We start from the raw sequence: 65,757 nt of genomic DNA on the forward strand, positions 1-65,757 counted from the left end.
TTACAGGTAAAGTTACCCGTAAATTTTACATTTGCAACACTTATCAACATTTCACAATATTACTGCTAATTGTCTCCTTTGTTGTTTTTCCGTGAATGACCGAAGTTAGAGTATTCAAAATTTCACTAATTTTTATAAAAAAGTAGTTAATTTTCAAAAATTAATAATTTTTTTTGTAAATATAATTAATTTGGTGATTCTTAATAATACTAAGATTAAATTTTAACATTTATTTTAATAATTTACTTATTTTAGATTTTAATAGTATGCATTTATTCAAATTGTTGTTTTGCTAAAGAATTATTTCAGCATGTTGCATATAAACATTATTATTTTTTTTTATAGATTCATATTTACGAACTAATTAGAAAGATTATTTGAGAAAAAAAATATGTCAAATTTGAGTTTTGCATGCTTTTTAATATTTTTTCTTAAATGACCGAAGTTACATGGTGACCAAACTTAGTCAGTTTTACGGTATAACACTAAAACTAAAAAATTTATTTTATTAAATTTCATTAAAAAATAAAAATATTAGTAAAAATTGAAAAGTAAAAATTGGCAGGTGGCAGCTTTAGGCGTCACATATTTATAATTGTTTTAATTTTTCCTAAATACGACGACGAAGAAGAAGAAGAAGAAGAAGAAGAAGAAGAAGAAGAAGAAGAAGAAGAAGAACTAAAAATTAATTGTAAGTACCTAAAAATTAAGAGAAAAAAAGGCAATATCAACAAAATAGTCTGTTGTATAATGCCTAACGACATTATTGCTTAAAACAATATTTAAAAATCAACAAATGAATATTTCATCTTCCAGCAAAGAATCAAATATTACAACAGAAGCAAGTTATATTATAGCTTGGAACATTGCAAAAAGTAAACATCCTTACACCGATGGAGAGTTTGAAAAACAAAATCTTTTTGATGTGATCTCAGTTTTCGATCCTAATAATAGCAAAATTCAAAGGTTAATTTCAAATATATCTGTTTCTCGACATACAACTAAAAGAAGAATATCTGAGATTAGTGTCAAAGTTGAACAGCATTTGTTAAATGACTTAAAAAGTTGTGAAGCATTCGGTTAAGGATTGAATGAACCAACAGATATTCAAGATAAACCTCAAATGGCAGTATTTGTTAGATACATAACATCAGATGTACTTGTGAAAGTAGAGTTGCTAGATTTAGTAGAGCTAAAAAACACAACTCGTGGAATTGATTTAATGAAACCCCTTGACACTGTTCTGGTAAAAGCCAATGCTCCTAAGAACAAGCTTGTTAGTGTTGCTACAGATGGTGCAACAGCAATGGTTGGAAAACACATTGGGCTTATGGGTTTACTAAATAGTGATCCTACGTATCCAGAGTTTATCCCAGTTTATTGTGTGATTTAATGAGAACATTTAGAAGCAAAACATTATAATTTTCCAATTATTTTTAAATCAATGCTGGAGATTGTAAATTATATTCAATCTAATGCAAAAAATCAGAGACAGTTTAAAAATTTCATTAGTGAATTGGATCTTGCTGACAAACCAAGTGACTTATCATTTTACTGTGCTGTAAAGTGGATTTCAAGTAGTGACGTTCTTTATAGATTTGTAGAACTATTAGAACCAATTAAATGTTTTTTGCTTGAAAAGCAGAAGACATTTGAAATCTTTGACGATGTGAATTTTTTCAAGATTTTTTATTTTTAACTGATTTAATGCAACATTTACAAAATCTGAGTTTGTCACTTTAGGGAAAAGAAAAAAATACATATAATCTTGCTCAGACTATTATTAGTTTTCAAAAAAAATTGCTCTATTTCAGATAGATCTTACCTTAAAAACTCTTAATCATTTTCCTCAAATGAAGAAGATGATTCATAATCCTAATCCTACAATTCAGTATGATGATCATAAGATTGAATCATACTGGGAAAAACTACAGAATTAATTTGAACTCTTTCAAAACAGGTTTAAAGATTTGTATGCTCTTAAATCATCATTAGCATTTTTAGTAAACCCTTTTTTAATTGATATTATTAGTGATGGTTGTCCAATACCAGAAAATATACTTGAAGAAACATCTCAATTTGAAATAGAATTACTAGATCTCCAAGAAATCAAACCCTTCAAATGTTGCATAAAACACTAGCATTATTAGATTTTCGGAAAATGGTTCCTGAAGTTAAGTATCCTCAACTAAAAAGGCTTAGTATAAAACTTATTTCAATTTTTTGTTCAACATATACATGTGAATCTTTATTTTCGACTATGAAATTTGTTAAATCAAAGTATCGTGCCAATCTAACTAGTGAAAATTTGTTACAGCTGCTTAGAATATCAACTACAAGCTTGAAACCAGATTTTTAAAAACTTAACAATAGTGTTAAAAATCTTATTGCCTAATAAATTTGTAGTAAATTATGCAAGTTATTATGCAAGAAGAATTTTCTAATGGTCTTTTACAAAAAATAATTGATGTTATAAAAAGAATTTTCTCTGTTATGCCTAATTTTTTGCTGAATGATGAAAAGATATTCTTCAATTGTAAAAATAAAAGTAATTTGAACTTAATTAAAGTTAATTGAAATTTTTTTTTTATTGTGTAGTCGTTTATTTATTTGATATTTTGCAGTTTTTTAGTAACTTATGCTATTAAGTGATTATAAGCAAGTTCAATTCGAATAAAAGCAAGTTTAATTCAAATACATTAAAATAATTTTTTTTCTCTAAGAAACCTTTTTATCTTTAGATTTTTATATCGTGCTTACAATTATTTTTATAAGGAAATTTATGGTTGTTGTAATTGTGTTAATTCAAAAAAAGTTTATGATCTGGAGATGCTTTCTCAATTTTTTCTACAAATGGTTTTCTTGTGTGAATAAAAAGGAATCAGATTTAATGTAGCCAAGTTTACATTTAAAGATTAGCTTTTACTTTCTTTATTGTAAAAAAACTAAATACTAAATATAAATTGTGTACATACTAAGTTTATTTATTAAAGTACAATTTCCATTTAAAAAATCAAAATATTGATGTATAAAAAATCTAAATTTACATTCACCAATTATTTTTTTAAAGATGAAGTTGTCATAGCAACATATTTATTGCGGCTCTTCGGCACACGTCATTATATATATGTGGCTCTCGCGTCTAAAATTCTGGCCAACGCTGCTTCAGATAATTTATCTAGATTCTTACATTGATATTATAAAATGTGTGATTACAAAGTACAAGTTGAAAATATAATACTCCTAAAAGTAAGTTAATAATCTTTATAAAATTTTTCCTAAAATATATAAGTTGAACAACACCCTTTTTATCGTTGTTAATAATAGATTTTATATATATATATATATATATATATATATATATATATATATATATATATATATATATATATATATATATATATATATATATATAATCTATTATTAACAACGATAAAAAGGGTGTTGTTCAACTTATATATTTTAGGAAAAATATTGATAGCGAAATACAGCTATATATATATATATATATATATATATATATATATATATATATATATATATATATATATATATATATATATATATATATATATATATATATATATATATATATATATATATATATATATATATATATATATATATATATATATAGCTGTATTTCGGTATCAATATCTCGTGGCGAATCCTTTGTTGTTGATCACAGCCTTGCATCTTTGAGGCATAGATTCAATCAGGTGATCAAGGAAACTTTGTGGAATCGCTGCCCAGGTCTTTTGGATTTGTTCAAACAGTTGATCCTTATTACGAACACCTTCACGATTATTTCTGCGGTTGACGATCTCCCACAGGTTCTCGATAGGGTTAAGATCTGGAGATTGAGGCGGCCAATCCATCACCGATAGGTGGTTGTCTTGAAACCACTGCTTGACTACTTTTGCAGTGTGTTTCGGATTGTTGTCTTGCTAAAAAACCCATTTTATTGGCATATTCCATTCAGCATGAGGTAACATAACATCTTTCAAGATATTTTTATACATGAAACGGTCCATTATTCCATCGTTTCGATGTATTGGACCTAGACCGTTAGCAGAAAAATACCCACAGACTATTACATTGCCTTCACCATGCTTCACGGTCTTATAGCACATTCCACTTTCGTAATCGCCAATAATTTTCTTTCTTAGTTCCAATCCAAGACTGTCAGGAACCATTTTTGCACTTGAAGTCATAAAAATAATAAAAATAAATAATCACGCTTCTCAAGGCTTACCGTGTTACATTTACCTTGTGATGATACAATAATGCTCTGTGGAACACAACGTCTTGGTTGGGTGTGGACTGTATTGATGTAAAGAAACACTTGTTGTATTTCACTTCTTGTATTGATGTTCTTCAATAAAACACTTTGATAAAACTCACTTCGATAAACTGTCTTGATAATACTGACTGATTGACTTCCATATACTGGCTGAATTACATGTCGATTTACATGTCTCTTATATAGTAAAATGAACCTGCGTGAAACTGTTCTGGAAGATTCCAGATGCTTCTTTTCGCTGCTTCTGGAAGCTTCTGGATGCTTCTGAATGTTTCTGGATATTTCTGGATGCTTCCAGATGCTTCTTCTGGAAACTTCTGGAAGCTTCTGCATGCTTCTGGAAACTTCTGGATACTTCCTTTAACTATTAAAAAACTTCCGTGACGTTGACACGGACCAGACTTAAGAAAATAAAACAAACTAAAAAAGTTGCACTTGTTTTGTCCGCTGCAAAATGGCACTTGTCAAAGAAATTCTGCCGGTGTGCTGTCACCTGTCAGCTGATTGCTCATGTCATGGCATGCTATGACTCCAGACTCCTGAACTGTTTGCTGTGGTAGTATAGTTCGTTTCGTTTTTAAGACATGTAAAATTAGGAACACTTTTTAGCATTGTTCGATGTTGGTTGCAAATGTTTTGTCTAATACTGTATATATATATATATATATATATATATATATATATATATATATATATATATATATATATATATATATATATATATATATATATATATATATATATATATATATATATATGTATATATTACGTATCAATTTATAACATAAAATATATATATTTGTGTTTGTAAAACTTTTTTCCCTAACACTTTTTCAGTGACTTGTTTTCCCAGATCATAAAGTTAGATAACATTGGAAATAGCATTGCAAAACTATTTTGATTAATTCGAAAACATGATTTTCATTATGCCAGTATCAAACATATGTTCATGCAAGTCTTTAAATATAACAGACCCTAAGCTTTCTAAAACTGAAATAGATATAGCTTCTAGGATATTTTTGGACTGCGGCAGTTTTCCAGGTTCTGTTGCTAGCATTCTTGTAATTTTTTTTCAGTCTCTTTACAAATAGCAATAACATCTCTTGTTGGTTTTATAGGACCACCACTGTCCTTTACTTTACGAAAGTTGGATTCTGGAGCATATTTTTTAGAACCAAGAGCATCACAACTTAGCATACAAAAAAATAGCTTTTTTGCCATTTTAACGACTAAGCCAGATATATAAAAAATAGCTGCCTTTTTATACTCGAGATGGTCTTGACTTAACGTATATGAAAAAAGATATTTCAAAGGTTTTATAAATTTAGATATTTTATAATCTTGTTGAATTTCAACAAATTTATAAAGTATCTAAATGTACGATATATATATATATATATATATATATATATATATATATATATATATATATATATATATATATATATATATATATATGTATATATACATATAATACATGCTTTATAATATAATATAATATAAATATAACTTTGGGCATAACTTTAAGATATAACTAAAACTTTACAAAATATTTCAACCTGTTTAACACTTTTTAATGCCATTGAAAATCCAATGAACCCAGTTTTTCTTTTTGTTTAAGACAAAATCTATGAAATGAGTCTTTTAAGTTTGAAATATAATGATATGCTTCATCAAGAAACTTATCCCATACATGCTTATTACTCGTTTTTAGCGCAGATTTATAACCTTTGGCAAAGGGTTTCTTGAGTTTAAAATGTCAAACTATCTATCAAATATTCTAATAAATTTGACTATTGCATCACTTCCTTGAAACTGCATTAATTTAAGATCTTTGCAACAGAACTCACTTGCATTAGCTAAACTTAAACTATTGCCTAAGCAGCAATATTCACTTTTATTTTTTGTTGCCTCCAATTGATCTGTGCAAGTCCTAATTTATTTTCAAGGCGTAATCCTTCATTTTCTTGCAGTTTTTGAAGATAAACTAAATATTTCTATGGTATTGCATTGTTTGCGCTATCAAATAAAGCATCACTATCTGCGAAGCAATTAGCTTAAGCATGTGACAAATATCGAGGAGAGTACGAACTTTTTTATCAGAGTTGAGAGGATGAGTGAAAGAAGTATTTATTTTTAAAGCATTAATTGAAATACCAAATATTCCATATATATGTTTGATAACATTAAAATGTGACATGAGGGTCCATCACATGTTAGTGATATGACTTCAACACCAACATCTGTTAATCGTTTATTAAATAAATTTATATTATTTGCTTGTTCGGCACCATTAAACCCATCTATAAAAAGATATCCACATGGAATTTTCCATGAGCTGTCTTTTGCAACCTGGGATGAATCATCTTGTATGCCATTCCCAAGATCAACCTCATTAAATGCTTTTACATTCCATGATATATTTTTTTTAAAACCCATTTCATCTAACATAAGTGAGCAAATGACTTTTGATCCTAACTTTTTAGCTTCTATAACCTTATATATAAGTGCTGCAAAAGCTAGCTTTGTAAAACCTGGTTCTTGTTTTTTGGGGAACCAACTTTCATGCAGATAGGTGTAACACTAGTTTCAAAATCACTTTTTTCAGAATTTTCAAAAGTTGATCTATTAACAGTAACTTTTCTCTCTTTAATTTTTTAATATCATGAGAAAAAGAGAGTTCACGCTGCACTTTTAAAAAACTCTATTAATTATTAAAATCTTTCTTATTTAATTACGCAACTTTTTATAGTTGTCATAATTAAAATTTATTTAAATTTAGTTGAGTATTTTAATGAGTACTTTTTTTTAAATAAAAAATTTTTAAGCTTTAGTTGTACAGACATCGACTGACAAATAGGGATTGGTGCAGTTGATTGCACCAATTAAATATTTATTTTAATATGATTCTTTTTTATATTTTTAGTATACATCAATGATATGAATAAAGAACAAGTTAGTATTGTCAGCATACATTATAGTGAATATTCTAGATAGTATCTCTAAAAGGTATTTCTGTATTTATTTTCAACCGTTGTTGCACCTTTTGTTTACTTTATAGAGATATGCACTTATCACCTAACATATAGTACTTAAATTTATATTTTAGCTTTAATTGTGTGGCTGTAATTTTAGTGTATTTTGTCTGCCCTACATTGGGGTGAAGCGGGACAGAGAAAAAAGTTGTTGTCCCACTTTTCCTTCACAGTTTTGCGTTTTTTTATTGCGGAAAGTTCTAGAACATTTTGGCAACGATTTTTTATAGTTTTCAATATAAAAATATTGATACGCTTAAGCGGTTTTTAATGTTAGCTTTAGTTCTTATACTTTTTTGTTTTTCTTTTTTTAATTAGGTGCCCCAATAAGTCCTAACGGTCTTGTCACAGAGCACCGTGGAAATGCATTTAACCAGGAAGTTCGCGCCTAAGCTCCTTACCGTGACGCGAAAATATGTCCAGAGCTCGTTTCGAACCTTGATCTCCTGCTTACAAAGCAAGCGCTTTAACCACTGCGCCACGGCCGTATGGTTATGCAGCGCATTTAAAACAAAATTTCGAAAGAGAGATCTTTATTGAAGATACATTTGATTTGATTCATCATTGTTATTTGGAGCAAACTGAGAATTTTTTTTATCAATAATTTGAAAGCATTTAGAAAGCAAAAAGCATCCATACAAGCTTTTTTAATTTTAAACTAAAAAAGAGGTAAACTAGTAATATTGTGTTGAATTGTCTCAGCAACTTGTGTAGCAATACCCCCTGTTATTGTTTTCCCAAGAAACTTATTTAGAAAACCTATGTATATATATATATATATATATATATATATATATATATATATATATATATATATATATATATATATATATACACACACACATATATATTAGGCTGGGGTGAAAACAAACAAAAGTGTGAATTTCATCACAACAAACCATACTTATTTGCCAATTCATGTATGAAACCAGCAGCATTTGTAAAAAATAAAAGTGCTTTACTGGAAGTGCCCCATTTTGACCCTTAAACATCAGACAGGTTCCTAATATGACAGAAAAAAAATTTCTTTAAAAGTCATATTGGGTCTCAAATGAAGTGAATTCACTTCAAATGAAGTGAATTCACTTCACTAAAGTTTCATGAAATTTTATAAAAATTTCAAAAATAGTATTTATTTTGTATTTAGATGATTAGTTTACATTTTAAAGCGTAAAAACTGCCATTTTTTAACATCATTAAAAAAATCAAATTTTTTCATGGTGTTTTTGAATCAATTTTTTTTAGAAATGTTTTTAGAAAACATGATTATCATTTGTGACCCAACATGAATACATTAACAACTTTTGAAGAAATTTTTTTTCTAATATTAGGGACCTGTCTGATGTTTAAGGGTCAAAATGGGGCGGTTTCCCATGTCTTATATATATATATATATATATATATATATATATATATATATATATATATATATATATATATATATATATATATATATATATATATATATATATATATATATATATATATATATATATATATATATACATACATATATATATACATACATTAATTAATATTTTAATTTAGTTATTTTTCTTTCTTTTTTTTTTTCAAGAAATACTGCTTTTTATTTATTAAAATAAAGTTTTATTCAGTTTAAAATAGAATTGTATTATATTATATTGATACCTAAAATAAAGTCGCATTATATTTTATATAATTAGTTACCTAATTAACTTTTACAATATATTGATTTTTTACTTCGTATCAAAAATGTTGTTATTCATATTATATTTTTTTACATTTATTACACACTTTTAAAAAGGAAATTTCAAAATGATGACTATTTTGTTATACTTATTTAATTATTCATATTATTTTTTCAACATCCCCACGTTCCGAGGCCCCATTTTAAATTTAACGTTATTGACTCACGTCAAATTTTGTTCAAAGATTTGACAAAGTGGTGTTTAACAAAAATTTTCTTGACATAAAGAAAATAAATTCAGCAATTTAATTAAAAAATATATATTTAAAAATCAAACTCGGTGGTAATAAATGTAATAAATAAGGGAGATAGTATCTTAATCTTAATAAAAAATAAAGGAGATAGTATCTATCTAATTACCAAATAAATGCGCTTCCAGTTAATTTATCTCGGCTCGCCTGCTTTTCTTGGATTTCAATATGTTCCTCAAAAACTTTGTTTTTACCTCTTAAAGAAGTATCTAACGCTCGACTTTTTATTCTAGAAAAATCGTCAAAGGTTAAATGCCGATTTTCGTTTGCCGGTGTCAGACGAGATGCATTATTAATTGTATAAGTTCCTACAGTTGACGAGTTAAACAAATCATGAAACTCAATTCTAGAAGATTTATTTGGCTTGTTAAAGCGACTAAATATATCCTCTCGAGGAGCGCGAGTTACAAGTGTCTTCAATTTATCCTATGACAATTAAGAGTTTTTTTAAAAAAAAACTTGTGGAAAAATGAATATAAATAGTTAATGCAGAAAAATAACTACAAAGCATACATTTAGAAATATCGTGAACAGTTTGTAATTTAAAGTTCGCCATTTGCAATTTTAAACATTGTAAAATAAGTAAAATATTTACCTGATTTTGATTCGTTGGTTTTGATCGTAAACCCGTAAAAAACGATGTTAAGCCGTTACGAATATTTGACCAATTACTGTGCTAAATTATTTAAAATTGAGTTGGTAAAAATAATAAAATAGTTTAGTTTTTACAGTTAAGTAAAAAGTTAGTTAAAAAAGATAAAATAATCGAAACCAATTTTAAAAGTAAAAAAATTACTTTTGACAATTGTTTTTTCTTTTTTACATTTTTTATTTTTTTTTTGGCTTCACTATTTTTTATTGAACAAATTTACCTTTTTATTATTGATTAAATTGCTAGAGAAAAACTCAAACTTCTCAGATTCTCTTACAGGAGTTATATCCAAATCACGTGCTGCAACCTTGTTACTTTCAATGTTTGTTAATCTATTGTTACTGCGTTTAAGTTTTAATTCGTGTAAACTATATGATGCACTCTGGTGATTGTTTGAATTTATTTTTAACGCCAAAGTTTCTCTCGCATATTTTGCTGAGTTATGGTGGTTGTTGTTTATTTTGTTGTCATTATACAATTTTTTTTTATAATACGATTGTGGAATATAATTTGTTTTTTCATTGAAATTGGATTCTGTTTGTTTTGAATTATTAGTTGCTTCAATGTCTTTTTTATAATTTATTACATCACGTTTATCATAATTTGATCTTTCTTGTAATTCTTTATGTTTATCGTTGTTGTCAGAAAAGTTAACTAAATTACTATCACTTAAATAACTTTTGTTTATAAAATGTCTATTTACTTTTGATGATTGACTAGGCAATTCACTCGATAAGTTGATTTTACTTTTATTTGATTTTGAAGCAGGACGATTTGAAAAACCTGTTTGAGAACATAGCGTATTATTTTGTTTTGTAGAATTATGGTAACCATGCTTTAATCTTTCTTCGAATTGTCTGGTGGTTGATTGCTTGGCATTATCTGTAACGTTATTTCTGTATTTATTAATCAAGGCTGGACTATCTGAAAAAAAAGTTTTATTTTTTTGCATCTTAAATTTTCCAATATTAATTTGATCAAAATCATCATTTAAGTTATGTTTAAAAAGGTTATTAGAAGTTTTGTACAATTCTCGTTTATTTCTTTTATTTTTCGTCGTTGATGAATCTGACCACGTGTCAAACTGAAACATTACTTCATCGTTGACTAACATTCTATTTTTTTCTTTTGATTTTAATGTTAGTATTTTCTTAGAAGCTGGTTGATACTCTTCAAAACGAACACGTTTGAGGGAATTATGTTCTGTAGCTTTTGACATGACCTTATAAAATAATTTTTTAAAAAAATATTATATTTAAGATTTTTATCTACTATTTTTTATGTTTATACCAGGTGTTTTTAAACAGTTCTATAAATTTTTTGCTTACTTTTTGTAAATTGTTGTGATGCTACAAGTCTAAAATTATGTTTTATAATCCATTTATTTATTTTAACCAAAAAAATAATAACTATAATATATAATTGAATGAAATATTTTTTCTTTATGTTTATAATCTTTTTAATTATTTTATACTTTAAAATCTATTTAGCTATTTCATGTTTTAAAATCCATTTATTTATTTTAACCATAAAAATAATAATAACATAATATTATAAACGACAAATGAAAAAGCTTTAATTATAAAAATATTTTATATAAACAAATTTAACAATAATAAAAAATAATCATTATTAAAAAGTAAAGAAGTAAACATCGTCAAGTCAAAACATTTACAACTAAAAAAAAAAATTATTACTACTATTATAAAATTATTATGAAATGATTACTACTATAAAATCATTATAAAATGATTACTACTATAAAATCATTATGTAAACATCACAATAAATAATATTAAGTATTAAACTTGAACAAAGTATATATAATTAAAATTAGTAATAATGTTTTAATTAGTAATAATAAGAGTAAGATTAAATAAAACGATTAAATAAAATAATAAAAAATGATGATAAAGTAGTAAATATAATAAAAATAAATAAAAATAAATATAATTATTATCCTTTAAATAAATTTTCAAACAAAAATTTTTTTAAATTAGTTTTCGTTTAAAAGAACGAAGTTATTAACAATAAGGGTATTTAGATCTGGGTTTTTTTTCAACGAATGGTATCGATAAATTATGTTTGTAACGTAAATAATACCTGAAAACCATATTTACGAACAAAAAAAATGAACAATCATTAATTATTTTAAAAAACTTACTTCAAAAAGTATGTTTGCAGTGCTTTTTTTCCCAAGCGTTTTAGCGTAATCCAATGGCTTTTTATTTGAGCTGTCAACACAATCGACATTTGCGCCACTTTTTTTAAATAAAATAAATGTTAAGCAAAGTTTGATAAAAAGGAGTAGATAATATTCAAATGATTTTTTTAAATTAAACTTCTATTATCTTTGTTACTCTCTCAAACAAAAACTCCAAAATAAAAACCTTGTTAAACGCGTCAAAAATTTTATAGTATTTTAATTTTTAAAACTAAAAATAAAAAACTCACCATGCAATTAATGTTTCAATTGCTTTGTCGTGTCCACACCAAGCTGCTATATGGAGAGGAGTAGTGAAGGTCTTATCTTTTTCATCCGGATTAAGTCCACAGTGTTTAATTAACCATTGAATAACTTTAGAATGACCTTCTGCAGCTGCTACGCAATAAAAATAAAAAAAATACATATGTATGATTGTAAAATACGTGTGTTAGTAAGTAAGTAAGTAAGTACGTAAGTAAGTAAGTAAGTAAGTAAGTATGTATGTATGTATGTATGTATGTATGTATGTATGTATGTATGTATGTATGTATGTATGTATGTATGTATGTATGTATGTATGTATGTATGTATGTATGTATGTATGTATGTATGTATGTATGTATGTATGTATGTATGTATGTATGTATGTATGTATGTATGTATGTATGTATGTATGTATGTGTGTATTGAATATTTTTTATTAATAGTAAAAATCTTACCGTAATGAAGGAAAGATCTACCTTCGTTGTCTTTACTAAAAACAGCATGAGCTGCTTTAAGCAAGTACCGAAGACACTCTAACTTGCCCTCTTGAGATGCTACATGACAAGGAGTCATTCCATTTATAGTTTTTACATTAGGAGAAGTTGAAGAATTTTTAATTAACCAAATTAAACAATCAAGTTGACCTTCTTGAGCTACAAAAATTTAAAATCGCTACAAATATAAATTTAGTGTTGTTTGTTTTTTAAAATTACCCATTTTACAAACCTGCTATGTACAATGGTGTTACATGAGTATTGTCCTATAAAAAGAAATATCTTTATGAGTATTTATTTTGATAAAAATTTAAGGATGTAAACATTACCTTTACTACTATATTATGAATAAATTTCCAAATGAAAAAATTTGATATAATGATTTTATTGGTCAACTCATAAAATTAAAAACTAGTTCTCTTAAATCTGGTGAACAAAGCAGATGTGTATGATGCATAAAAATAATTTTTAATATATATATATATATATATATATATATATATATATATATATATATATATATATATATATATATATATATATATATATATATATATATATATATATATATATATATATATATATATATATATATATCTTTTAGCCTGTTCGGTTGTTTTTTTTTTTAATTTTAAATGGTTTATTAAACAATAATTAATATTCCTAGATCCACGATTGAATCAGACAATTTTTCTCCCCCATTTATTATAAAGTACCGGTATATGATATATGCTTGAGTAAAATTGTATCGAAAACATAATGCGTATTAAGAAGAAATAAGAAATTTTTCAATGATGATTGAGCGTTTCGCGTGTTCGGTTGTTTTTTTTAATTAGGTTTTTTAAAAAGAGTTTTTTTACAAAAAGTTGTCGCTTGATTTAAAATATTATACACAGAGGCGTAAATCCTGGGAGCCAGAGAATTCTGGAAAAATTAATATCAAAAAATTATTTATTAGTACAAATGAGTTTGAAGGTTTAACTAAACTATACCCTATTATATTGTTTAATAAAATAAACTGTGACAAATTTAAATGATAATCTTGTATTATAAAAAAAAAAAGACTTTCTTTTAATTTTTTTATAAAGTATTTTAATCTGTTCAATTTTCTTAGTTTTTATTACTTATTCTGCTTTATAAAAGCTATTTTATATTTCTCTGTCAGCTTTTATTGCTCAGTCTAATTTCATACTTTTCTGTCAGCTTTTATTGCTCAGTCTTGTTTCATATTTCTCTGTGGGCTGTCATGGCTCAGTCTAGTTCAAGCAACGCAGATTACCTGCACCAAACATGGTAGTGTTTATTTAACTACAAACCTTTATAAGTGTGGTGAGTCTAAAACTTGAATACGTAAATATTTAATTATTTTGCTGTTTAGTTTGTGTATACTTATTTTTACTTGAACACTGTTCTAATTTCTCTTAAAAATTATATGCAGTTTCTTAAAAGTTATTTTCAACTAATAAAAATTTTGTAAAGTAGTGGTGGTAAAAGAGTTAACAGAATTACTAACTTATTTTTACGAAATAATTACGGAAAAAGGAAAAAAAGGAATAATACCGAAAATGCGAGTTAGGAATAGTTATTAATTATTTTTTCTGAGAATAACATTCCTGTGTCATTCACATGACAGTGGGACCCCCACTAGAAAAAATTTTTAATTTTCAAACACTTAATGGAGTTGAGAAAACACAAAATAAAAGACTATAGATGGCCGGATAAATTGTATTCATCGAGAGTAGCTGTTATACCTTTAACAACAGCATCTGTTTTTACTTTTGGTCGATCTACTGCTTGCAACTTAAGTTTGCTTTGTTTATTCCTTAACACTAACACTTGATATTCTTGATGACTAATATGTTTACCATCAAAGTGAACTGACATGCTTTCTAAATGTAGCGTTTTCTTCATTTCTTCTTTAAGTTTAACAGCTTCTTTAATAGTTGATCTGAAGGCACCAGATATAAATGCCCTGTCTGCAAGGTATCTGAATGTCAATCCCATCTTGATATAACTGTTGACAAATGGTTTTTGTTTTGCTGGTTGATAGCTTTGAAAATGCTACTAATTTGGTTGTAGTTTTGGTTTTGCTGTAGTTCTTGCTGGTTGCTGTAGTTATTGCTGGTTGTTGTAGTTCTTACTGGTACTTGTGGATCTTCTGAATATTCAGAAATCTTATGTCCTTATTCTGCAACCATTTTACATTTATTTTAAACTTTTCTTGAAGAGAATGCTTCCTTTGGAAAAATAATTATGCACAGGTGCTGTTTTTAGGATATATTTGGATATGTTTTCAATATAAAAAATCAATTTTTTAATCTTTCGATTCCCGTATGTATTTTGGCAACATGGTATCTTTTTTATATATTTTATTTTGCTTATGATTGGCAAAATTTTTTTTCCATTTGCCCTCTTTTAAGCCAATATATTACAATTACGATTTTTGTATTTTTTTTATTTATGGTTTCTTTTTTGTTTAAGAAGGCATTATTGTGACTATTTATAATTATTTTCACAATTCTTGTGCAACTGTAGATCCTTGTACAACTGTAGTACTTAGCAACTGTAGCACCTTTAATTATTATTCCATTGAAAATTTTATGTAATTTATTAGAGAACATAGAGTGACGATTGACTAATTTTAGAAATATTTCTCCGATGTTAGTGGAAACATATTTGCTTTATGTGGGGTTGAACCGCTTTTTTGCATTCTTTTTTTCTGGGTCAAATTTAATTTAAAAACTTTGAAATCTAATCTTTTTAAGGGCGTCTTTGTAAATATGTTTAAAGGATTTAAATACATTTTCATCAGAATAGTTTTGGTTTAGTCTTAATTAAAACTAGGATTTTTTTTAAAGTTTGGGGTGGATCATTTGAGTTATTATTAACATACTATAATTCATCATTCAGTTTTTTGAAAAAATTTTTGGAGAGGCAAAATGTGACATCAAGAAAGTTCACAATTTTTAAATTTATTTTGTAAAAAATTTTTGGAGAGGCAAAATGTGACATCAAGAAAGTTCACAATTTTTTAATTTATTTTGTTTAATTTTGAAAGCCAATACTTTTTAAAAAAATCTTATAATATCTTTTCTAATTTTATTGAGATGTGGACCAGATTTTTTAGACATTACTATTAAACCATCATTGCAGTAACCTAATTGATTAATATTGCGTACTTAATAAATCTAAAGTATATAGTCCAACAAACTCACAAATTTCATGAATGCGGAGTCTTAAAAGGGCTCCGGCTTTATTGAAAACTCCGGCTAAATGTTCAACGCGAACATTTTGTAAATAATAATTTGTTATCAAGTTTTTTAGAGTTTATTATCATTAACATGTAGAATTCTTAAGGATTGAATTGCTTTAATATACTTAATTCCATCGTCTTGATGAAAAAGGGTACATTGTACAAAACTTTCTAATCTTTGTGTTTGTAACTCTTACCCCAAAACAGAGAATTCTTTGTTGTTTTCTGGTGTTGTGATAAATAAAATTTTAACTTGAAAAGAGCATATAATTATGATCCAAAAAAAGATTTCAAAAAATATTGGTCCACTGTGGACCAATATTTTTTGAAAACCATGCAAAACCATGCTTTACAAATTATTGCAAATGTAGATCGCTACTCAATTTAATAAACATAAAATACTTAAAATATTTTTTCTTAAACTTTATCAAATGAAGCTTTTAATTAAGAGTAATAGCGTGGTTTTTACCGCATTTTTAATCATATTTGTTTTATCTATAAGTTTGTAAGGGTGTGCATGTATCTTTATTTTTTACATATTATTTGCATATCAATACAATACAATTAATGTATAATAAAGTTGTGTTTTGTATGTTAATTTTTAGTTTGTTCATAATACACATTATAATAAGTTGATTTATTAAACTACACAAAATGGGCGTGTTCCGTTAATCCATTAACAGCTAGTCGTTAACAGCTGGTCGGGCTAACTTGTCGTTACTTTTGTTGTCATAATAATAAGTTTACGACAGTTGATGAGTTTTAGTAGGTCTTTTTTGAATCATTTATAAATGATTACCACTAGTTTTATGAACATTGTTTTATATGGACTCTAACCTGGTTGATGGAGTTCAAAGTTGAGAGAATGGACACGGTTATGGACATCAATAAATGCAACGTTTCACCCCACCTTTACTTAATCAACAAGCACAACTCTAACGGCTAAGTCACTAGAACATAACTCAACAACATTCAAAAAAGACCTGGACGTTTAAATTACTAAAGAATTAAAGCTCGAGAATCAAGGACAAATGTCTTTGAAATCTTAAAACACGCCTATATCAGCATAGATATCAAAATATATGCAAACTTAAGTTTAGAGTTGTCACAATGTCTTTAAATGCCATATCTGAAACATCAAAAAGTTCTGTCTACGTCAACGGCTTTATATTACCATTATTATAATGTTAGCCATTCTAAAAAGATATAATAGCTGGAGGGAGAACGAAGTTAAAATACGTCATTTCTCAAGGAACATTCTTAGTTGTAACATAATTTTCTATTAAACACCACGTAATTATTATAATTTAAAGTTAACCAATCACATTCCACTTTTAGCAAAAATTGTTCAATGATATTGCTTCAAAACGTCATAAGCAATTGAAGCATTGCAAATAAAAGATGGAAGTTTAAGAAATTCGTAAACAACTTTTTTTTTCCAAGGAAAAGTCTTTTTTTTCCAAGGAATAACCTTTTTAAACCAAATGGGAAATTCAAAAAAAATAAGTGTTTAGAAGGGGCAATAATACCTAACTTGCTACCTATAAAGACCTATTTAATTTCAGAAAAAGATATTGCATGTGGAGAATTAAATTTTTTGTTATAGCCATTGAAACTTGTGTCACGGAAGGAACCTCCTCGTCCCTTTCGCGATACAAGTTTTAAACGCCTATAACTAAAAATTTAGAATTCTAATAACAACATCTTTTCTCAAAATTAAATAGATATTTATGGTTATTTTTTGTTCGAATATTTTTAGGTCCGAGCAATTTAAGAAAGATATTTTTCATAAAACATGACCACAAATATATAGCATGTAATAAAGAATATGATAATAAAAACTTACATATAAGAAAAACAATTATACACATGTAAAAACAAATTATGACATACAAACGATGAATATTTATAAAACTATTATTTACCAACCCTTAATTTTTTTGTTTAAATACAATAACAACTTGATACCTAAAAGCCTTATTTAAAATTTATAATAATGAGAACAAAAAAGTCTTTTTTTAATAACCAATGAAATATTACCAAGAATAAATAGTTTTCTGAATTTGGCATAGCATAAAACTTTGCTGACCAAAACTATGGACACTTTTCAAAAAATATGGTAAAGTCAAGTTTGTAATAAAAAAAAGTATTTCTTAAACTAAATAAATATTTATTTTTAAATAACATCGAACTTCTTTTTATCTGGATCAATCTTATTTTATTTTAAACTTTTAAAAAATATGTTTTTAATTTTATTCATATCTATGTTGTGTCCATTATAAACAAATAAGTTGTGATTGTTATAAAACTGTTTGCAAGATTAAAGGTTGCAGTTGTTTAAAACTTGCCTGCAAGGTTGTTATAGTTAAAAAAATTGTTTGCAATAATAATATAGAAGCGTAATATAAATACTCTAATACGCTAAACTGGTTAAACCTTTTTATTTTTATTTTATCTCACCTTTAGTGATACTGCTTCTTTGTTAATTTCGTGCAAATATTGTAGAATATGCAAATGACCGTTAGATGCAGCAAAATGTGCAGGAGTTGCACCGGTGCTAGATCTGAACATAAAATTTTTTATCAATTTTTATATAAATATGTTATATACATATATATATTAATATTTACTTTTTCTTATTTATATACATACATATTTACTACCCAGCTAGTACACATACGTTGATAAATCGTTAGAACAATGTTGCACGTTGTGTTGGCCCAATATCAACCGCCCACGTTGCTTCTATGTCATTTTGGTTACAAATGCAACGTTGCCAACAACAAAAACACAACTTTGGCCCAACGTTGTATTTGAAGTCGGCATTGCGTAATTATTTACGTTGATTCAACGTTGGCACAAAGTTGCATTTTACGATGGCGAAACGTTGTATTTAACAACCAAAAAACAAATTTGGCCAAACGCTGTATTTTAAGTCGGCATTGCGTAATATTTTGCGTTGATTTAACGTTATATTTTACGTTTGCACAACGTTATATTTAGCTTTTATTGGAATTAAAATTATTTGTTTTATATTTTATAATATATATATATATATATATATATATATATATATATATATATATATATATATATATATATATATATATATATATATATATATATATATATATATATATGTTATTTTCTTATACATTGCTTTTTTTATTATTACAAAATAATAAATATTTACAATTTTTTAATAACTATCTCTGCGTAAAATAACTGTAATTACAATAATATAATTCTGCTTTTATAAGGTTATATAACGATAGGTTTTATAATATTTAACACTGTTTTGTTTCATAATTTATACATGGCTCTATCCATATTTGTTAACAATATATATTTATATTATTATTATTTTAATTTTTTTTTTTGATTTTTAATGTTATTTAAATTTTTTATTAAAAGAAATAAAAAATTGCAGGACTTTTACACAAATGTTACGTTACGAACACTACAGATAATACAACCGATATGTTGAAAATATATATCATAAAATAAGGGCTGGCAGTGATTGTCAAATCATAAATTACAATAATATCGTTGTATAAAAGAAATGAAAAAGTATTTGGCAGAGAAGAGGAAATCTTTATACATGTATATATATATACTTTTATATATTTATACATACATACATACTTACACCATTTTGATGAATCAACATAGATGATGTTGTTTGTTAATACTTATTATACTGCATCTGATTAGCAGTCATTATTTATGTTTTTTTGCATATGGCTTGATATTTCGTTATGTAAAAAAGAGAAAAATATATTAGCAAAATATATTTTCATAACCAACTGAAATAATTGAATGAAAATTAATTCTTATAAATTATACAAATAAATATTTGTATATGTGCCTTTTCTCGATGCAGACACAACGTTGATCCACTGTATAAAATCTAACGTTATTCCAATGTATTTGGATCAATGTTGATTTAATTTATATAATTCAACGTTAATCTATACAAATTGGATTAATGTTGCGTTATAAACATTTGATCCATATACGTTGGATCAGTGTTGAATTTACATCGGAAAAACAACCGACTTTTGCGATGTTTTTACGTTGGACCAATATAATTTTGCTAACTATTTTTAATCACGTTGTTATTAAGGCTTTAATTAACATAAATACGATACAACTTTCATTGAACCAACGTTGTATTTGCATCGGAGAAAATAGTCGACGTTTGCGATGTATTTACAAACGCTGGCCGAGCGTAAGTGTGCTAGCTGGGTATATTTGCATCATTAGGAAAAAAGAATTTACCTGTGATTATCGCACGCTCTCTATATAAGCAAAAAATTAATTTTAAATGAGTTACTTGCTAGCAGCTGTTTTAAAATTTTCAAGAAATAGGTATGACTAGTGATTAACAAATATCTTTTTGAATTAATTTTTTTGCATATATTGTTGCTTCACAGAAGTCAAAAATTTTTTAAATGATACTAATCATATTTTATTTTGAATGTATTCTTTTTAGTGGTACTTAAGCGTAGCTATCCATGTATAAAAGCAAAACTATAATTTTCAATGTTATTACCTTTTTTGAGCTTTTGTAATACATAGAAACGAATTTAATTAGTTTATTTATTTTGATATTACCAAAAAAGATTTTATCAGATGTTACGATAATGAACACAGGTTTATTAGATGTTATTTCAATATAATGTACACAAGTTTATTTTATGTTTATTATATATTATTATTAATTACAAGGTTTTAAAATGAATTACCCAAACTCATCTTTATGCAAGATAACTCGGAAATATGAAGCTTAATGCAACCAAGTGGTTCCTAAGGGTCTTATTTTAAAATAAAAAATATCAAATTTTGGATCAGCATTATATAACAGTTTTTTTTTTATTCATTTTGTGAACAAACTTGGAACATGGCCGTTTGATAAAATGGCCAAATTTAAACAAGGCCTGTTTGATAAAAATCTGTTTATATCCAATAATAATGTTGGTACGTTATTTGTAGATATGAATATAGAATCTTTTAAAAAATAAAATAGTCTATAAACAATGATGTTATTTTCCAGACTCTGACGGGCACAACTTTTATCCGAATTCCTAACCGTATTAGACACAAGTTTGAAGAAAAGAAGAAAAAGATTTGAAAAAAAAATCACTTGATAAGTTTTAAAATTATCAAATGTGCTTACTTCAATGCTAGATCAATAAACAATAAACTACATCATCTACATAATCTTCTTGAAAACAGCAATTTTGATATCATAACCGAAACTGGGCTAAATAAAAAAACAACTAATTCATTATTGTTAAATGGAAATAATTTTATAGTATTTCGGCATGATCAGTATTTGGCATAATTACCTTCTAGATCTTATTCTAACTAATAACTCAAAAAATGTTTTTAATGTAGAAGCTATTGCCCCATTTACAAGCACTTGCGAATACTGTATGATTGTTTTCGATTGTAATTTGGAGAAATCTAAATCAATTAAAAAATCAATTAAATACAATTTTTACAAAGGTGATTACAACGCCATACAATCAGATTTACAAAATATAAACTGGTATATGCTAGCCAAGCAAAATCAAGATGTTGAAATATTCTGGCAATTAATTGTAAATATTTAAACTCATCGTTACTATTCCAGTATATTGCAATAGAAAAAATATTCGGAAATTGGCCTCTAAAAGACGTTCTTTTGTATTCTCTATAAAATATACAAAAGAACTGGTAATACATCCATTCATATCAAATATTAGGTTTGTTCTCCTTTATACGATGCATAAATAAATGTTGTATTTTCAGAGAGAAAGATTTAGTCGATAAAGATAATATTGCCCAGTTTTATTCTTTCGCAAAAGCAAAAACCAAATGCTGTAGTTCTGTTTTTTGTGTTAATGTTCTCTTAGCGCAGATGATTTTAAAAAATCTTTTAAGCAATTTTTTCAGTTCTGTTACAGATAATGGTATTATACCTGCATTAGATTTGCCAACACACTCAAACTCTTTAGATAATGCTTCCATACAGCTCTGAAGTTTCATCCCTAAAAAATCTTCTACCAAAGTTCTCCAAATCACCTGATGGATACCCAGCAATACTTCTAAAATCACCTGGTGGATACCCAGCAATACTTTTAAAATCAATCGTAAATGCAACTGCTATTTCTCTTTCCATAATGTTCAAAATCTCAAAAAATGCCATACTTTTAATCTGGAAAAACGCTATAGTGTGCCGCATCTATAAGAAAGGAAACCCGACATTAACCACTATAGACCTATTTCTATAGACCACTATAGACCTTATATAAACCACTATAGACCTATATAACTATAGACCTATTTCTACAACGTGCATTGTTTGTAAGGTTATATAGTCAATTATTTCAGAATGCATTACAAATTATTTACTTATCAATAACCTTATTACCGCTCATCAGTTTGGCTTTTTAAAGCGTAGGTCCACCTGAACACAGATGTTGACAACTTTAAATGAGTGGACAACTGTTGCTAATAACAAAAAGATAGTTGATATTGTATGTATAGACTTATATGAGAAAGCCTTTGATTCTGTGACTCACTCTAAGTTATTGTTCAAATTGCATTGTTATGGTATCTAGTATGAATTGCTGAACTGGATTACCAATTTTTTAACAAATCGTTCTCAATGTGTCTTCGTTGGTAACTCGTACTCAAAAAAAATTCTTGTAAAGAGCGGAATACCTCATAGGACTGTTTTGGGACCCATCTTATTATTAATTTTTATAAACGATGTAACTTCATGTATTAATGGTGATTGCAGCATTAAGTTGTTTGCTGATGACAGAAAGATGTATCAAGCAAGCAATGATGGAAACAACATATATCTCATCAATATTTTAAAAAAGTTTTCAGAATGGTCAAAAGTTTGGCAACATAATATAGCAACCAAAAAATGTTTTCATCTATGCTATGGAAACAATTCTTTAAATTCATACTCAATTAACATTAGTACATCTATTAAATCTATTAATTCAATTCAAGATATCGATATAGTTGTATCTTCGGATATAAATTTTTCTAATCACTGTTCTTTCATTGCAAGCAAGGCACATTCTCGTTCCTACTTAATTTTAAAATCCTTCATCAGTTATAATTTCAAGCTTCTCATCAAATCCTGTAATAAATCTTGTAACTCTGTGTGGAATCCTCATCTTTTAAAAGATATACGTTGGTTAGAAAAGGTTCAGAAATCCTATACTTGAAGTGTCTGTAAAAGATGTCGTATTCCTTATAAAGATTATTCTTTAAGACTCAATATCTTCATTCTAGAACCTCTTGAATGCCGTAGAATAAAATTTGATCTTGTAATGAACTATAAAGTTATACACAGCCTTGTCGATCTAACTTTTTCTGAGTTTTTTATATTTGCTCCTTCTTACTATCCTACAAGATGTCATGCACGAAAACTTTATTTATGTATTAAATATAAAAATGATACACGAAGATTTTTCTATTATGAAAGAACTATCAAGGTATGAAATTACCTACATAATTATATTGTTTACTCGTCCATTTTATCTTTGTTCAAATCAAACTTAAAAAGGTACAATGTTCATCACTATAACACACTATTTTAACTAGTTGTTTTTTTTTTGTTTTTTTGTCGGTGTTACATAAGAGTAATTTTGATATTACCTGTATTATCTTTTTGTATTTCTTCTTTTTAAATGCAAATAAATCAGAAAATAAATAAATAAAAATAAATAAAAGTTTTTTGAGCTTGAAGGAACAATTAAGGTAAAAGGATGCACCTTAGCTCAAAGATAAATTACTCGAGATTGAGTCGATGATAGTTTGTGATTTAGCAGTTACCATGGTAGTATTTAAATAAAATAAAAATATATGCAACCTAATGACAATGGAACAAAGACTCAAACATGAGCCGGCAGCTAGATCAGGTCCAACAAAATTTATAATGATTTTTTGCATTTTGTCTAAAAGAGATTTGGCCTCATTTAAAAAACTAATAAAAAATGGCAAGCGTGATATAGAGAGGCAATCTTTGGAGATGTTAAATTTTCAATGAATTGTATAAATGTTTTCAATAAGAAACCAAAAGTGAATGATTATCCAAGAAGATGTAAAGTAAAGGAATCGGTGAGTGTGTTCATTAATATAGGAATCGGTGAGTGTGTTCATTAATATAGGAATCGGTGAGTGTGTTCATTAATATAGGAATCGGTGAGTGTGTTCATTAATATAGGAATCGGTGAGTGTGTTCATTAATATAGGAATATAAAAAAGAGTTATTAGTAGTAAAAAAATAAGTTTTGTTTGGGTCAAATTTCACCAGTCACTGTAAATCCCAAACTGCCACAGAAGAGAAATTATATTGTGACTGCCTCAGAAGAGAGATGATATTGCAACTTACACATAAGAGAGATGATATTGCGAATGTTCTAAGTGATCAAAAAGTGATGACTTTTTAATAAGACTGGATTATATAGTTGTGTCATCAACAAGCAGATTCGCTTTAAAGACAAGATGTTGTAATTTAGATCAAAGGAAAGTTATTAATAAAGATGAGAAGTAATACAAAAACAAGGATGGAGCTTTATAGTCTCCCAAAAGTTACTGGAAACAAAAGAGAGTGCTGTCCATCAAGGTAAACTTTAATACTGCTCTAAAAAAAGAATAGTTTATCTATTTAAAAACCTTACAAGACACACAATATGAAGCAAACTTTTGGAGAACACCAACATGCTAGATTTTATCCAAAAAATTTATTATGTCCAAAAGAATATCTCTTTTGTAAGCAGTTTAAAGGGAAACAATTTTAGCAACCAGAGCCGACGACACTGGGGGGCCGGGGGAACGTACCCCTCCACTTTTTTTATAAAAGACCTTTTTTTTTTCCAAAAGAAAATTCAAGATAAAGGAATTTTTTTTTTAATTTACGATTGTGCCCACCACTTCGAAACCCGTGTCGTAAGCCTTGGCAACAGAAGCAAAAGTAAATTTAATGCTTTACAATAAATTAACTTGTTTCTTTGAATAGTGTCTTTTAGAGGAAATCCTTAAAAGAAACTCACTTCCAAGGTAGTAGTAAGAAGTGAGATGATATATTGAATCTACATAGAATAAGTTCGAGGTTAAAAAAAATTTAATTTGAGTTTAGGAGCCAGCAAGGTCAGTGGTACTAATGGCAAGTCATCTAGCGTGATGAGCAATAAGTACAATAAGTGATGAGTAAAATTTTTTTTTTCTTAAGTTAAAAAATTTTGTAGAATTAAAAAAAGTTGTTTTTTCTTATTGAAAACTAGCTAAACACAAAACGTTCAATTACGTTCGACGAACGTTGCGAACGTTCGACGAAGGTTGCGAACGTTTGATGAATGTTGCGAACGTTCGATGAACGTTGCGAACGTTCGATGAACGTTGCGAACGTTCGATGAACGTTGCGAACGTTCGAGCTTGTTCTATGAACGTTCATAGGACGTTCTTGAACGTTCGTTGAACGTTATGTGTTAGCTGGGAAGCACATACTTGTGTAAAGTAAAGAAGAAAAAAATCTAAATTTTATATTTAAGATTAATTTTTTTTGATTTTTGAGATTTTGTAAGCAGTTTAAAGGGAAACAATTTTAGCAACCAGAGCCGACGACACTGGGGGGCCGGGGGAACGTACCCCTCCACTTTTTTTATAAAAGACCTTTTTTTTTTTCAAAAGAAAATTCTAGATAAAGGAATTTTTTTTTAATTTACGATTGTGCCCACCACTTCGAAACCCGTGTCGTAAGCCTTGGCAACAGAAGCAAAAGTAAATTTAATGCTTTACAATAAATTAACTTGTTTGACGAACTTGTTGACGAACGTTGCGAACGTTCGATGAACGTTGCGAACGTTCGACGAACGTTGCGAACGTTCGAGCTTGTTCTATGAACGTTTATAGGACGTTCTTGAACGTTCGTTGAACGTTATGTGTTAGCTGGGAAGCACATGCTTGTGTAAAGTAAAGAAGAAAAAAATCTAAATTTTATATTTAAGATAAATTTTTTTGATTTTTGAGATTTTGCATATGGTAATGCCCATGTATGGTAATGCATTCTGCGCTTGATTTCACTCTCCTGTACTTCTTATATAAGTTTCTTTTTATAGTTACCCAATATGACTCAATTAGACAAAGTTCAAGAAAATTAGCAGGATCGTGTATTAGTTACCTAACCGATACATTTGGCGCTGTAGAAGTCTACCGTGAATTTGGAGAAACGGCAAAATACTAGGTCAAGCAAAAAGGTTGCATGACCATCGTGGGAGTTCCATTGTAACAATAAGCGCTTTTTTAGGCATCTAACTTTTTGAATAATTTCACTATCAATTATAGAATTAATGACAAAATTGTGTTGTTTCAACTAAACCGTAAATCTTTTCGAGAAATGTTATTGTCTTAAACTTAGTCTTTATAATTTTTTCTGTAGACTTTCAAGTAAAAATGATGTCCAAGTAACTTTTTAAATTTAATTTCACATAAGATTTAATATCCAAGGCTTTGGAAAGCTAATGAACAATCTAAAATATAATTTAATACTTCTTTAATCATTTAAAAAGTGAAATGTTTATTTAACCTTTAGTTTGATATTCCAAAATAATTTTTGGCATTATGAAAAAAAGTTGTTTTGTTCTAGTTTCAGAAAATAAATTATAAATATTGGCGATTGAACTTTTAATATCAGAGAATGGATTACTAATATCAGAGTATCAAATATTTATTAACTGTCCATTCGGGACATGACGAAGTGTTTAGCATTTTCATAGCAGCATCATATCAAAAGAAAGGACGAAGAAGACCTGCCATTGAACATTGTTTTTTATTTACTATTTATGAACAAGGTTTTTCCATAGCGTTTTTAATAACATTTTTCTGTTCCAGTTTTTGAATTAAGTTTTGGTGCTTGTTTCTAAAGATTTAAATATTGTTGTGACAATTAGGACAATCTAGAAAGAATATAAGAATCAGTCTCTTTATGCTTCTTCAAAAATACAGAAAAGACTCACCGTTTTTTGACAATAACAATGAATTTTGAACAGAAAGTTTAATTTAGTAATTTAATTTAATTGTACATTTTAGTTTATATAATAGTACAATTTTTAAATTATAAAATAGTATAGTTTTGTAATTTAATTTAATAGTACATTAGAAAAATTTAGTAAAGTGTAAAGTTTTCTGGATCATGTAGAAAGCAGAATGCCACTTTGTTGCAATGTCAGCTTTTTAAATATATCTTTCTTTTTTAGCCATTTAGGTTTCTTGTTTATTATAAAAAAGAATAAAGTGTGATGTATAAACAAGGATTCTGACATTTTCCAATCAGTTTGTTGAAGAGAGAGATTAATTAATATCGTTGATTTGAAATTACAGCATGGTTCATTAAAAAATGTTTTGACATTTGTTGCATTGTCATAAGCAAAATCAATTTTTTGCAAAAACTTTTGTTTTTTTCCCCTTGTTGTTGTTTTAGTTTTGTTAAAAATATTCCTCCCGGTATGGCTTTCATCAAGAGAAAAAAAAGCAATGTGGAACCTTAAATGTTTACAGTCTTTATAAATAAAGTAAGCCATCATTCTAAAGTACCCGTGATAAGATTCTGACCAAGCATCGAGTCTAATAACAGTTAGGTTTCCTAATGAAATAACTTTTCCTTAACTGTAGTTTTTATTTTTTCATATGTTTTCATAATATGTTTTCAAGCAGCCATATCGCAGTGGTTAGCACGCCTCAGAAACTAAAGATACGTAGTTTAATACCATCTCTGGGCAAGTTTTATAACATCGGTAAGGAAGGAGGCGTAAACTTCCTTTCAAATGCTCTTCCGCGGTGCTCTGTGATAAGACCGCAAGGACTTCTTGGGCCACCTAAAATTAATTTTAAAAAAATATATGTTGTTTTCAGTAAGCTTGCATTTTCTTAATTTGAAGCTAGGAGAGTTATGTGTCTTTAAACGCGACAACAAATATACTAACTATTTCATATATTAACTTGTAAAACAATTGCTTCTTTCCAAGTTAGAGTCTATTGATTTGTTAGAATTTTTTACTCTTTTTTTCTGGTGTATTTATGATGTCATGATAATGATTCTTCGTATTTAAGTCCTTATAATCCCTTAGTTATAATTTTTTTTGTTTTTTGTTTTTGTTAGCGTATTATGTCCAAACAAGAGCTTTAGATTTTTATGTTTAGCGAAACCTTTCTTAATTATATATAATTTTCAAAACTTAATTACTACCCCTAATATTGAACCTAAGAACACCATTTTGGAGTCTTTAGTTCAATTCTGCTCTACATTTTCTCCGGAATTTTCTTAGGCCTATTCATATTTTTGTTTTAATTAAAGACTCTGCAAACAAATTTTTTGTCCTTTTTTTTTGCCTATTAGTTATAATTAATAGCTAAATTATAATTTGACGTTGAGTAATTTATGAACGATCCCTACACCGAGCAAAAACTGTTTTTTGCTTACGTCAACTTGTATTTACGTCTTTATTTACATTATGTCAACGTTTTCATTTCGCCGTAATTAAACCAAGATATATTCAAAAACAATTTTGTTAAGGATACATTTTTCCATTGATTTTTAGTCATAATATTTGAATTATTATGACTAAAAATCAATGGAACTTATTTGTTTTTAATTCATATAATTATTATGCTGAATACTTTCTTTTTTCGGTAGATTTGTGAACCAAAATTATGACCGAAACCAAAATCTATATTCTGGTTTGAACTAGAAAAACTTTTGAGTGTGTGCGGTTTGAGGGTGCAAACCGGTTGTTAAATATTTTGAATCTTACCATTGTTTACGTCATCTTCTTGCAGCCATTTCTTCTTTATCTACTATTCAATCTCTTTTCATAATCGTTATTTATATCGATATGAATAATATGTACAACATTTTATTCGTTTAAATTTCTAGTTCGTAGTTGCCGTTCCATACTCAACTACATATTCTCAACTCTTTTTTTAAATGAAGTTTAGAAAACTTGAACTTCTATCTTCATGTTGCATACATTTTCTGTCAAATCATTTTATAAAGTTTTATTTGCTTTGTTTTTTGATACCCTGCCTATAAACATTACATTAATATTCATTGCTTTGTAGAATTCTTCTTAAGATTAAAAAAAGAAAAATGCTTGATCTGGAACTATTAATTTTTCCAAATTCTTGAAGCTCTGAAAAACTCTTGTAACTCAAACAAACTCTCACGAAGTCCTAGTGTTTTTGCCTTGTTAATGAAGTTAATTGTTTTTATGAAATTGGTCAAGTATCAGTTTGGGTTCATTTAAATAAGGAGGATCTTTTGCAGCAGCATGATAGCTTTTTATTGCGACTCAGTTAAATGTTAGCGCTGTAGGTAACCAATTGGTAAAGGAAAAGCATATCTAAACCTATGCATTTTTCAACTGCAAAGACTTACTAGCACTTTTTTAACTTAGACATGTTGTTAATCAATTAAATTAAATTTAGCATGGCAACTAACTCAATGTAACAAAAAACTTGAGGCTTTCGATAGTTTAACAATTATGAAGTTTGATGTTTTTGATAAAATAAACAAAGCTAAAAAGTTCAACGCTGAATAATTTTTTGGTATTCTTGGGAAGGTTGAATATACCGTTATCCAATTTTCTGGTATTCCAACATATTGAATTTTTAAAAGGTAAATTTTTTCAAAGAGTTATACTAAAGCTGGATTGAGGACGGCGTAAAAATACGTCATTTTTCAAGGAACAGTCTTAAAGTTTTTGAAAAAATTCGTTAAGCGTTTAGAAATAGTTTATTGTTATTTTTTAACTTATAATTTTCAGAAAAACATTAAATTAATAAATGTCAAGATAAGAATTGATAATATTTTTGCTGGATTTATAAAAAGGTGTTATATATTTCTTCATTAAAATATAATTAATTCCTTGCCAAAGAAATGATATTTAAAAACGTACAAAACTCATAACTAAACGGGGAATCAAAATATAAAGTCCAAACAAGTAGTAGAGATTGTTTAAAAATTTGATATTAATACCTATTGTTGAAGTATTCAAAAAATAATTACTATACGTAGATCGTAGGTTTTGTTGTGATTACGTCTTGATAGTTAGAACATTTGTTAAAAACTTATCCAATTTACTTTTAAGAGAGTAACCCAGCTTACAAAGGTTGCAAAGGCGCCATTTGGTTTAACCACGATTTGAAACGATTTTCGGCTTCGTTCTCCCTCCAGCTAGTCTATTATAACTCTTGATTTTCTCAAGAGTCAGTTTAAAATTTTTATAATTCTGATAATAGTTGAGCTTGTATAAGAAACTTTTAGGAACTTGTAGCAAATTTTAGAGTTACTTTGTCTTTAAAGTATTACTTTAGATTTATCTTAAATGTAATTTTCTTCAAATAGGCTCAGCTTCATTGAAATACCTTTGTCGTTAATGTAAAAATTTAAAAACAATTTTAGAAACCAAGATAGTTCAGAAAAATTAAAAACACCTAGAATGATTGAATCCAATTCCGTTATTACGAAACTCACACCGCATGTTAAAAGAAATCAAAAGTCTCAACAACAAATTACAAGAATTTTAAAATCATAGATCTTCATGATAGAACGAAAGTTGAAAAAAATCTAGATCTTCATGATAGAACGAAAGTTGAAAAAAATGGGGGAAAGCTTATTGCTGCATTAAAAACATTCAATGCAGTCACACAGCTCTAAAAATTTTATGATACAAGTTAAATAGTAGCTATTACCCAGCAAAAATTTTTTGCACCTCTAAAAAAAAAATATTTTAAAAGGGCTTTGAAGTTAGAGTAAGTAATTTTTAAAACCAGTTCATGCAGAAGGCGAAAACAGTTCAGGTAATGCAAAAAACTGTAAAAATGTACAGTTACAAATACATATTTTAGTTCATTTATTTTTGAGCGTTTTTCTGCTTTAAAATTTCTTTTGCCCGAGACAGAAAGACGCTCTAAATGTATCTAATATCTTCATTCAAGGTGAGTATATCATTTAGTTTGTTATTTCGGATTAAATTAAAATGTATATTTACATTAAATGAAAATATTTTTTATTTCACTCTGAAAAACTACTAAACCGAGGTTAATAAGTCCGACTCGAAGTTAGTAATTTAGTCTGATTTGGTTTGCTATTGAAAGTTTACCTATTTTCTTAATAACTTTTAAAGTATTACATTTTTATATGAATATTTTCTTTATGGCGACATTGTCAGAAACATTAAGTTGAATGACTTACTCGGACGTTGTAAAATGTTTTTAAAAATTGTTAAAAATCATATCCACGCATAAACCAAACAAAAAGATTCAATAAATGTTTTTTCTCAGAAGATTTTTTGACCCCAATGATATTAACAGTTTTAAAATAAATTTAAAAGTTTTTTGTAAAATGTTGGGCATTTTTTTATCATTTTTACGTCGAATTTAAACAAATGAGGTAAAATGATGAATATCATTCCCTGTCATTCCTTTATTTATGTTATCCCCTGCCATTCCTCTAACTACGAGTTTGCATTACAAGTTTTATCAAATTTATTAATATGCAAAGAGATTTATTAGATGATAAAATTTTCAAATATAAATACCGCAAACAGGGATCTCCACCAAAGTTTATCAATAATTTTAGACAAGTTAGTTCTCCATCAGCAGCCATTTTGTGCGATAATGATAAACCTGAGTCATCAAGTTGATTTGGTTTCAACAAACCAGATTCGTATGATTCTTGAAACGTGCGAATGATATGGTCCGTCATGATATAGAAGGTTTTTTAAACTCATTTAAGAGATCATTTTTCAACTGAAGCAATAAACGTAACTATTGTAACAGAGAAAAATTAAGTTGATAATTGACCAATAAAAACATTATCAATAAAAATATTATCAATATAAAAATTATTGAACATATAAATCATATATACTGACCAAATAAATGATATAGATTAAACATATAAATTATATGTTAAACAAATATAGAAATTGGTATGATTTATATGCTTAATAGACTTTTTTTTTCTTATTTATTTAGCCGTACAAGTATTTACAAGTTCCGTGTTTTATAATATATATAAAAATTGCAAGGACGAGAAGAAGACAGGTTTGCCTTATCAACAAGTCCCTTGTTTTTTTGTAGACATTTATATTAATACGTTGTAACTGAAATTAAAAATTAAAAATTAGAGAAAAAAGCAAAATGTTTCAAAAAAGTTTATATAAAATGCAAAATAGTTTAACAGAGTTTTTCGAAGTTATTTTTAATCAAAGTTAAGAAAGTAATTTAATCTCAATTACACGAAGGTTAATTGCAATGCTATATATATTCAAATTTTAAAGTCATTCATTAAAAAAAAAATTTAAAAATTCATTCAAGAAAACAAAAGCCAACAGCAACAGCAACAAAAAAGAAAACATGAAAACATAAAAGTTAATTTACAATCAAAAGTATGTATATATATATATATATATATATATATATATATATATATATATATATATATATATATATATATATATATATATATATATATATATATATGTATATATATATATATATATATATATATATATATATATATATATATATATATATATATATATATATATATATATATATATATATGTATATATATATATATATATATATACATACATACATACATACATACACACATATACACATATACATATATACACACACATATATATACATATAAACCTATATACATACACGTATACATATACACACATGTGCATGTATGCATATACACATACACACACATGCGTATATAAATGCTGTAAATCATATAATTACTTTTTCATAGTATAATTGACTATAATGTATATAATTAAAGACTTTAGACTTTTCTACACAAATAAAGTATGCACTAAGAGATAATTTTCGAATACAGTATTTTTATAGATAGATTTAAAAATAATTCTCTGTTTGTTCGTTATTTAAAAGCAATAGTTTTAGCTTTTGTTTAAACTGTTCAAGAGTTGTAAGTCTTTCAATATCATTACTAATTATCTTATTCCATACATTAGGTCCTAAAATAGTTATTGTGAACTTGGTGAACTCATATATAGTTTTGGGTTGAACAAGGTCGTGACTTGAATATTTAGTATTTGTGTTGAATTTTATTAAATAATGGTTTGAAAATATTTGGGATTGTATTATTATTAGTTTTATACATTAAAATAAGCAGATGGAATATATTTATTTGGTACAAATTTAATATTTCTAGATTGTTGAACAATGGTCTAGAATGTGAGGTGGTGTGCATTTGATAATAATCTAATTGCATGTTTTTGTTTGCCAAACAGCTTTTTTTTTTTGTTTTATTGCTGCAGCACCAAGCAATGTTTCCATAATTAAGATAGGAATGAATAAATGAGTAATATATGTATTTCAAACATGATTGATCTAAGTATGGTTTTACTTTATAGAGTAATCCAATATTTTTAGAAATTTTGTTTTCAATCATGTTTAAGTGTTCTTTATGATTTATGTTTTCATCTTGAAATTTCATTGAACATTTTTTTTACGGTGTATTCTCCAATAATTTTGGAAGTGCAAGATGGATTTTATCTTTTTTATGGAGACGATGAAAAATAGTAAACTTAAATTTAGTTAAATTAATTGAAAGTTTGTTTATATTTAACCATTCAATAAAATATATGTAACGTTCAATAAATAAGGCTGAGTATTAACTTTTTGAAAAAATTTATACTTGTTTTTATTTTAAAGTATAATGTAAGTATATATCAGTGACGGATCCAGCATTTTTTGGTGTTAGAAGTAGCTAATTTCCAAACTATTGAACCGTTATTTCATTTATTAAAAGCACCGGTGTGTACCAAATACTCTATAGATGATTTTAGAAAAACTATAAAGTTATTCTTTCCAGGTTGTGATGCATCTAAAATAAGTGATTATGATGGAATTTATTCTGAGTTTTAAGTGTTGGCTCATTATTGTAAAAGCATTTCTAATTTAACAGAACTTTTTAATGAATCAGAAATGCACAAGAAACTTTTGCCAACTATAAACAAATATTGAGATTAATTTCAACGGAATCCATAAGTACATCATCAAACGAACGAATACTTATCAAATAAAAACTGATCAAAAACTATTTATTATCCACAATGCACGCTGATCAACTACAAAACTTGATGCTTCTTAATACTAACAAAGATATGTTAATGTAATTGATTTAAAAAGAGTTGTTGAAAGGTGGGCGTCAGTGAAACAACGGAGAACCAATGTTGAATAGTGTATTTTTTAAACAAGACAAAAGAAAACGTTTTTTTAACGTCTTAAAGAAATTTCTACCAAGAATTTGTTATAAGTACAAATATTCTTTAGTAATCAACACTACTATGCTTGATTGATTCCATTTAGTTATAATAATAATTGAAAAAAAATCATTCGGCTTTTTTTTCTTCTCTTCGGGAGGGTCTATTATTTTTACATACTAAAATGAAATGTTATTGTGGTTTAACTTCCTCCGGCTAATTGCCATATAGAGGCCAAGGTCGCAAAAACGAGTTCAGCTCATTAAAGAGCATCATAACCTGCTTTAACGGACCAAGAGTAAAAGAGTAAGTGAGTTTAAGTAAAACGAAAGTAGAGTTAGAAAAATAGCATATAGAAACAGGGCCAGCGCGAGTAGGTGTCACGTGGAGAGGGAGGGTGCCATTACAATTTTTGCCGACTAAAAAAAAAAAAGAAAAAAGTATATATTGGTTCTTGTTTTTTGAATTTTGCCGACTGCCTAGTTAAAATATTGCGACGTTAGAATTATCTTGTTTCAATCTCCACTTTTTAAAAAATTGAAGTTATAACTATAAAAGTTTCGGAGAAAAGTTATAAAAATATTTTTATGTCTCCTAAAGTTTTTATTTTTCAAATCGTTTTATCTCAAAGCTTAACAACGTGGAGATAGAACAAGATAATTCTAACGTCGCGGTTTGCCGACTGACAGTCTAAATTTGTCGAATAGGTTTGTACATTTGCCGACTGACTTGTCTAAAAGGGTCGAATTTGTCAACTAAATGCACAAAAAATTCATTGATGGAGGATGTGGGTGTCACCAGGGTCGCCAAGAGTTTTCATAACGCTAGGGGCATATCAGCAATTAGGCGCTCCTATAACATGCATAATTTTAAACTAAAAGCGTGTACAATAGTACAAGTTAATGACTGTTTTTTTATTTCTAATACTGTTAGTTAACATCCATATTTTCAAGAAATCAATCTGGATTAATAACACTTTTGTAACACATTTGCTGATTAAGATTAATAAACAGACTCTATGAAATTATTATTGAAAAAAATTATTATTGTTAAATTAGAATTAGAATGCTTATAGATCGGACAGTGTTGCTGAGAAACCCAAAAATGTTTCCACAAGTAAAAAATGAAGGCTCCTTCAAACTATTAAGATGTGAAATATCTTTCATAAAGTTGTCTTCTATTTCACAAGCTTTAATTTTCACCGGCTCTTGATCTTTCAATCGGAAGAATGAGAATCTTAAAAAAACAGTTTTTAAAGTCTAAATTTTAATTGTAAAATTGAATGATAAGCAATTTTGACTAACTTACAGCTCGTTCAGTTTTTTCCATAGCTAGAGAGCTCTGACACCAAAATGACTTCTTGAGACAACCAAGCATTCGATTGCTAATCCAAGCTGCTGCTTCTATTTGTTTATTACAAACTAGTTTGTAGTAATATATAACTACAAATTAATTGCAAGATGATGTCTCTCACTTATACCGTGCAAGGTGATGGAGAGAATTATCTTAGATTGGATAAATTGGAACACTGCGCACAATCTAATATCAAAAACTCAACATGGATTTGTATATCACAAAGATCGCTCACAAGCCTGATAAAATCCCGTAACATTTTAACAAAAACAGTTTATCATGAACAAAAAAAGTCAAGACTTATTAAGAAGTCTTGACTTTCTTTTTTTTTTTTTTGAGGGTAGGCGTGACATTTGATTTGCATTGAGATTTTAACACTCCTTAGGGATTTGTTAAATCTTAGCAAATAAAGTTAATTAGTTTAGTTTTATTTTTTTTTAATTTTGCTATTTAAAATTGTTAATAAATTTTTTTTAGAATAATTATAACAGCATTTATAAGATTTATGTTGAAATTTTTTGTTTGGATAAGAGTCTTATCATAAGAATTAGTGTCTTCTTTAATATTTTTTTTACTTTTTTTAATTTTTTTCACTTTTTTGTAAAAAAAATCTCATTATAGTTTTTTTGGCACCCCTAATATCTTGGCGCCCGGAGCTTGTATGACCCTTTTGCCCCTCACTCTCGGCGGCCCTGGATGTCACACCCTCCTCTTCGCGCCGGCCTTATATAGAATGCGGACAGATATCGCACCTAGATATTAGAATTTGCAATTCCAGTTCATATCAAGTTCACTTGATATGATCATCAACTTTTTTTTGTCATGTAAGATTAAATTATTTTGATCATCGGCATAATTTATTGTGTTTTTTGAAATTTTTGAATTTATTGTAATTGGAAGGTGAAATGGTGTTGAGCCACAGCATTTGCAAATGTTTTTTGAAGTTGTTTTTTTGTCTCAATGTTTGATTTAAAATTTCATTTTTTAATAGAGTCGAATCATTCTGTAAACAATCCTTGTTACATTGTTTATTGAGTTCGGTCCTTTAAAATAATCCTATCTTTTACTGAACACTTAGTTTTTTTTTAATGGCTATTTTAAATAATTAATAAGATATACACAGTATTTAAAGGCAAAAATGGATTAAAAAATTAATAAACTTTTTTATGCTAAAATGTAAAAATGATTGCTTTACCTTTTTATTTTATTTTAACAACTTATGGTTAAAATATGCAATAAAAATTGAACAATCTTGAAAAATCTAAAAAAAAACAACACTGATATCAAAATCATCTGTTGAACAACAGCAAAAGCCAACTAGTATAATTAGTAAAATTGCTTATAATCTCAGATTAGTAGAATGATTTACCGCATAATTGTAGAATGACGTTTTTTGAGGTTTTAGCATGCAAAACCTTATTTACATTTTCTTCATGATAATTGAAATTTATATTTTGATTTTGATCTTTTGATTTACCACAAGATTGTTGAATAAAGTTTTTTGTAACTTCAGCTTCTGAAAATTTATTTCCACTTTGTTCATAATATTCGAAATTTATATTTGGAATTTGACTCGATAGTAAGATATTTCCATTTAATTCCAAAGTTTCATTTTTTTTTTTTTAATATCTTCAATTAGATGGGTTTGAAAAACTATTTTTTCTCTCAAAAAACGAGTTCCCCATTTTTTTTCTTTGTTTTCCGTTTGGATTTCCTTTAATATATTTATCGATTCTTTTAATGCATGAGCAAAAAATTTAATACTAGGCATAGCTTCATCGGTTATTTTTGAGTTCTTCCATAAAATACGTTCACAAGTATGGGTGAAGGGAAGGTTACCTCAAAATGTACGGATGCATATAAGGGGGAGGGATGTTAAAGACGGCGAGAACGCACGCGGTTTGACTATCGCTCGTTCTTTATCTCTCTTGAAACTTTGTCTTAAAAATAAAAATAGAAGTTCACTGGTTTGAAAAATAAATAGTCGAATAACTTCAGTTTTTTTTTGATTGTAACGTTTTGAAAAATTTATGCGTTGGAAAGAGGGTTGAGTTTGTAATAAATATCGCGTACGTACGCAGAGGAGGAGGGGGTTGTCGCAATTTAATCGAGTACTTTATGGATTCCCCCTTGCTAAATCTAAATCTGAATTTAAAACTAAATCGCTTTCGCTATTTTTTTTCTGTAACAGAGAACTTTTTTTTGCCTCGACTATTCAAAATCTTATAACCCAAAAAAAGCAATGCGCTTAAGGTAATATTTGTTTGTTTTTTTCAATAAATCTCTTCCTCATAAAACGTCCAACAGGAATTTTAAAACATTCAAAATCTTTGCAAAAACTAGTAGCACCTTCATTAAAATAAAAGGTTTTCAAAACTTCATCATAGTGTGGATGAAATTATGTAAAAAAGCAATTCATTACTCGAAAACCATACAAATTTACGAGAAGAACAGTTTTAATGGACAGCAACATATTCAATTTTTTTCGTATTTGTTTTGATTACTAAGTCTATCTAACTGCCACAAGCACAAGCTACTTTTGGATTAAAGGTAGAATTAATGTTGTTTAGTTAAATTACTTATGTTTCTGTTGTAAAATTACACTTTACAAATGAATTTGGTATAATAATTTATTCTGCCTAGTTGCCATTTCATAATAGTTTTGTTTTAAACATTATTTGTAAATCTGCCTTCCTTATCCTCTTTTATCTCTAAGTGTCTTTCTTTTCATACTTTGCAGCAAACTATGTCATCTTAGACTTAGTTGCTTAAAAACATGACCCTCGGAAACATGACTGCCGATCTGAAAATGTTTGAGGTCGGCAAATAATTGCCGACCTTCTTTCTATGTTTTGGTCACACCTTTTTATCAAATAATTATTGCCGACCTGATGCCGACCTCAAAAAGATTGAGGTCGGCAAATTATTGCCGACCTCATTTTTCTTAATTCCGAGAGTTGTAGTACTAAATTTGTTTATCTACATACCAGCTTAGTTCTTCAAAATTTATATTCCAAGGCTGAGTTAAAGAGAAAGCTGTAATAAAAATAATAATGAGTTGTCTTCTTGACTGTAGTGACCATCATTATTTTAAAGAGGAAAATACAGAAAAAAAAGTATTTTTTAATTTTAATTTATAAATAATTAGTAAATTTATTAAATGAATTAAATCTCAATAAATTTTTAAAAATATCATTTGTATCCTAACTATTTATTAATAGTAAATTTAAATGTAATTTAAATGTATTTTAAAATTAATATATCGTAAGATTTTTTGTTTGGCTTCAGCTAATTGGTGTTATAAATTTAGTTTTTGCTTAAATTAAATTTTTTTTTAAATATGAATTTTTAATCAACTTTTTTTTGAGAAATTCTTACTTGTTGTATAAAAATATTTTACTTTTTTTTATCAAAAAATGCTCTGTAATATAAGTAATACGTTGTCATAACACATGGTTTTGACCTTAATTCATAACACATGGTTATTTTTTGTTTAAAAATTTTTTATATACTGCATGAAGTTCTTATAAAACATGAAAAAATAACTTTTGTAATATAAATTTAGTTACTTTGTTTTGAATTTTTAAGTTCTAGTTTGGTAAAGTTTGATTTTATTTCTTGATAATTTATTTTAAGCAAGCTAAAATTTTTTTTTATATCTATCATAGATTTATTTTATCAAATGCATAAATAACATAAACAAATAAGGCAACCTAAGCTTTATAATAAAACAGCATTTAATGCTGTTTTATTATAAAGAATACATTTAGCCGGTGATATAGTGCATTTAAACATATTGTGATTTATGTTGTGTAGGGGCATTCTTTTAAGATCTAACTAAATTAACTTATATTATGATTTTTTAACTCGTTGTTATTATGTTAATACTTATTGCATAATAGTAAATAACTGGGGTTGAAAACAAACTGGGCTGGGTTTTGTAATAAGCGTGTTAGGTTTGTAACCAGGGCTGCTTAAATATTATTAAACATGGGGCTGCATACATGTCACATGTTTAATAATATTTGTACATGTGACCCCGGTCACATGTACATACATTCTAAATTTTTTTTCTAATTCGAAGTTTATGTTTTATATATATATATATATTTGCATGTAAATTTGTATATAAACATCGTCATAATCAACATGATCATCATGTTCATCATTGTCATGATCATTATCATCTTAATGATCATCATGGTAAATCTTCAGCCTTTAACTTTTATGCTGTTTCTCTGTAAATCTTCTTTCCTTATATAAAGCTCATTCATTTTAAGTCAAGCCTTATTCTACTCCACATTTTTCATTTTCTTTTGCAGTTGCTATATTAAACTGTAATCATTTTTTTTCCTTTGAGAACAAATCTATCTTAAGAACAAATTTTATTTTATTATTGCAAGAAGTCTATGTAGAACATCTTATCTGATGCTACTTTTGGGTGCTTAATACGCAAGAGAGGACCTTTATTTTCAGAAATTTTTCCCACATGCCTCAAGTTCATTGAGGTCTCCCTCTCTCCCACCCTTCTCTCGTTTATTAATTTTTACTTTGTATCAATAAATAAACAACATCTCAAAACTATAAAAAAAAAATTACATAAGCATATTAAATCCTGTTGAAATTATGATAAAACAGCTGTTAAAACTGCAAAAGAAAAATTGACCGCAAGCCATACTAGAATTAAAATAGTTTCAAACCCCTCCCACCGCTTATTAGATCTGGACTAAAATTCCCACCATGTCTCTTTTATTCCCTCCCTCCTTTGTATTAAGCACCCAAGAATAAGCTATTATTCTCAGTTTTCTAAATCTTGTATATTATTTCAGATGTTAGGTTCTAGAGATTTTTGGAAAGTCTTCAACAAAGTCATTAACTAAAGTAAGTCTAATATTTATTCTCGAATTCATGGGTCTGATCTTATTACTTCTTCTTAGAATAAGACTATTTACGAAGTTAGAGTTATTTGCAGACTTTTTTTTAATTTGACTCTTGAATCTAATGGCCATACTCTTCCTGCCATTCCAGTTAGACATATAAATAGCTCTGACCTCTGATGCTAAAATATACCTAACTAACATATTCTCAATTAGGGTCTTCTATGGCTTGTGGTTCAGATAACATTTCCATCATAGTCCTATAGAAGTGTTCTGCTGAACTCTTTAATTCTCGCTAAACTGTTAATAAATAAATAAGTGGTTCCAATATTTAAAAACTCAACAAAAAGTCTTCACTTTTTGATTGCTTAAAACAAGCAGCCGATCTTTAATTTGATTCTGTACCAACTTGGGCCAGGCTTGCAGCGGCTTGTAGATTTTAATTTCAACAAACTCAGTTATTTACTGCAAACAGCTATCGCAATATTGTTGACATTCCTATATTTACGAATAACAACCCTCTTACTCTCAGACAAAGTCTAAATGTAGCATATTACTTTTTATTAAATGTAGCATATATATACTTTTTATCTCTTCAATAGTTTTTTTATCTTTAAACTGTTTCCTTGCTCTTTAATTCCATCCTTTATTTTCTAGTAAGGTATAACTTAATAGTGGTTGCAAGCAACTTTGTTAGAAAATAATTAGTTATATCTCGGTGTATATTATATAAACTCGTATTTAAATATTTATTTTTTTTATAGTAAAATGCAGTACAGCATAATCTATAAACGAAAAGTGCAAAATAATATAGAAGTGAATGACTACGAAAAGAGTAAAAACTACGACTACGTAAGGCTTTAAAATACTTGCAATCTAAAAGTCAGGTGAGCTAGAGGGGCGTTGCAGTGTTAACAATTCAACAAGCTATTGAAGATTGTTTCATCGTGTCATTCAGAACATTGTGACAAAGGTGGCAATTATCCGAATGATAAATAATGTACAAAAGAATTTTATGTTATATAATATACATTTCATTTTATGAAGTGTGTGTGTGTGTGTGTGTGTGTGTGTGTGTGTGTGTGTGTGTGTGTGTGTGTGTGTGTTCTACCTTGCATATGTATTCTGATTCTGATACCTTAAAAATACATTGAATGAAAAGGTATTATGGTAAAGTCAGTTTGCACGTAATTAAAAAACATTTCAATGCTTCTAATCAAATTTTTTTATAATTAAAGTCATTTTTTTTTTAGTTAGTTTGTCTCAATATTTTTATATGCGGTTAAATACATTTTATGAAAATTGATGCGTGGGTGAAACTTAGGTAACTACAATCGCACTTAAATCAATTCCAATTTATATATAAATTAGAAAAAAACTCATTTCAAATTATAGTCTACATAAAAATTTTCAAAATAACAACTAAATACATTATGACTTGTAAAGTTTTAAAATTGTAAAGTACATTCGCGTTTCTCTACACAAATATATGCGTTTTAAAAGGGGCTGCTCACATGTTTAACTAATAAAAATATCACTATCTTGTGTATGTACACACATACACAAGATACATATATATATATATATATATATACACACACTCAAGATACATATATATATATATATATATATATATATTTATATATATATATATATATATATATATATTTATATATATATATATGTACGTTTATAAAGAACTTATTTTTCATACAAATATTTTAAAGAAAATTACCTTTATCTTTTACTAAAACAACAGAAAAAAACGAGCAGTCAAAGTAAAAAAATAAAAAAAAATTTTCAATCCGACTTCTTCATATTTTATTAATACTGATACAAAAGCTATCAAAAAAATACAAGTGTGCAAGCTAAGGGTTTATTTTTACTTAAAAACTGTCGCCCAGCAATATCTAAATATTCATTCATTTTTTATCGCATTTGAAGTGGCATGAAATGCCAAATCATGCATATTTTATTTAGAAAAAAACACCTTATTTTTTCCATTTCAAAATAAAATAAAAAACTACTGGTAACTTTGGTAACTTTTTCATATTTTGTAAAAAATGTAAAAAAAAAATATTTAATTTACGTAAATAAATCAATATTTCTTTACGTAAACATAATTTTATTTTAAAAATAATTAAAAGATGAGCTCAAGAAAGATGATGTAAAAAAAGTTAGAGTTTAAAAAAAATAAAATTTAATAAAAAATAAGATATATCATAAAGTACCATTTTTTTTCTCATTAAAAAACAACAGATTTTTGAATGTTTTCTTTGTCTTAAAAACTACTTTTTTTTTTTTTTTAAGGTTTTATGACAATAATCGGGTCGCTACATGTAAAAAAAAAAGGAAAACTAAACATTTTGAGTGGACATTCTAATTTTTATATAGACTCGTTCCTTATAACTTAATTAGTTTAAAAATTTTTACGTGCTTCTTGGAAACTGCTTGTAACTTTAATTAGAGACAAAAATAAATGCAACTTATTGAAATGATTTATTATCCGCCATGTTGTTTATAAATTGAATACCGCAAAGCATTGATTTATTTTTTACAAATTATTGACAGGGGGTTGACAATATGCAAAATTAGATGTTTTAAATATAGTTACTCAAAGCTATTTAATCAAAATTTCATCTAAAAATAATTTTTTTTTATAATTGTTTCTTAATATTGTCTTAAAATAATAAAATAGTTGTAATTTAATAATTCTAAAAAAGAAAATTTGTTCCCGTTATTTGTTTATGTTTAAAAATTTTACTTTTCAAAAGCCGTTTTACCAAAAAAAACGTGTTTTATTTATTTTTATTTATTATTATTAAAGTAAATGATGGCGAGTAGCAAAAAAACGAAGCATCTTAATCTAGTTCCTAAAAAAGAAATAAAGAATGCTTGCATACTTCATCAAGGAGAAGTTGCTCTTAATAATAACAAACTGCGTGGTTTTACTGAAAATGCGCTTGCGAAAGTGAAGAATGCTTGGTAAGTCACAAACTAAATGTCCAACTAAATTTATTTCTTTATATATGCCTAAAACAATGGTACGGAAAAAACAAATAGTATGGATTTGATAATAGTTTTTTTTTTTTCTTTTCACTATAGTCAAATTCAAAATGACTTTAAAATCATAAACATTCTACCTGATACGTGCCTAACTCTCTCTCACTCTTGTTCCATCAAAGATGTTACGATAAGTATGTGAATTTAAAAACATTAAACATTCTACAACATCGGAAAAATAGAGCAGAAAAAGTCAACAAAAATGTAGGCGTTGATAATGCATCCTCATCTACGCGCAGAATCTCAGCTCGGAAATGAGATAGATCAGGTAAAGCCCTTGGGTAGGAATTGCAAAGCAAATAATATTACCCTCAGTTTTCACGTTTTTTATTGTTTTATGTACTACTTCAAAGTTAAAATAGTTCCCTTATTTTAGGAAAAATTATTGCGAATGAAGAATGTTGCATTTACTATTGCTAAAAGACTAATAAAGATAGGAACGGATATGAAACGCTTACAAAACGCGTAACGGAAAGTAGAGCAAACATGTTAAAAGAAAACGCTGTAAGTAAAGCTGAAACCCCCCAGTCATGGCTAGTATATCGGTCACAGAATGGCAAACCATAATTTCCTTAGAGTTACATTATCATCGGTCTTGTTACCTCGAATATACAAGACCCTAAAAAATTCTTTTATTATAAAAGAAGATGCAATTATGCGTTTGCTCTTCGACTATGTGAAAGAACACTTATTAGACAATTTAGAGATTATTCATACAAATAACCTATTTGAATTTTACAAGGAAAACTGTACAGATAAAACAATGATTTAAAAACGATTGAGAATCAAGAAAAAAAAAATAATCCAAAACCAATTGAACAGCTTATCGATCATGTCGCAAAAGAGATTTGCAGCGAGGTTTTGTCTATGAAAAAAACATACTTTAAATGGCCTCCTAATGAAGACGAGTTACTAAGAGTTAAAACTGAAATTCCACCTCTTCTGTATCAACTTTTTGCAAAAATTTTATTTTGTGCTAGAGTTAGCAAAAGAGAAATTGTCAAAATAAACTCTCTTTATGAAGATGTTATTTATAACGTAACAAACGGCCATCATCGATGCTCTAAACACGTGTTACTAGAGTTAAGTACCAAACAAAAAACTGGATCGAAAGAGTTAGTGAAAGGGTTAAGTAAATTAGGACATGGAATTTCCTATAATGAAGTAAATTATTAAGAAACATTTCTTGCACAAAATGAAACGCAAAATCAAATTTTTAAAAGTTTTTGTTCTTCTGTTCTCCAGCCCTCAAAATTTGTGACCTTCGTTTGGGACAACAGCGACATAAATCCTGAAACTTTAAAAGAAACTTCTATGCACGTCACAAATGGTATTGTCATTCAGTTACAAAATATTGGCCAAGTACACAAAAACGAGTTAACAAAATAATTTCAAGAAAAAGAGAAAGATCTTTTAAAGCAATTGAGAAAGAGTTGCCTCTGTACGTAAAGCATAATCGAGAAGAACCAAATTACCTACGTCAAACAAACGCGTTAACAAAAGAAAATATGTTGCTGGTAGTTTCAGAGAAGCTGGATTTCTTTTGGACCTTACTATATCATTTTTTTAATGATATCTCAAGTTGGACTGGGTTTAACTACCTAATTACACCTAAAAGGATATCAGAAGATATCCACACTATTAGCTATCTTCCTGCTATTACCTCATCGCCTACAAACTTGAGCACAGTGCTTGAAATTCTGCTCCAGTCCAAAGCTAAAGCCGAGAATCTTGGTCTCTCAGAAACTGACGTTGTAATGGATTAAGCTATATTTGCAAAAGCGGTGGAAATCTTGATGAACCCTAGTCATATTGATCTTAAAAGATTCATTGTCCTCCGAATGGGTGCATTTCATACATCTTGTGTTTTTCTAGCTGTTATTGGCAAAAGATTTAATGATGCCGGATTACAAGACTGGATAATTGAAGCTGATATAGCCGGTGAGTGGTTTCTTTATCTTTTTAAACTTTATTAACATTATATTACGTAGCAAATATTGCAGCAGATTTTTTTTGATTTTCAAGGTAAAAGTTCATTTGAGCGTATTTTGAAGGGAAAGCAATATAACCGTGCCGTTCGAATTTATCAATATCTGTATTATGCACTAACCCAGCTGAGGAAAAAATATTTTGAAAGTTGGTTAGTTGAAAACAATCTTTCCTCGTTGAATAACTTCTCTTCCTCACTTGAGTTCATTAACTGTTTAAAGGAGGTAAATAAGTTTGCCTAAGTATGCTTCACGTCTATGAATTTAATGATGATATTAAAATTATACTTTGATTATTTCTGGACGAATTATGACAATTTGAAATCGTTGTTTGATGATGATTACTTCAAAACTTTAGATGATCACTCAAATGTGTTAAAAGATATTGATATTTCTGGACCAACTTCCGCTTTTTGGTTTTCCTTTATTGAAATGTTAAATCTTTTTTTTGCTTTGCTCCGTTCAACGAAGGTTGGTAACTGGACTCTTCATTTGGAGGCAATACGCCAAATGCTACCGTGGTTTTTTTGCATAAGATCGTCCGAATTATTCTCGCTTCTTAACTTTCTATTGGACCGAAATGATGCAACTTCCTAAAACTCATCCAAATATTATCAACAGTTTATGTAAGCTTGTACTCCAAAATATTTCGTTTAGATTTCAACAAAATTTAGTTTTAAAAATAGTTTCAAATTAAATCTTTATAATTTATTTTCTTTTTGAAAACAGCCATGAAAACTTCAAGAATTTGAGTTTAATGTTAGCAAGCTGTTGCAGAATTGCCATTTCACTTTCGATGGAATGGCAATTCTGCAACAGCTTGCTAACATTAAACTCATATTTCAGAATTTATTTTAGATCTAATTCTGAAAGGATCCACAATATATTTTGTGACAGACCAATTCCAACCTGGCTCGATAGAATCATTCGAACGTGCTCGAAGAAGTAAATCAGGATCTCTAAATTTTAAGATTCAGCGGAGAAAACAAGCAAGACCTAAACATTTGCAAAAATATTTGCAAGATGCTACCAACAAGACCGAGCTTATTTCATTCCTACTAAAAGATTGATCATATACGGAAAGATTTCCATCACAGCTTACCGGATATGTGCTCTTTGTAAACTTGCAGTCACGATTTTATAAATTGACATGCGAGGTCGGTGGTCAGGTTAGCTAATAAATTATTACTTTGTTTTATTTATTTACTTGGTATAAGTTATTTCTGTTTTTGTAGCGTGTCTTATAAAATTATATTGTACATAAAGTTTTCATGCGAGGAAGTTGCATCACTGCACACAAGTCAAGAAGAGGCTGATACAAAAGTATTCTTGTGCTCTAAACACGCTGCATCTTTTGGTTTTGAAACCGTTTGCATTCACACGGTTGACACAGATATTGCTATCTACGCTTTGTACTTCCAAAACCAACTTGAAATACACTTATTTATGGATATTGGCATTTCTACTGAACGGCGGACTCTTGATATGAATCTTATTGCCTCACAGTTAGGTACTGATTGTTGCTTCCTGCTCTTCATGCATTTAGCGGGAACGATTATACAAGTGCATTTTAAGGGGTTTGGTAAGTCAAAATTCTTTAAACTAATGAGACAGTCTGAAGAGTACAAGTCAATTTTTTCAAAGGGTTCTTTTTTACCTTTGATGTAACTCATTTCAACCAAATAGAAAAGTTTATATGCCAATTATATAGATTGAAATGCAGTGATACAAACGAAGGAAAGTACCTTAAGTTTATTGCCAAGAAAGAAGCTATGGAACCCCAAAAGCTTACACCAACTTGGGATGCTCTAATGTGTGATAGCAAGAGAGATTCGTATGTAACAGCAATTGGCAAACGATTACTAGAGGCAAATCCCGATATTCCAAAACCATATGGATATGGATGGCGAGAAATTGGCGATCAACTTGAGGTTGAATGGATGCTCATTCCACCTGCTCCAGAAGATGTTTTGCAGTTAATTTCCTGTGCGTGTAAAAAGTCAAACTGTGAAACACTGGTTTGTCTTTGCGATCGCATGGATTGACTTGTATGGATTTGTGCAACTGTTCGTCTTGTGAAAACACAAATAATTGGGAGGACACTTTAACAGAATTCTATTCAATTGATTTCGATGCAAGTTCGGGATTTTCTGAAACTATATATATGTATATGTATATATATATATATATATATATATATATATATATATATATATATATATATATATATATATATATATATATATGTATATATATATATATATATATATATATATATATATATATATATATATATATATATATATATATATATATATATATATATATATATATATATATATATATATATATATATATATATATATATATATATATTCCGCCTGTGAATCTCCTTTATATGCACGACAATTTTATAATTTGGCAATAAGCTCAGGAGATAAAAAGAGTTTTTGAAATACCCAAAAGAAGGGAGAAAAAATGTATTCTAAAAGTTGATAAGCAGAGTGCGGTAAAAGTTAATAATGATAACCTTCCCGCAGAGTGCGGGAAGGTTAAAAAACTTATTTGCGAAATTTTAAAAAACACGTATCAAGAAAAGAATTGAGCTATAGGTTAATGTTGCTCAATATTTAAAATTCCAATAAAGTATGTTTCTCTCTTAGAGTTGCGTATTCGTATGCATGCATCTTCCTATCAATTAAATGAAACAAAAACGGAGCTAACCTTTTAAGGAACGGATTGGAGGGGCGCGGAAAACTGTGCAACAATGCATGATTTTTTTAAATTGTTGTTTTTTAAACAGTACGACAAAAAAAGCTTTTTTAAGTAAACAATTCATTTTAAAAACTTGCGTAACCCTTGGATTACAAATAAGCTTAAAAAATCTTGAAAAAAGAAACAAAAGCTCTATGAAAATTTAAAAAAAAATTAAAGTTTTGAATAATAAAACTAAATATAAAATATGCAAATGTTCTTTCGAAAAAAATGGGATGTAATTAAGAAAGTAACTAAAAAAATTGCAAACCAAGGCCAACGACGCCGATGTAAAAAAGTCGAAAGAGCACACCGAAATAGTAAACCACCTAGAACAATAGTTTGGAAACATTTAAATTACCAGCACAGAAACAATGTTCTAAATGCCGCGAAAAACTTGCATGGACGAGAGTTGCAAAAAGTAATGGGAGGAACTTAAAAGACTAAGTGAAGGCAAGTATACTGTAATTAAACATGATTTTTAATATTTGAAATATTTTTTGCAAAAAATTCAGCAGCCCCATCCACGCACAGTGGGACAGAGTGTGCCAAAATACCGAAAAATCAATATCAGCATTGCACGGTGAAAATTTGTCATAATGGTGAAAACATGTTCGTTAGATGAAATATCTAGTTAAAAAAACATTAAATATTAATTTAAGCGTAATTTTATGCGATTATTTACTCGTTAATTTGACATGTGTTCCAAAACGCTATTTACAAATACATGCATCGAAAAGTAATATTTTTAATGTTTACACTGATAAAAGTTGTCTTGTCCATTAAAAATATTTCGTATTTTTCACCAAAAATTAATTTATTTTTTAAATATTTTTTTTATATTATATAATTACATGTTTATTATTTTATTTATGCATTTTATATATATAGCTATTCTAACAAAAAAAACTACGAAAACAATTTTGGCACAAAAAACTCGATTTTGCCCCACCGTGCCACGGTCGCTAAGATATTAGGAAAAAGCGTTGTGCTTAGGCACGCATGCGCCAATTTTTGATAAAAATTTAGTGCTTATAAAATGGCTGCGGTTCATAATTACGGAGTAAATTTTAGATGACAACCATTAGTTGCATTTTTTGGTGTGCTGTTCAGTATTATAATTTTTTTTTTTAAATCAATGAACAAGCGTCATATTTTTAACATTTGGTAAATAAAATAAGTTTAAAAACAAATTAAGATGCATATAGTTATATTTCTGTGAAAGCTATTTTGCTGTAGGAGAGCGACTTGTTTATTTTTTAGAAATATATTTTCAGAATTTCCAACTGTACGAATTTAAAAAATTTTTCTTTAACTTCTTTAATGTTCTTTACTTTATAGTTGATTACTTTTTGGTTCTTGCTTAAATTTAATTTTGGTAGAAAATGTATTTTTATCGTTTGAGTAGTTAAGTGCTACGATTTTTTTCTTATAACTTTGTTCTGGTGCATTTTAAACGATCATGATATAAAAATAAAGATAAAAATAAATTATTTATCTATATTAAATTAGCTACTTGAAAATTAATGTTTCTTTTACTTACTTTACATTGCACGTGTTTTGAAACTTGCAATTGCTAAAAAAAAACATACACACATATCATATGTGTATGTACGCAACATACAAATGCATGCAAGGATATATATATATATATATATATATATATATATATATATATATATATATATATATATATATATATATATATATATATATATATATATATATATATATATATATATATATATATATGTATCTATATAACAATAACAATATATGTTCTGAAAAAAGGTTATTACATTTCATGGATATTTAGAAATAGTACTAGTGCTAATCTAAAGTAAAAATAAATTGTATAATAATAGTAATATTTATTAAAACAATAATAACAAGTACAATAACAATATTAGCAATGTTAACAATAATATTTATATTAATAAATATAATCCATATAATAATAATAATAACAATAATAATAGTAATAATAATTTTGATAAATATTAAAATTAAATATTAAACCAAAAGTAATAATGATTTGAATAATAGTACAACAATGTTATAATAATATTCATATTACGTAAAATAACACCAAAATTAATAATAATAATAACCCACAATGAGTCCACCATTTTACAAACAGTGCTCTCCAAAAAAAAGGCATAAAGACTGGTTTTAGTAATAGAGTTTAGTGATTTAAAGTGAAGAGGTAAATTATTTCATGATTTTATGCATTGGTTTATGATTTATTGCCGTACTTAACTAAACAATGATTTAGAATATATGATTTAAAGTTACTAAAAGATGGAAGATAATAACAAGAACTTTTTATAGCGGTAAAGAAATAACAGATTGAGAGAGGTAAGGGTAACTTGCGCATGATTCCAGACAAATAGACAATTTAATAGATGAACAAGAGCAGTTTGATAATTTTGGATAGAAAGTAAAAGATATTAGAATTAAAATGATTTTCTTGAAAGTATATTATTTTAAATGTCTTGTTTTTAGATTAGATATTCCTAAAAAATTATTGGTTGATAAGTAGTTTATAGGGTATTATATTAATATACATATTTAAATGTTTGAGAAGTGATATGCTTTTTACTATTACTATATATTTATCTTTAGAAAAATAAATTGCTGATTTAATATAGTTTTATTGTGCTAATTGGTCATATGATTCAGTGTTATCAATGTTACACATATTGGAAAATCATGCTATTCCATTTTTGAAAAAATGGGGTGCTGGATTTGGATACTACAGACAAGGAGGCGAATCCATCACGAGTTTAAAGACAAAGGTCTTAAAAAGTAACTTAAATCACATCGTCAATAACTAACCCTATAAACACAAAGCCTAAACCGACCATAAGAAAAAGAATATATTGCAACTATAAATTATTTAAAAAGATTTAAATAATGTAAAAATGTATATGTAAGAGCTTAAAATATTAGACAAAAAATAAAAAAACAGAAGCAAAATACTACAAAATATATAAAAATTACTAAATACATTTTTTATTTTGTTGGTTGCATTTCATATTTGCTTTACAATAATTGGTATTTAATAATAATAATTACTTTTATTATCGACACTATCTAGCAGTAGCAGGTTATGAATTTTATGTGCCGGGTCTATAGCCCCACTTACTCCAGCACTGTATACTATATCAGTATATAATATCATGCTAACAGATAATACTTTTTTTCCCCTTACCCATCCCTGTTTATTGAATAATTATATTTATCTTGGCCTTATTTCCAAATATTTTAAAGAATTGGTCAGTATATAATTCATTTTCTTGATTTGATTAGTAGTTCCCTAATAGTCGTAAACTTATTGCTTGTTATTTATTGATTTTAAAATGAATCATGTGCCTTTAATTTTAGGGTTGTCAATCTTACACAAGTTATTGACAACCCTGGTTTAAGAACTTTAAAATTGAAAACTTTGTTATTTTAAATATTTTAAATTTTCTATTTCGCAGCACTTGAAAAATAGGCAAGGTATCGTCCATAAAGTACGTAGGCTCGGAGAGGTGGCCAACAAATGGCAAATATGAGATGGGGGGGGGGGGGGGGAAGAGATGGCAGTAGGTCAATTATAAAAGCATGGAGACGCTAAATTAAAAAAAGTTAAATCATAAAATGTTGGGTTAGTAGGTTAAAAGTGTAGGTACTTTTAGGGAGGTTTAGGGTACTGAAAAAAACGTATGGCAAAATGCAGAAGGGGGGGGGGGAGACTACTTCTAACTGCAACGGCTTCAACTTTCCCGGTTTGTTCAGATCTTACTGTTCCTTACTTAGGTACTAATTTTTAGAAATATAATATTTTAGTTATGATATTAGATTCATTATTATCACGACTAAACGTTATTAAAACTCTAAGTTAATGTATATACATTTTCCTACTTGTTCTTCAAGGCACTTTCTTAGGGGTACTATACTAAATCCGCCACTTCTTCTTTTGCGCGTCTATAAAATATATACGCAGCAAAACCACTGGTTACGCACCCCCGTTCCCCATTGCACGTTAAATTAAAAATCTAACGTTTGCACGTTAACGTTAAAATCTAACGTTTCTTAAGGTTCTTTGAAAGAATACCATCTCAATCTTTTGTATCCGCCCTTAACGTACGCATTATTAAGGCCTTCATAATGTGTACGTCAAGGGATAATACAAAGAGTTATTTTTTTGTTTGATATAATTCCGTTGTGATTAAAATTGAAATTAAATTTTAATTCAATTTCAATTTTTATTAATTAGTAAACTTTTAGCAAAAACTCAGGTATACTTTGTTTACAAGTGTCACGTCGCATAAGAGGATTGGGGGAGGGGGGGATCGATAAAAAAGGGCACCTTTTAAACAATGAAAACTGAAGTCTACTTTAGAAATCTTAATGAAAGAAGTAGAGAAAATAGTACTTACAAAATTAGCTATAAAATTAACACTCACTTTAATGCCATTAAAGTTAAAATAGATAAAATTAAGTAAATTCAAAAAATTAGGAATCTTGAACAATATATGTTATAAAAATACAAACTAACATAAGTATAAAATCATATTTAATACTCATAAATATCAATAAGCATTGTCTAACTGTACATTACCAACTACTAATGCAATTCGCTATCTAAATTAGTTAAACCGAACCATATTTAAGTATTTTTTACAAGACTATAATTGTCGTCATAATAGTTCCCCTCCCCTATAACATTTTAAAGTTACGTCTTAATCGGTTACAATTAGTAACAAGGTTACATTCTCTAACTTTTAATTAAATATCAAGTAAATAAACTTGATGATGCAGTAAATGCTTATTTTATAAATATCAATATTTTGTAAAAAAAAAATTTTAATTTGATTATAATGGTCCAATTTCTTTTTTAGATTATTGTGTAATCTGGTTTTTTCGTATTTGTTGTTTAAAATAAAATAAAGTTTCGCAAAATTTAGTCAAAAAAACAAAACTTTATTGCGTATTTGCCCATAGTTATTTTTTTCCTAAATCTTTTTTTTTAACTTAAACAACATTTATGAAAAAACCGGAATACATAACAATCTAAAAAAAATTTGGGTCATTATCACATAAGAAATTTTGTTTTCAGAAAATATTGAGATTTACCTTGCGCTCAAAACCAAGTAATTTGGAAATAATTTAGCGCATTTTCCGGGGTTTTTTGCTGCTTGAGCACACGGTAAATGTCAATATTTTTAGAATTTTTTTTTTGTAATCGTATTTGCTCCATATTTGGTTTCTTGTGTATTTTCGTTTTATAATAAAAAAATTTTTGAACACCCCCAATGTCTAGTTTAAAAGCCGAAAAATTCAAGCATATCTATCATTGCAAGCATATCTATCATAACTATCATTGCTAATGGAAAATGTATTAATGTATTTCTAATTAGGAGTCGTTCATTAAGTAAGTACGCCTTTATTTCAACCCTTCTTTCCCTCCCCCGCATTTTGATATACGCTTTTTTTTAGTACCCTCCACCTCAATAAAAGTATTAATTCCGTATTAATTCAAAATATTCCGTATTAATTCAAAATTATTTCGCGAACCAATTTTAATTGCACCTTCTAACACCGCGTGCAATCCTGTCCGCTGTCTTTATGCTATCTTTCTAAATCGACTACTTCTATCTTTCACTCTAACATATCTTCGTTCTTCCGAAAATCACTTTACTTTTGGTCCGTAGAGCGGGTTATGACGCTCCTTTTGGAGCCGAACTTGTCTTTGCGGTCCTTGGTAATGTGGCCTCTATATGGCAATTAGCCGGAGGAGGATAAACCACAGTACCAATTCTCAAATTTAACGCGTCACAAATTTAATTTATTTTACGTTACCTTACGTCTATCTTGATACTTGTTAGAGTGTAACCAATTAAGACGTAATGTTACGTTAAAAAAATCCATTTATGTCACGTAGTTTAGTTACGTCTCGAATCTATATTTAGTAACGTTACGTTACGTATTATTTGGTTACACTTTATAAAGTTAAAAAGAAAACCAATTGAGACGTAACGTTGCGAATTGAGAATTTTTTTTTTTTCGTGACAAAGTAACCAATTGAGACGAAGCTATTTTACAATAAAAATAAAATAAAAGATGATTTTTAGCAATACGGCAATATGAAATAAGCATTTACTGCATATCAAGTTTATTTACTTAATATTTAATTAAAAGTTAGAGAATATAATCTTGTTACCAATTGTAACCGATTAAGACGTAACGTAACTTTAAAATGTTATAGGCGGTTGTTCCAATATTTTTAATATTATAGGGTTGAAATATTGGAACAACTAATATGATGACAATTATATTCTTCTAAAAAATAGTAAAAATAAAAAATAGATGCATTTTAGATTTAGTATATGTGAAAAAACCAAGCAACATTTTAACTTGATTACTTTTTAGTTTAATATGAATTCAAATTAACTTAAATTTTATGGAAGCTATGTATTTTAATGTGTTTCAAAAAAATGCTTGTCTTGTTTGCTCTTAATAATAAAACTTAATATAGCTTATGCTTATGTAAATTGCTTATGCAACATTGCATGTTGCTCTCTCTCTCTCTCTCTCTCTCTCTCTCTTTATTATATATATATATATATATATATATATATATATATATATATATATATATATATATATATATATATATATATATATATATATATATATATATATATATATATATATATATATATATATATATATATACATATATATAATATTTCTTATAGCAATGCAGATTCTTTTTAGCAACTGCATGTTTCTAAATACATGCAATATAAAGTAACTGTATGTAAGTAAACAGTACTTTACATGTTCTAAAAGTTATTATAAGTTAAAGTTATTATAAGACTTGTTTTAACTTTATTACATTTTTATATCTCTAATTTTATAACATAATTAATTAAAATGCACCAGAACAAAGTTATTATAAAACTAAGCTCTTAACAAGCTAAACAAGTTAAAATACATTTTTACAGAAAAATTAAATTTAAGCAACGACCCAAAAAAAATTAAATTTAAGCAACGACCCAAAAAAAATTAAATTTAAGCAACGACCCAAAAAATTAAATTTAAGCAACGACCCAAAAAAAATTAAATTTAAGCAACGACCCAAAAAATTAAATTTAAGCAACGACCCAAAAAAAATTAAATTTAAGCAACGACCCAAAAAATTAAATTTAAGCAACGACCCAAAAAAAATTAAATTTAAGCAACGACCCAAAAAAAATTAAATTTAAGCAACGACCCAAAAAGTAGTCAAGTATAAAGAAAGTAATAGTTATAATAACGAAAAAAAAAATTTTTAAATTGTACAGTTAAAAATTCTCAAAAATTATTTCAAAAAAATAAATAAATCACTCAATGTTATAAATAAAAGTTTTAGCCAAAATACAAATTAAAACATTTAAAAATAATTTTTCAGCGTATTTATTTATTTACTTATACAAAAAAGGCATTTATTTATTGAGTTAGTTCAGTAATATGGTTGCAACATTAATTTTTACAAAATTATACGAAAAACAACAGTTGCTATATAAAAAAGATTATGTAGCTAAGAACCGCAGCCATTTTAAAATCTCTGAAATTTCTAATAACTTCCAGCACATGCGCACTTAAACATAACTCTCATAAACGACCGTTATGTTTAGGTGCGCATGTGCCAGAAACATTACATTAGGTTTTAATAGGAAATTTTTCTAAAAATAAATGCCCTTAAAGCAAAGCATTATTGGAAGTTGTGCTTTTGAACCCATAACTTTTAACTTTCCTAAAATTAATACTACAATATGTAAAATAAATAAACTATATATATATTTTTTTTATTTTTATTTTTTTGTTAATTCACCAACGCCCAGAAGGTCACTACAGACGAGGCGACTACTTAATTGTGGTTATAATCCTTTCTCAACTCTATATCTCCGAAACACGAACCTTGACGAACAAGGCCGCTGCGCGGAGAAACAAGTTGAGCGCGGTACTACCAGGTAAATGGTGGGGATCGAACTCGGAAACTCTCGCCTATGAAGCGAGCGCTCTACCACTACACCACTACACAACTACCGCTTTTATAATATATATATATATATATATATATATATATATATATATATATATATATATATATATATATATATATATATATATATATATATATATATATATATATATATTCCGATACAATTCTTTTTTAACGGCAAGCTTTGGATTGCTCTAATGTTTTTGTATTTGGTACCATGTTTGCGTCTCCTACAAAAAAAAAAAGGTTGCTCTTAACACTATCCCAGCGAACAAAAAGGGTTTCTTTTTTAAAATGTTTGTTACAAAAATTCATATAAAATAAGAATTCTTCACATAAACATTCAAAGCCATATGTTTCATAACGTTTCATAACAGTTTCAAAAATTTATCAACTTGTTGGAGAAAAACTGTTGGTTATATTTGTAAAGTAGGTTAAACCTTGTTTACGGGTCGTATATGGAACGGCCATGTTTAACATATCGTTCATTCTTAAAACTCTGAAGTGATCTGACGTGTTTTTCTTTTCTTTGCGTAGATAAATTTAAGAAATTTTAAATCTACAAATTTATTTATTACTTATATATTTAAATATTACCATAAATAAAATGAGCAAATCAACTAAATATGTCTCCATTGAGAAGACATATTCAGTTGATTTGCTCAGTTTAATTATGAGGGAACTACTTAATAATCAAAAAGAAACCATAATGTCGTTTTTCAAAGAAACAGTGAAAGACTTTAATTTAAAAATTGAAACTCTGCAACATAATATTAACAGTTTAAGTAATGAACTTCAAGAAAAAAAAAACTGGTATAAACTTTGTTGGTGATTTGTGCGTTGAAAAAATAAAGACTCACGAAGAAAAAGTTAAACAAGTAAGTGATGAATTATCTAATATTAAAAAAATAAAAGGAAAAATTTCGTCGGATAATAGTGAGTTAAAGCTAAAAAGTGTGGACATAGATGACAGTAATAGAAGGTGTAATTTACAAATTGACGGTCTTAAAGAGAGTAGTGATGAAAAAGAATGGAAATTTACAAAAAAAAAGTTAAAAAACTTTTTAATGAAAATCTCGGGATTGAGCAGAGTATTAAAATTGAACGTGCGCACAGAGTTGGTCTTGCTAATAACGAGCGCGCGCGAACAATTGTACTCAAACTACACAACTTTGAGGAAAAAAAAATAATCTTGGATAAAGCTTCCTATCTTAAAGGTACCAACATTTATATTAATGAAGACTTTAGCGAAACCACAAGGAAAACTCGAAAAGAACTTTTTGCTAAAGCAAAAATCCATATGCAAAACGGATACTTCGCGAAAGTGATATACCACAAGCTCGTAGTACACGAGTTTAATAAAAAGAAATCCGACGATGCTCAAAATTTAAAATCTGGATTGATTTGATCTAAATTTATATTTTTATATATATAAAGTAAAATTATTGAAACTATTTGTTTAATCAAAATTCTTTATCTTTAAAAATGGAAATGAAAACTCTAAAAAATAGAGATTTTGAAAATTTAAACTTTGACCAAATTCGGGAGGTTATTATTAATAACTTATCAAATGAAAACATAAATATTTTTCAAGAAACTCAAATGAACTTAATCGACACACCGTATTTTAGTCCTTTCGACTTCAAAGTATCAAAAGATCTTAATTAATTTTCTTTCGTGTAATAACACGTAAACATTAGAAGCATGCAGCAAAATATTGAGAAGTTGAAAGAATTTTTAAGTATTTTAAATTACGCGTTCGACGTCATAGTTCTTACAGAGACTTGGCATGATACAGAAAGTTCTGTTGAATTGAATTCTATCTATAGTTTAAAATCTTATAAATTAGTTAGCCAACCAAGAGCCAGTGGGAAAAAAGGTGGAGGATTGGGGGTTTATGTCTTCGATAAATATATGTATAAAATTAAAAAAGTACAATGTTTCTCTAATTCTAACTACGAAAGTCTGGTCATCGAAATTATAAACAATAAATATAGTAATATATTAGTAGGATGTATTTATCGTCCGCCAAATGGTAAAATTAAACCATTTGAAAATTTTATGAAAAATTCTATCATAAAAATTAATAATGAAAATAAAAACCTATATATTATTGGGGACATAAATCTTGATGCTCTGACTTATCAAATATTTCCTAAAATAAAATCCTTTTTTGAAATGCTATTTAAACTCAACGTCTTATCAATCATTAATAAATCCACACGTGTTACAAAAAACTCAGAAACTGCGATTGACAATATCTTCATGATTAACCACCTAAAATCAACATTTGAAACTGGAATTTTCCTTACAGATATTAGTGATCATTTTCCTATCTTCTTAAAAGTAAACTATTTAAAAACTGCGTCTGATAAAATAAAATGTTATTAATTTGAAAAAACGTCAACTAAATGTTATTAATTTGAAAAAACTTAACATTAAATTTTGTAATATACACAAACTAATGTGTAGATTAAAACAAGAATCATGGAGTAATGTATATAAATGCAATGATACTAACGAAGCTTTTAATAACTTTTTAAGTACATTATTAAAACACTACAATGAAACCTGTCCATATGAGGATATTAAAGTTAAGGCAAAAGCTATTGTTAACCCATGGATGACCAAATTGCTATTAAAATGCTCAAAAAAAAGCGAAAGCTATATAACAAATTTCTAATAAATAAAAACTCAAAAAATGAACTAAATTACAAAAAATATAAATACTTTTACCAATCACTAATCAAAAATGCAAAAAAAAGTTATTTCAGTAAGCTAATTTCAAATTGCCAAGTTAATAGTAAAAAAATATGGTCCATTATTAATAACATCATCAGAAAAGACAAAAATATTGCTCCTTCACTGCCTAAGAGAATTAATATTGACAATACGATATATTCTGTTAAAACCTAATCTCAAAAGAGTTCAACAAGTATTTCACAATTGTTGGACCTAAACCTGCCAACAAAATATTGGCAACATCAGAATCATTTGAAATCTATCTAAAACCCTCAAATAACAAAATATTATATGATAATGAATTAAGTTATAAATAATTTGAAACAGCATACTCTTCTTTAAAAAAAAAAAAATCCTCAGAATATGATGAAATCTCTAGTAATATAGCGATTTTTAACAAAACTAGCTTAAGCAAACCTTTGTTTCGTATACTGAAACTTTTATTAAAGTTCGGTATTTTCCCTGATGCTCTTAAAAAAGCTAAATAATCCCAATTTACAAATGCAACGATCATTCGGACATTACAAACTATAGACCTATATCATTACTTTCTGTATTCTCAAAATTGTTTGAACACGTAATTTATAATAGAATATTTTAGTATTTCACTATAAACAGTTTGTTTTACCCAAAACAATTCGGGTTCCAGAAAAATCACTCAACTGAACATGCAATTATTGAAATAGTCAACCATATAGCTAATGGTTTTAACAATAACAAATATACTTTAGGAGTATCTATAGATATATCTAAAGCATTCAATACAGTTGACCATTGCATTCTCTTAGAAAAAATTAAACATTACGGTATAAATAATACAACATATTCCTGGATAAAAAGTTATCTTACAGATAAAAGCAATATGTTCATAATGAACAATCCGGAACATTAAATGTCGTATGCGGAGTTCCGCAGGGATCAATCCTTGGTCCGCTGCTATTCCTTATTTATGTTAATGACTTTTGTAATGCATCGTTAAAACTAAATTCAACAATGTTTGCAGATAATACAAACCTATTTCTTACCAATAATAATATTAAACATCTCTACTCAGATATGAATATGGAATTACATTAAGTTAATATTTGGTTTAGGGCAAATAAACTGTCACTTAATGTTGAGAAAACAAATTATACTCTATTTCATATAAAAAAACAAGAATTAAACATTCCACTAAAGTTGCCTAAACTTTATTTAAATGATAAATTAATTAAAAAGCAAACAAGTATAAAGTTCCTAGGAATTCTTGTCGACGAAATTTTATCCTGGCTTCCCCAGATAAACTATATTCAATCAAAAATCACCAGAACTATTGGTGTAATGTATCGAGTCCGCCCATGCGTGAATATTTCAAGTCTCAAATTGATATATTTTGGTCTGATTTACTGTTTCATTAACTATGCTAATATATTATGGGCAAGTACGCATAAAACAAAACTTGAAAAAATTTATAAGCTACAAAAACACGCTTGCCGAAGCATATACTCTAAACTTAAACGTGAACATGCAAAACCTCTTATGAAAGATTTGAAAATGATGGATATATTTGAAATAAATATCTATCAGCATCTAATTTTTATGTATAGATACTACAATAATCTTTTACCAGTAAATTTTAATGATAAGTTCGAAATAAAGCTAAATGATAAGTATAATCTAAGATCAAATATAAACATTAACTATAAATTGCCTCGGAAATGTAACAAACTCTCAGAATATTGTATATCTTATCGAGGACCTAAATTATGGAATGAATGTCAAAAGGATTTTAAGTTTACGGTCCTTAAGTTCATTTAAGTTTCAAGAAAAAAAGAAATTTTTAAAATGTAATGATCTTAATAATTAAAAAATTATTTTTATTTTAACGAATTAATTTTTTGTTTGTTTGACTATTTCCCCGGTAACTTTGCTACTTATTTGCTTCTTAATACGAGCTTTATATTATACGTGTTTATATTCTTCTTAATACGATCTCTTTAGTATATTTATTATGAGTTTTATATTTATATTATACTCGATTTTAATGTTGTATATTTACGATTTATTAAAACGATTTATTACTCTATTTATTATATAAAACTACGATTTATTATTCTTTTAAAAGGGACTTTATGAAACGATTTCGATAACGTAATGTTATCCTTATCTTCTTTGAGTTTCTATCTGCTTTAACCTTATTTTATTGTAACACAAGTGTATACTCTTATAACAGAATTTATTTTATATATATTTAAACGAGCATTGTAAAAATTATAATACTATGTTAAACAGAAAGAAAAAAAAAAAAATCTTTTCCGACGATAATAAGCCGTTCTTGTTTAAACCATTTGTCCTGTATTAAAAATAGCGGTAAGAAGCAATGACTATAAAATGCTTCTTTGCTGGCAGTGGATTTGACCTTAAACATAAACTAAATAAAATAACAGCAAAATAAGCGCTACTATATTGTATAGAAATTCATTAAAGAATTATTTGAAAACCACAATACTTGCTGAGAAAAAACGCAAGTATAAAAAGAAAAGAAAAAAGCAAGAATAAAACTTACATTTAAATTACAAGAAGATAAAACTTTATTATTAGTAGAGATGTAATATGCAAATGTAAAAAGCAATACGCAATATTCGAATGCAAAAATTCACTTATAGCGTTATGTACAAACATCTGCCAGTAGCACAGTGGGTCAAGATCTAAATGGGCAAAAAATCATAACTCCTTTATTTTTAAAGTTTTCAGATTAAAATTTTTGTCTGACTCTAGTCATCATAAAGATCTTTTTTTTTAAAAAAAAATTGTTTTTTGTTTTTTTTTTGCAAAAAAAAAGCAGGCACCCTAAACACCCTAATAGAAAAGGGTGTGTAAGACGTTTGGGATTTTAGACATAAATTTCGTTTTTTTATAGAAACAGTTTTTCCCAAATTCAAAGCATTAATTAAAATATTTGTTATGTCTTAGACCCCTTTTTATAAACAAAGAAACATTTATTAGATATTTTATCAGAAGTCATAGTAAAATTGACAAAACTAAAAATTAAAAAAAAGTTGCTATAAAAAATAATAAAATCTTCGTTAAGCTCATAATCTTTAATACATCTCGAACTCCTTCTTAGATAGGTCTTAGATAAGTGGATCTGAACTGCGCAATAATCTTTGCATAACTTGTGTTAACATAAACTTTGCATATTATCTTGTACAGTGTTGTCTATAATTTTCAGCGTCTTGATTTTGACATTACTGAGCTTAGATATATTTCCTTAGATATATAATACCTACTAGTATTGATTTAACTCTTAAAACCTAGAAACTATGAAATAGAACTTTATGTACAATTTGAGCCATTGGGACCTATGGATACAGAAAAATGTACAGCTCTGCTATTTCTTTGGTATATTTTTCAAAGTCAATAGCGTTAATTTGATATTTGCACAACAAAACACAAAGAATTACTTAGAAACGTTTCATGAGATTTTTATCTAAGCCAAGTATTTCGTGCTTCCATCATTTGTTGTTCTTGAACCGCTGCTTTTTGGTACATTTACAATTAAACCTAAGTGATCTTTCGTCTTTTTTTATGATCTTTTTTTTTTAAAAACAATTTCTTTAGCTTTTTCAATTCTATAACTTAAATGAATGCAGTATTCAAACCACTTAATCAATGCATATAATGTGCTCAATCCAAGCTCCGTAAAAACTGTATTAGAGATTTTTAAAAAAACAATAATTTGATTGTTTATATTTGAAAGGATCAGTTCACAAATATTACTAACTTGATGAAGAATTATATAGTCAAGGAATTTGGTAATCAGAAACTCAGTGTTCAAATGGATGGCAGTCAAGTTACGTCGTCGATTGATCAGGAGATGATAATCTAGCGGTATGTACATTGAGAGGACGTTTGTTTGCTGTAAAAAAAAATTATGGATGCAACAGGTGCAGGGCTATACCAGCTAATTTTACCAAATACTGTATACATGAGGTGTTACGCCCACTCCTGAATTTCTCCGAAACAGATGTTGTGGAAAACGTACAAGCTGTCAAAAATTTAATTGGTCTCTTGCAGAGTACATCAACTTACTTTGGAGATTCTTGCAAGCAATTGAATGTTCTCATTGGACAAGAAATTAATTCTGCAAAACTAAAAAGATTACAAAAAATTGGTGAAACACGCTAGTGGTCAAAACAGGTGGCGTTTGAACTAGTTCTTGGAACTTATGATACTTCACAAGTGGAATCTTTCTATGCACTTTTGAAAGTTTTTAACTGTATAAATGTTGTTAAAATTCGATACAAAATTAACATTTGACACCACAGTACTGCATGAAAAATGATGTCAGTTCAATGTGCTTCTTGTAGCCGTTTTGTTTCTAAGTATGTACACCAGTTTGCGACAAACTTCCAAAAATTTGAATACAAGAGGTCTGGATTATTTAAGTGCTTGGAATATGGTGGAGCCAGAACTTCAGACAATATCTTTTGGGGATGTCCATTCTAAGACGATTGCATTCTTTGAAGAAATTAACACCCTTTTTGATGCTAGGGAACTTGATTCAGAAGTTGAAATAGAATTGCATGCAGAACGAGTTTATCAAAAGAAACGTATGGCAGGGGAAATTACCTTTCATCATATACAAAAGAATCCTCTTAATTGTTTCAGAGCGGAGGTTTTCCGTAGAGTAATTATTCAGACTACCACTAGCATAAATGAACATTTCTCAGTTAACAGGAAAATCATTAGAGACACAGCGTATTTTGATCCTAGACTTTTGAAAAAAATGGTTCAAAGCGGTATTCTACAAAATAAATTTTTCATGAGAAATTATTTAGCTGAGCTCAGCTGAATAATTTTTTTTCTGACAGATTGCGATCTGAATTGCATAGAAATTGCTATAAACATTGATTGGCTCTCAAAAACACTACGAGATGAATTTGCAGCGAGTCCTAGTGACGGTGGTTTAAAATAATCGAGCTCAGCCTTAGTGTTAAATATTTCAACAAAAGCTTCTGAAAATGGGAATGATAGAAATTTTCAGAACTTTGAACGTTGTGTAGGGTCTTGTAAAAAATGTTTAAAATGTTTCTACATATTTTATAAACATTCTTTAAGTGCAACCGCTTATTCAAATTTGTTTCTGACTTACAAATATCTATTAACACTTTCATTTGCATAAGTGAGCTGTGAACGGGCATTTAGTAAATTAAAAATCATTTAAACTTAACTGCGTCCCTCACTAAGTAAAAAAAAGCTTTAGACATTTATGTTGATGTTGACCGAGAACAATATTTTGCATTGAATTGCAGTTGATGACGTAATTGGCTATTGTGTAAAGATTCAGTAGAGTAATTAAAGATTTTTATAAATCTTAAGAGATTGTAATTAGTTACGTTACAAAATAGCATCACACGGTCCACACCCCATATCCCACACCCCACTTTTGATTTTTTTAATTCATCTTAAGTGAGTAAAAAGAAGTGCTATTAATTATTGCGTTAATAAAGTTCATCATGTCATTATTATTATTATAATTAATATTATTGTTATTATCACTCTCTACATAACAATCATGTTTATTAATTATTTCATGTATAAGTAACATGATAGACTTAAAAACTATAAATAGATCTTAAAACTTTTTAAGTGTATCATTATTTGAAGTGTACCATTATACTACTTGTTAATATTCAAATTTAAAAAAATCTTCATATCGATGAATCTTGTAACTTATTATATTTAAATACCCCAAACCCAATTTCTACTCCTTTCCCGCCTTTACAGCGCTCCTCCCTCTTCCTTCCCAGTAGGATTTGTAGCCTCAGTTCGCGCCTATGTCTGCTTACTTTATTCCATATTTTGTTTATATTATATGAAAAGAAAATTCAATTTGAAAAAATAATTATAGTTTTTAAAGTTAACTGAAATGATAATTAACTGAAATAAGTTTAAGTTTTTAAATAAAACCACATTACTTAATAAAGTGGAATAGCATTAGGTTTTATTATTTTCCTGTAGTTTCCGTAATTGCAGAGTTCATACTTAACAAAAATGTGCTTTGAACATTTTTGTTAAGCATGAACTCAAGGGCAAAATAAGATCTTGAGCCTTTTATGGTAACTTTTTATTATATTTTGTAATACTTTGACTGTCATGTTTAAAGTTAAGAAAAAAGTTGAAAACAAGATTATTTTTGTTTGTTAAGTTTTCTAAAATAAAGCATGTACCCTGATATTGAGACTATAAGATTTTAATTTGTTCGAAAAAACTGCGCTTACTAGGTGAAATTAATTTTTATGACTATGTCGTTATAAATTTTAATTTCACCCGTTAACTTTAATGTCTATAAACTTCATACTTATCTTCCTAGCATTATTTTTAGTTTAACTTTGGTAAGGTCTATAGCACGAAAAAAAAAAAATTTAAAAGAAAAATTTGTATAAATAAAAATTGTTA

At 27.6% G+C, this 65,757-nt stretch overlaps 1 protein-coding gene and 1 long non-coding RNA gene across 6 annotated transcripts; one reads left to right on the forward strand and one right to left on the reverse strand.

The window, feature by feature from the left end:
* Positions 1-9,311: 9,311 nt before the first annotated feature.
* Positions 9,312-42,594, reverse strand: LOC136071953 (homeobox protein 2-like). Of its 5 annotated transcripts, none has more exons than XM_065797902.1 (10): positions 42,467-42,594; positions 31,793-32,021; positions 18,648-18,750; positions 13,167-13,200; positions 12,917-13,093; positions 12,425-12,572; positions 12,135-12,231; positions 10,191-11,192; positions 9,914-9,994; positions 9,312-9,744 (listed from the first exon to the last, which is right to left on the reverse strand). In XM_065797902.1, the coding sequence occupies exons 2-10, from the start codon at positions 31,957-31,959 to the stop codon at positions 9,424-9,426; spliced, it is 2,130 nt and encodes a 709-aa protein (XP_065653974.1). In that variant the 5' UTR covers positions 31,960-32,021; positions 42,467-42,594; the 3' UTR covers positions 9,312-9,423. The 5 variants fall into 5 exon arrangements, with proteins under 5 accessions (XP_065653974.1, XP_065653972.1, XP_065653973.1 ...); XM_065797900.1 differs by having other exon boundaries at positions 12,896-13,093; XM_065797901.1 differs by lacking the exon at positions 42,467-42,594 and adding an exon at positions 37,050-37,110 and having other exon boundaries at positions 12,896-13,093.
* On the forward strand, positions 38,757-41,983 carry LOC136080782 (uncharacterized). The gene is made up of 2 exons (XR_010638636.1): positions 38,757-38,970; positions 41,496-41,983. It is a non-coding gene; the product is annotated as an uncharacterized LOC136080782 (long non-coding RNA).
* Positions 42,595-65,757: the final 23,163 nt, after the last annotated feature.

This window comes from Hydra vulgaris, chromosome 05 (assembly GCF_038396675.1).
Source record: "Hydra vulgaris chromosome 05, alternate assembly HydraT2T_AEP".
NCBI classification, from domain to species: Eukaryota; Metazoa; Cnidaria; class Hydrozoa; order Anthoathecata; family Hydridae; genus Hydra; species Hydra vulgaris.

Coding starts and splice junctions, on each gene's coding strand:
- LOC136071953 (XM_065797900.1), bottom strand. CDS start 31,959: ATGACGGACCATATCATTCGCACGTTTCAAGAATCATACGAATCTGGT. Junction 11,193..12,134: donor CTGCAAACATACTTTTTGAA/GTAAGTTTTTTA, acceptor TTATTTTATAAG/GTCATGTCAAAAGCTACAGA. Junction 9,995..10,190: donor ATTTAATCAATAATAAAAAG/GTAAATTTGTTC, acceptor TAAATAATTTAG/CACAGTAATTGGTCAAATAT.